A 72,089-nucleotide genomic window follows, 5' to 3' on the forward strand; every position below is an offset into this window, starting at 1 on the left:
TGGAAATGGTTTGATGGCCTGAGCTGAGGGATAAATCATTATGGTCAGATGACCAAGTTGGAGCATCTTCAAAATGGCAAGGTTTTTAGGTGTTCCCAGTCAGCAGTGTTGGTGAGTAACTACCGACCGTGGGCCAAGAGCACAAGAGCAATTGATTCTGTCCCGCTTGGTCCAAACTAACAGAAGGGCAACTGTGGTACAGAAATTTTTTATGATGGTTACGTGGTAATGTGTCACAACACAGTGTATCCCACCCTGTTGCATGGCCATGCTAACCCCCATTCACCTTTGAAAATGTCTGCATTGTTGGAACTGGACCTTGGAGCAATGGACAAAGGTCTCCTGGTCTGATGAATACTGTTTTCTTTTACATCATGTTGATAGCTGGGTATGTGTGCACCATTTACCTGGTGAAGTGATGGCACCAGGATGCCCTGTAGGATGAAGATAAGCCATTGGAGAGAATGTGATGTTCTGGGCAGTGTTCTGCTGGGAAACCCTGGGTCTGGGCATTCATGTTGAACTAGTACTTTCATGGCAGTGGTGTTCCCTGATAGCAGTAGCCTCTTTCAGCAGGATAGTGCACCCTACCACATTGCCCACATTGTTCAGGAGTAGTTTGAAGAACATGATGAAGAGTTCAAGGTGTTACCCTACCCTCCAAATTCCCCAGATCTCAATCTAGTTGAGCATCTGTGGGATGTGCTGAAACAACAAGTCTGCTCCACTGCTGCCTCACAACGTACAGGGCTTAAAGGATCTGCTGCTAACATCTCAATGCCAGATACCACAGGGCATTTTCAGCGGTCTTCAGTGGGTTGGAGCTGTTTTGGCAGCACACGGAGGACCAATATAATGTTTTGGCTGATCAGTGAATGTATAAATCCTGATGTAGATATGCTTTCTAGGGAAGTGAAATAATACATATGCAAATATAATATTGTAGAAAACCATAATAATATAAGCAACTCCTTCTGCACACAGCCTCAAGCACTGGGTGCCATCTATTACTCTTTATATATGGGCTACTGTTTCTACATACTGTTATTTCAGTATTCTTAAATGAAACTGATTTGAGTCAGTGAACATGCCTTTTTCTTAGTAGTACATAGGAGCATTTTATAAATGAGCAGGACATAAAACCACAGACCTGCATGATCACAATAAGCAGGAAGAAGAAGTTTGCTGCTCGCTGGAACTGCTCGTATAGTGTGAGGGGCAGGAAGGTCAGGGCAGTGTACTTATAGCTGCGAATCAAGTTGTCCTGGTGACACAATCAAAAAGTGGTGTGTTAGCAAGAGGAAAAAGTCTGGGGTGTGCTCTTAACCTCTTAAAGTGCAGGTATATTATTCTGTCATTAAATTATTAAGACTTATTGTTCAGTAGCTATGAATGAAAAAGACAAGTAACTGCTCCTATGTCAACATCTTATTCAGAAACTATGAATTATTCAGTTGGTACTATGAAAGTAATATGTCTCTCATTTGTTTGTCTATATACAGTTTAAGAGCTAAATTAGGCATGGGTCTTGGCGAAAGGGATTATACCATGCTAAAACTTTTAAAACTACTCCATATATTCCTGAGAGCTTTCTTTAAAGGCCCCCTACTACCCCCTTTTTCAAACCATGTCTTCTTACTGCGTAACGCCCCCAGCGGAAGCACAGGAAAGACTTGCGTCCCTGGGGTTTATGGAAGTATCTGCAGTTGGCACGCACCTCCCAAGTTATACCTGAGAGAAAAAAGGGCTGCATTTAAAATATAGCTCAGTCCAAGGCTAGATTTAACCCATTTTGCAAAAGCCAGTTTAATTTACAGTAAAAATGGTCATGAATTTATTTTTTACTTTTAAGTGAAAATTTAAGTTTTTGGTATTTCTTGTTGCCACACTTTGTGTTTATTACAGCTTCCATTCTTTCTGGGAGACTTACTTTCAGAAAAAAGTTTTAAAAATCTACAGGGATAGTTTTCCACACCTCCAAAGTTCACTCTTAGAAGTTGTTTGTTTTTTTTCTGGTTCTCACAATCCAAATAATCCTAAACACATTCGGTGATGTTGAGATCTGGACTCTGGGGTGGTCAGTCCATTGTTCTGAGAGCATCAGCAGCTTCTTTGTTTGATTTGAAAGTTTCTTGTGTTTTGTCTATTTGGTTTTAATGGTAACAGCTTATTGACAGCTACATGTCCTTTCAGACCTATAGTATTGAGTTGTATTCTTACAGTGGAAGGATGTACAGAAAAAAATAGTTTTTTAGATCTTAGGCAAGATCTTGAATTTTTTCTCTCAAAGATGAAAGCTTTTTAAGAAGTGCTGCTTATCTGATGGTGACAGTTTTGGTGCTCTACCTGCTGTTGCATGGTTGTTAGGACTCCCATTTTCTCTATACTTTTTAATATATTTTAAACTTTAGTTTTGGAAACTCGTGTTTTGTTTTTTATTTTACTTTCATTTTCTCCTTCCTTATGTAAGTGGATTATCTTACAGACAATCAACTGTGACATCATAAATGTTTCCTGAAAATGAATGACATGTACTTAATAGGCGTTTTAACTGGATGTTAAATAAATGAAAGATCATTTTGGACTTTGCACGCTCCATCGTACAGACCTGTTCCCTTTGAGGATGAGGTGCCCCTTTTGGCCATGATGAATGTACTGGCAAAGACGGAATGTTCTGGAAGGCAAGAAAGTCTTCCATGTCTATAAATGAGGCCAGTTTAATGGTGGAAAAACAAGTAACTACTCAAATGTCAACTTTGTCACTCATTACACATTGTTGCTATGCTTACCTCGTCACAGACAGAGACTCTTCACACTTCAAATAGCTGTGTACTGAACTGTCTGCTGCAGAGCATTGAACTAATCAAAGATTATGTTTAGAATTATATCACACCACAGAACTGTGTTGAATTTGACATGTTAAATAGAAGCTCACCTTGTCAACCTTTAAACTTATTTAAAGCATGTTGAGTGAAGTAGAAGAATATCTTTCAAGAGTTCTAGCATGCACTTGATCCACACAGTCAACGATACACACAAACTTAATGAACCCGAGTCACAAATCTCATTAGCAAAATGACTTGCTAGATGATAATCACTGGGGAGTCTCACTGATAAACACCTTACCTGGCAATTGTTCATAGCTGCGACATCTCGAGAGGGGGTTCTTTCCTCATGTTGGTCTCCAGTGTCTCACCTACACAAATTAGATATTTGATTTGATGGACCAAAAAGTATTGTTAACTTCAGCTAATTAACATACACAAAGCTATATATTTAAATCCTGATCTGCTTTTCCATTCATCCTTATAGGATTTTTCATAACACGGACGCCTCTATATGCTGCATTTCACTTTCCTCCTCTTTCTTCCCCGAACTCTCTTGAACTGATTTGGGAAATAGTGTACGTGCAGGTAGGAGAGGGAGGAGACTGAAACATGATAGGGGCAAGGTTAAAAAGAGGAGGAGAAAGAAGACACAAACACCTGCTCAATGTCCCAAGAGTGTGCAGAGAAGACAGAACACTGATTCATAAAGACCCCTAGGAATGGCACAGTACTTAAATGCACTGCTCAAAAAAATAAAGGGAACACTTAAACAACACAATATAACTCCAAATAAATCAAACTTCTGTGAAATCAAACTGTCCACTTAGGAAGCAACACTGATTGACAATCAATTTCACAGCTGTTGTGCAAATGGAATAGAAAAACAGGTGGAAATCATTGGCAATTAGCAAGACACACTCAGTAAAGGACTGGTTCTGCAGGTGGGGACCACAGACCACTTCTCAGTACCGATGCTTTCAGGCTGATGTTTTGGTCACTTTTGAATGTTGGTGGTGCTTTCACACTCGTGGTAGCATGAGACGGACTCTACAACCCACACAAGTGGCTCAGGTAGTGCAGCTCATCCAGGATGGCACATCAATGCAAGCTGTGGCAAGAAGGTTTGCTGTCAGCGTAGTGTCCAGAGGCTGGAGGCGCTACCAGGAGACAGGCCAGTACACCAGGAGATGTGGAGGAGGCCGTAGGAGGGCAACAACCCAGCAGCAGGACCGCTACCTCCGTCTTTCTGCAAGGAGGAAGAGGAGGAGCACTGCCAGAGCCCTGCAAAATGACCTCCAGCAGGCCACAAATGTGCATTTGTCTGCACAAACGGTTAGAAACCGACTCCATGAGGATGGTATGAGGGCCCAACGTCCACAGATGGGGGTTGTGCTCACAGCCCAACACCGTGCAGGACGCTTGGCATTTGCCAGAGAACACTTGGCAAATTTGCCACTGGCGCCCTGTGCTCTTCATAGATGAATGCAGCTTCACACTGCGCACATGTGACAGACATGACAGAGTCTGGAGACGCCGTGGAGAGTGATCTGCTGCCTGCAACATCCTTCAGCATGACCGGTTTGGCAGTGGGTCAGTAATGGTGTGGGGTGGCATTTCTTTGGAGGGCCACACAGCCCTCCATGTGCTCGCCAGAGGTAGCCTGACTGCCATTAGGTACCGAGATGAGATCCCCAGACCCCTTGTGAGACCATATGCTGGTGCGGTTGGCCCTGGGTTCCTCCTAATGCAGGACAATGCTAGACCTCATGTGGCTGGAGTGTGTCAGCAGTTCCTGCAAGATGAAGGCATTGAAGCAATGGACTGGCCCGCCCGTTCCCCAGACCTGAATCTGATTGAGCACATCTGGGACATCATGTCTCGCTCCATCCACCAACGCCACGTTGCACCACAGACTGTCCAGGAGCTGGCGAATGCTTTAGTCCAGGTCTGGGAGGAGATTCCTCAGGAGACCATCCGCCACCTCATCAGGAGCATGCCCAGGTGTTGTAGGGAGGTCATACAGGCATGTGGAGGCCACACACAATATTGAGCCTCATTTTGACTTGTTTTAAGGACATCACATCAAAGTTGGATCAGCCTGTAGTGTGTTTTTCCACTTTAATTTTGTGTGTGACTCCAAATCCAGGCCTCCATTGGTTAATAAATTTGATTTCCATTGATGATTTTTGTGTGATTTTGTTGTCAGCACATTCAACTTTGTACAGAACAAAGTATTCAGTGAGAATATTTCATTCATTCAGATCTAGGATGTGTTATTTCAGTGTTCCCTTTATTTTTTTGAGCAGTGTATAATGATGTATTTTTCTTCTAAATGGGTTTTTAATCTAAATTAAAAAAAAGAATCATGGGAGAGCTTATAATACAAAAGGATGAGTTTAGTATGAACTATTAGTTCAATCCAGTAGGCTTTAATATTACTTTCATAGTACTTATTATGTGCTCTATAAAATAAGACATTCATTTTATGGCAGCCAGGTTGACTTACCTTTAAATTGAAACATTAAATTGTTTTTACAGTGAGGTAGCATTGAGGTTTCAAAGCAGGGGTGCCCAGACTTTTTGTGAGGGGGAACTATCACTATGTTTTGTTATTGATCTGCTTCAAAAATACAAATTTTAAAAGAAAATAAGACTTTTAAAATTACATATTGAAAGGGTTAACTCTGCTCTAACTCTGCTCTAAGCAGACTTTGTAGCAAGTATAGCTGCTGTCCTTGGCAGTTTGCACAAACAACTTGCTCCTCTTATCGGGACAACATTCTGTCCAGAACCATTTGTTCACTTTCGTAGGTAAGATTATCGTACACAGAGCAGAAGCCCCCCTCCTTTGGGCAGTTCCGGTGGTCCATGAGTGTCAGCTTAGCATTTCATGACTGTTAGACAACTTATTTGGGTCCACCCTGTTTGCTTGTACGCAACAGGGCAGGACGTGTTTGTATAAAAGAAGGAGTGCCCTTCTTTCTTTGTGCAGAAGACTTAATAAACTCTTTGATTGATTACGAGAGTGGTTCTGTCTTTCTGCACCGAGCGCTCTTGCTGCAACTGAGACTTTCCACAGGACAGGTGATCCACTCTCTGGTTCCTCTTCATGAACGGACCAAAAACGGCCGGTCCTTTCACATATGGTATAAGAACATTGTCTCGATGGGTCAGATGGTGGGATTAGGGTAAGGGTCCTCAGGGTCCTCAGGGACCAATTTTGGCCTGCAGACCACACTTTGGGCAGGCCTGGTTTAAAGAATTAGTTCAGTTTATTTTACCTCAAGTAAAGGTTGCTCTCCACAACAAAAATGTAAAAGGTAATAGAGGTAAAAAAAAATATATATTTTGAAACATATTTGTAACTTCAAAGTATTAGTATCTGAATTAAAACTTGTTCTGCATCATTAATCGCATTCTGTATGACTGTTTGATGTGTAATACATGACTAAGCCTACTAGGGTGGGTGCAGTCATTAAGAGAACCTGACCAGCATGAAAAAATCAATCGGTAACTAAAGGTGAGTGACAGGATAAGTGCCTCTGCTCATACTTGAGTGTAAGTAAAAGCTATTAAAGAAAGTACATAAACAAATCAGTATTTAACCTGTTGATTTGTGTAATTGCAATTGTAATTACTGGAATCATGGACAGGCCAAAGGCACAACCTGAAGTGTGTTGCTGCATTTATGAAAAGAGGTGATTCAAATTTCTGGCATTGGTAAAATCTTTTACTACCAAGAAGTCAGAATACACTGTATAAATAAAACGTGTCCATATTCTTTGGAAATTTTCCTCTGAATTTGAATGATCAGCCATTTAAAGTAGGTCGGCTTCTTAAAAATAAAGCAAAAGTTTCAATTAAATGTTTAGCACTTCTCTCTTTATGTCAGTTTTATTTATCCAAAATATATGTTTGCTTGAATGTACATACTTTATAGCTGTACTCAGCAGGCTACAATATATTAACCATACAGCTTATTATAAGTAATTCGTCATGCAGTAAGAAATTACTTTATTAATTGACACTTCAAATGTTCAAATTCATACAGACATTTGTGGTGTAGAGCTAACAATCTGATCTTTACGCCTTCAGAAAAAGATCTATTTAATGTCTTAAACATTAACATTACATAGAAACACTCAGAAGGCACGTGTAGGTTCACTGGCTTTTGTTATATTTATGTTGTGACCCCTGGTTCCTGTCACAACCACTGTAAAGAAATCAGAAGTCTGTAAGTTTCTCTACAATTAATCACTTCATATCAAACCACTCTGAATGGCTCTGTTGATATCTCAAGGACTGAATTATTCAGAAATTATTCAGAAAAAATGGGGGAATTCCCCTTTAAACTCTGTAACTACTATTTGGGTGTTCAGACCAAATTTTTTTAGTATTTCTTGTGGTTTGTTTTGGCATCAAAATATAAATATCATTTCTACTTTTTAACAAAAAAGGCACCTAACAGATGAGGCTATAATGATGCAGGCTGGTCTGCTCTGTCCCATGAACTTTATCCACCCTTAGCTGAGGAGTCCTTTTCACTGTTCAGAAGACTTAATAATAACATTAAAAGCAAACATACAGTGCCTCAGCTGCACTAAATCTGGCATCTTTCTTCTGGCTAGCTTGGGCAAATGTGCCTTTTGAGTGCAACACAGTAAATATACTAATTACACAGGCTATGCAGTGTCATGAAAATGTTGTAATGTGATATTGGCCTACTGTATGAAGACTTGTTTCATTTTACTACTTCAGGTCATTCTACATGGCTTTGCAAATTTGGCTAACCTTGGCTTGGAATTACGAATGTGGCAATACAGCATCGATTTATCAATTAATGGATTTCACAAAGAATATAACATCAAATGACAGTACGCTGATTCCCAAATCCTATTCTGGTCAAGCTGGTATTTCCACACAGAATACTGGGAAACTACACTGATGCTGCCTGACTGTAAATAAAGAATGCCCTGAATAACTAGGAAATTCCTGTAAATATACCATTCTACTCAATACACTTCATGTGTCATGTTGCATCTACAAACAGGTTTGAATGTGTATGAACACTCTGCTGGGCATTTCACTGGTTAGCAAGATACCTTGAATTGTATACTCCAGTAAACACCAGCAGGTAGATGAGCGCAAAATATATCACACTAGAAAATCTCTATTAAAGTACAATACATCTTGTTTCCTGCAGTCAGTCTAGTAGTAGTCTAGTAGTTTTTCATATGACATTTCAAGACTGGAGTTAAGTAGTAGAGGGGAGGATAATTCTGGTATTAAACAATTCTCATAACAGTATTTTATAAGATACATTCTGCTAACTCTGGGTGAAATTTTCCTTTAATGACTGGTAAAGACTTATAAATAAAGGCCTGTATGCATTCCATAGCAAGTAGTAGTTTTGAGCAGTTGGGAATACTGCCTACATATCTATCAGATATCTGACCCCATTCCCAGTGCAGCCTTTGCATCTTTATTTTTTGTCCACCAGAGTGAACTCCCTGTTGCTGCATAAAGAGTTCTCTTATTTTAATGCCTGCAGACAAGAGGATAAGTGAACTTGCAGAAAGGGATTTGTCTGTTTCTCTGTAAATGTGTTTCTATGATATGATTAGCGTGTGATCAAACCACTAAGCAAACCACTAGATTTCCTTCTGACTCAAACAGCGAGAAAATGCATGGAAAAAATGTGGCCCACATCTAAAGCATGTCATGTCAAACATGCATTTTTACAATACAAGCTTACTGGAAACCAGCTAAAAATGCTTTTGAGTCTTATTATGTGGCAAAAAATCTAGGCTAAAGCAAGAGACTAGAGCAACAAAAGAAACCAAAAAAGCCACATTTGGTGTGGAGACAAATGACCATCTATATGCAAAGCCTACCATTCATATTAGACCCTTAAGAAAAACCCAGACTGGAAAATGGATAATTTGACTGAAATCATTTTCAAGTATTTCAAGGGCAAAATTCTTCAGCATCTTCAGCAAGCATCCTTTATGGAGTTATTCCAATCATTCCTCTCACTTAGCTTTGAGTCCCTCTAGTGGTTATCTGCTAAAACTGCAACTTAATCACAGAAAACACAGAGCATTTTGGGTGAATCCATGCAGAATTTTTTTTTAATGCAGACATGCTTCACTGTGCTTTATATCTCTGATACAAACCATGGCTGAGCTTGCTTCAAACAGTTTCCCTCCCAGATGGCCCCCGCACAATCCACTGTTAGCAGGCAAAAAGTGTGTGGGTAGGTGTGCATGCACGTGGCAAAGAAAGGGAGATAAATAGTGCATCTCAAAGCCTATCAGGCCCATCTATTTTTAAATGTGGGCTTTTCAGCAGTTGAGTGGTTTTCGAGATGAGAGGGAGCTGGTGACAGGCAGTCCCAGACCTTCAGAGCCAGTGTGACCATTCGGCCTGGCTGCCTTCCGCTCATGTTTCCACTACAGTTAAACTGCTCTTTGCTACCTGCTAAACCGCAACACACACATGTCTCGCTCAGCATCCAAACCGTCCCTGCAAACTGCCCCACAGGTGCTCAAAGCATTTGTGCATCTGAGGTTGATTGCATGTGGACCGTTATCTAATTCAAATGTTCATGTATCACATTTTGTGGAAGGGTGAAGGCCAAAGGTTGCCAGGAATAATTCAGATTCAAGTGCCCTTTATCTACCATATTCATCAGCTGGTGCCATATGAAACACAGAAAACCGGCATCACAGCATGATAAGCAATGTGAATCAGTATGCGTATTGGTTATTACTGTGACTATTACTATTAATATTACTATTACTATTACTGTGAATCAGCAAACCTATCTGAAACAGCGCTATTAAAATATGTATTGAAAAAAAGTTTCAAAATGACAGATGCCTCCATGAAGAGGCTTAGATGTATGATGTGTTTTGTATACACACAGAGTGATTCTGAACCTGGCATGCAGATGTTTTTTAACCTATAGGCCACAAAATATGTCCACACTGAAACCGTATTTGAAGCAATTTGGGACATGAAATTGTACATGACCCAGGAACATGGGGTCAGGAACAAGCACTTCAGTAAGTCATTTGAGGAATTCCAGTACTATACAGTTGTATGCAAAATACAAAAAACCTGCTCAAAATGTTTTGTTTTTTGATATCCTAAGTGAAGATACGCACATGTCCTCTACAGAGATCACATCTCTGCACATTTTAATGCACAATTTAATTCAAATTTAACATGCTTATACAAAAGTGATGGCACATTTTCCATGTTAAAAAATGCAGAAAAAATGCTTTATTCAAGTTTCTTCACTGTAGAGGATGTGTTAACGTATTGTATTTTAGAAAATTAACCAAACATATAGGTTGACTTTTGGTAACTTTTTCACATTATATAAAAAAACATATAACAGTCAATGTAACTACATGTCATAGTCAATAATATTTGCTGTCATAATACAGCAATCACAGAGCTGTGTATTTCCCAGTCTCTGTACACTGGTTATGTAACAGAGTAGCTCTTTGGTTGCTCATCTTGGACAAGTCATTTTCAGGTATATTAATCACACAGAATTAAAGGGTACATCATGAAGAGTTGACATGAGTGTAAGGATCATATGTTCATTAGTTTAAATATCATTCAAATTCACTACATATCAACCAAAAACACAAATTTGATGAGGACTCAGGGACAAGTAAGATCACTTTCTGTTATACCTTGCGCTGCCACTAACAGTTTTTTAAAAGTTAAAACTGAATGGATGGAGATTTTAAGCATTATTTGATCATTTGAAGTCAGAAAAAACACTAAACAGTTTTTGCCTTAAATTAAATATCCATTTGAAATATGCAAAATGGGTGATTTATATACCTTTTCATACATATATATCGCTGTGGTCAGAACAAAACCTTGTATCTCCAAAATGGTAACTTTACAGGAGATGGGAAAAACCAACTGTACTTCTAATGTAAGTCAAAAGAACCAGAGTTTTCTTCAAGTAATTTTGGGCTGTTTCTTTTGGTCCATTTGTCATTAAATTTATATAAAACATAAAGAGTGTTTTTATATATATATATATATATATATATATATATATATATATATATATATATATATATATATATATATATATATATATACACACACAATTGTTTGCATAGTTTGTAATTAAAGCTCTCATATATTGCCCTTTAGTCAGATAATTTGCTGTGTTGCCAAGACACCTGAAAGGAACTGCCCTAGAGCACTGCATAACAAGTGATGTAACACTGCATAACAACAAATGTATTTTGTTCATATGATAAATCATGATGTTTGGTCATGATTTTATAAGTTTTACTGTGCAAAAAGGCTTAGGCTGCCAAGAAAATTCTAGGACTATTTGTCTTGACAGTAAGGGCGTTTATAAAATATTATATAACATTAGAATAAATATGAATACACATAAATACAATTCAACAATATTTTTGTTTTTTAGAACGTTATTATTAGCCTAGAAGAATACTGGTAGAAGCAAAAAGGTTTGGTGACTTGACTTGACATTTTTGCACACACCAGCCATTGCATGGATTTGTTAAATTCCATCAGACAAAATGTATTTAATCAAGGACTCATTAATAACCAGGTAGTACATGGTAACTGTAAATACTGGGCTTCCTTAGTGAGTGGTTTGAAAATAGTTAAGCTAACAGACTAACACTAATGTTAGTGGATTTTTTTTAACAGATAAATGCTCATTGCTTGGATTTTCACACAGTACTGCACTTTGATAGCTTTGGGGGCAGCATACCCATATTGTAAATCCAGGAGAAATTTGTTGACTATATAAAAATGTAAATGGTAATGATACCCTGAGCTGATCTTGTCATCACGTCCTTAAATATGCTTGCAAATTTGGCTTGATGTGGTAACATCAGACTAATGTAGACTTTCAGTGAAAAGTTTAACCAAGTTTAACCAGCATCTTTTTTTTTTTATAAAGGATGTAATGTTGTGACATTTAGATATATTTCACATGAAAATGAGATGTATATGCAGTTGCTGTAACATAATATTCATAACAGACTAGGCCAGGAAAATATGACATTGGACATAAAAGAAAAAAGTGGAATTGCAAACTACACTTTCCATTGTTTTAGGTCTTACAGAATGTAGCTATAGGATTTGTTTCATAGTAATGCAGTACCATATCAACATCAAATTTGTAAATGCATCTGTATTGCACAAACCTCAATCTTACAAAGGGGGAAATTTAAAATGCAAATATAATCAGAGAGCTGAGGTTTCTAAATCCACTCTAGCCTGTATTGAAGGACAAGATATTTAAAGTTATAACTTAAACTTCATTGTTCTTTGTAAATATGTGCTCATTCTGAAATTCATGCCTGTGACATGTTCCAGAAAACTAGGGACAGGAGTAATTTAAACAGCCTCTTAAATAGGTGATGCAATCATGCAGTAAAGGTGTAGTTTAGGGGTGCACAACTCTGGAGAGCTGGTGACCAGCACTGTTTGGTGATTTCCCTGCTTAAACTCACCTGATTGAACTCCTCTGTTTTTTTGACAGGTTTAGAGGGTGTGTTTGGTTAGGGAAACTAACTATGCTAGTCCTGTATGTGAGGTAAGTGTGCACTAGTGGAAGCCATTTGTCAATAGCATCCAAAAACACTGCTGATGTGTGCCGGAGCTCACTTGCAACAGACAGTGGAAATGTGTATTGTGGTCTGATGAGTCAAACTTTCAGATTGCTTATGGAAATAATGAACACGGTGTTCAATGAACAAAAGGATCATCCAGACTGTTACTAGAATAAAGATCAAAAGTCAATGTCTGGTATGGAATGGGTTGGTTACTGACCTTTATATGGGCATCTTTAACTCTGAAAAAGATTTGGAGCAACATATGCTTCCTTCTGGTGCTTTTCAGAGACATCCATGCTTATTTCAACATGGCAGTGCCAAGGCACATTCAGGATGTTAGAACAAAATGGCTGAGTAAGTTGTTTAAAACATCAAATTTTGTGTTTATGTGCTGTTTCCAATTTATTGAGGTCAAAACGAATTTGCTAATCACTGCTTTCTCTTTTATTAGTATTTTACATGCTCTCCCAACCTTTTCTGGAATTGAGGCTTATATAACAGAATGTACATAATTCACTGCGGAAGACTGCAATAGCAAGGAAAATTCCCCAATACTATCAAGGGTTTGCAGCATAAGCACTTGCAGTTTGTCAAGTATTATTTTGAAGAAATAATCTGGAAAGTACGGGTTTTCTTAGCTTCACCCCTCTTACAATTGACTGCTTTGCTTTCCGTTGTAAACTCAAAGAACGGGATATGGGCAAGATGAAATTAGGTCGTCAAGAAAGGGGAGTTGTGAGAGACAGGAAGTGGTTTCCATTTACTTGAGAATGAAGCAAAGTGTGATTGGTGTTACTGTACACCGTGGTGTGCATCACTATATACAGAGGTGAAAGGCCTTATACAGAGGACTGTCCTGGTGTCTGCATTCACTCTCTCACGGTCCTGCTCACCTACGCACGCATGCACAAAAGTGAAAACAGTGCCATGCGAAAATGTCACATGCACAAGTAAGAATGTTATTGATTAAATGTGAACAGTGCGACCTGTGTGCCAGTTTGTGTGTATGTGTGTGTGTGTGTGTGTGTGTCTGGAAGGTGGGGTGGGGGAGTGTTTGCGGTTAGGATGAATCTACATCTGAAGTTCAGGTTAAGCTCCACGGTAAAAACATTTGAGTTCGAAGGAGCTTCATGGGGACGTTATGAGTCACTTGCAGCACAGCAAAAAAAATAAAAAATCAAATACACTGGGCTATTTGATGAGTCACGGGCAAACACTAAGTGATACCCCCCTGCACGCACACATACACACGCACACACACAAAACAGCAGATCACCACCTTTGAGAAGATGCGACACCCCACACACCCCACACTGCCTGGACACCCCCATAATTACCGCAAGAAGCCCCTGTACTTTCATCCCACAGTATACTGTATGCCCCATTTTCTTCACCTGTATAACATGACTGTCAACAGCAAAGCTGCAAAATGTCATTTATCAGATAACACTTTGCTGTTGATAACAATTTATCATAAGAAAAGGATTTTGACCGCTGACCCACACATTTGCAGGCTGCAAAATATTGTTTATTTTAAATGTTGCAATATTGGGTTTCACTTACATCACAGAAGGCTGCAATATGCAGATTAGCCCTCTAAAAAATCACTTTTTCTGTGCTGGGGAGCATTCTGACCAGCATCAGATGTTCCGAATGAAGTTTTAGTGGGCGTTTTGATGATTCAGTGCATTCACATAACCTAAGGTGAACGATTTCAGTTAAAATATTGCCCAGTAATATGTACATTGAATGTGACATTGAACATTGTGACATTGAATGTTCACCAGCTGGATTTTAATATGTTACTAATGTAATATCATTAACACCACATGTGTCTATGTACTCACAATCTGGCATTTGATTGGTCTCATGCAGGTGTTGTGAAGAGTGAAACATTGGCTGCTATGAGCTTGGTCCCTGTCTTGGTCTACAGCTTCTGATCTCTTCACAGCTGCACAACAGCAGGTTTTCCAACAATATGTCTGTTTTTCTTTGTGCAGCCATACTTTACCTGGGTGTGAAGAATGTTTTAGTCAGCGTCCCTTGTTCAAATCAAGTGAACAACCTACGTTTTGTGGATTTTATTTTTTCCACTTTGTGTGATTTTATGTACCAAAAACAGTATTAATCCATTTTAAATTACTCTCTTTAGCCTTTAAACAGGCTGCTTTTGTTACTGTGCCCTTAAGGCTGCCATATGTCAATGATCTTTGTTCTGACTGGCCGGCCCTGGGGTCGACAACATTTACTGCCCTGTTGCAGCTCAACAGCAGAATTAGATTTTTCTAAGGTAAAATAATCCCACGCTGCAGTAAAATAAAGCTCTGACGATTGTTCTAACACAGTTTTAACAATAAATGGTCTTAAATGGTGAAATTAATGTAGAACTGAGAGTTCACCCTTTAACCCTGAAGGTTGGAACACAGAGTGCTGGTCACCATAGCAACGACAACAATCTCGCCTAGCTAGCAGCTAACAAAAAAGCAAAGAAAAAGATTTAAGATGGACTTTGATAACTTGGAGGTGAACAGATTTATTTGTATTGATAAGCACTCCAGCAGGTTTCCTGATATGTGTAATCTGCAACGAGAAACTGTCAAACACTAAAAAGTCACAAAGCTGTAGTTGCAAGCTTCTCCTTTGAATTTTCCCATTCCATCTTAAATGGAGCAGTTCTGGCACCATTTAAGGTGAAATGGGACAATTCAAACAAGAAGTTGGCGAGTGAAAAGCTGACTTCAGCCTCGTAAAAAAATAAAATGTTGAGAGACATTTTACAAAACACTGCTCTACTTTGCATAAAAGTGTCCTGCCAGAGATGCGAGAAAAGTGCTGAGCTAAAGCTTAAAGCAGAGCAAAGTAAGTCTGTGTTTTCATTTATACTTTTGGTCTGTACTAGAACATTAGCACATACTGAGACAGATTTCCAGTCAAGACGGTCAAATGGACATACACTGTTGAGGCTCCCAAGTTGGTTTCATTTTTTTTTTTGAAAGGACAAAATGGCTCTTTTTAACATTTGGGTTGCCGACCCTGGGCTGGCTTCTATTGCAGCTCATTCAAAAAGCACTCAAGCTGAAGCACTCCTTACATGAACGGACGGGGCTGATCTGATTTAAGATGTCTGAACGTGTTGTTTTTAAAACAGTTGATTTTAAACTTTTTTTTTTGCAACTTTTTTTTTTTTTAGTTTTGGACTTTATGAAGTGATTGATACTCTTGGAAAGTAACAATACTACACCATTCATTTCAGAAAGAAAGGAAAAAGGCATGTTTCAATGAGGTGTAACTAACTAAACACAACAAGGAGGTTACATTTACTCCGTTTTTCAGATTTTTAAAAATTTTTTATTTAAAGTTACAGTATTAAGGTCATTTCTAACAGAACACGTGGTGTACGAGTTATAGCTTGCTCTGACTCCTAATTCATACAAAAACCCTAACCCTAACGCTGAATGAACGTTTTCATTCCATTTCTTCATAGCTTGAACGCTTACTTCACGTCTCAGTCACCAATTCGAATCTCAGGTTTGACCTAAAATGCATCTGGTATTTAGACCTAACACCGTTCCTGAGGACGTGATGAAGTATCATACTGAAAATGGTTTTGAAGCCCAAAAACCAATCTGACCCAGAGTGTCGAGCAAGAGTGCTGAAGAAATCACGGTGCGCTCAAAGGTAAACACCACCTGTTACCCAGTAGTGAAGGTGATTCGGCCACAGCTTCCAGTCAGAACGCTTTTCTTTTCGCCCCGTTTTGTTTCTTTTCTTTTCTTTTAAATAGGGTGAGAAAGACACACGGTGAGTCATAACGATATAAAAAAAAGTATTCGGCATAAACTTTCCGCCTCCATACGCCGCTGAGGGAGGGAGAGTAGCCCCTCACCCCAAACCTCCAGCCTCTCACTTCTCTCAGCGAGCCTAGCGCACGGGCACGCGCACAACTCTCAATTTTCATTGGCTGCGACGTCCAGCTCTCGCGAGTCTCCTCAACAGATTTAACCTCCGGTTAACCTGCCGGTCTGTTCAAAAGTTCTGAGCGCGGACGGTGGAGACGGTCAGCTTAAAGGTAAAGTCCAGCAGTCTTTATGCGCACTTTCACACAGGCGTGAGGAAGAGGAGTGTTTGAGCGTTTAACCCCTTTACCGAGCCAGTTTTATTACACGCTTCTATAACCCGAGAAAAGCTCCGCGGTTTGCGTTGAAGTCCCTGTAGTTAATGAATAACGCGGCTAAGTGTGAAATAAGCCTGGCCTGTTGAGGGGTTAATAGACAGAAGCAGGCGGCTCGTTCTTGCACACGTCAAACACAAACGGAGAGCAGATCGCGAGAACTGACATTTTCCAAAACACGCTTGTCTGACTTTTACAATAAGACCTTGGAGACAAAACCAATGATTTTTTTACCACAGGGGATTATATAAAACAAAACAGAAAAAAATCGGAACTGCTGGAGTATTTGTTCAAAATGGCCAGTTTAAGTGTGTTATAAACAGCAGGTGGAACTACAGTCTTGACTTTAACCAGCTTCAAAAGTCTTAGTGAGTGTTACATGCTGTTTGGCGAATCGCTGTTCTTGATTGTTTAACATCTAATCTTTATACAACAGCACACAGTTAAACTGACACTTGAACTAAAACAATGCTGTATATTAAGCATGGGGTTTTTGCAGGAACCATACCAATATTGTCATGTGACATCCTTTCACAATTGCTCTGCCAACAGCCCTCAAAAACCAAACTGTTTTTGGGGGGCGCTTGGCAGAACAAGTGCTAAGATGTGTCTTAGACGTGTTAAAATCCCAGGCTTAGCACATTTTAAGGCCTATTATTCAGTAACTACATGGACTTTAATGCAAACTGGCTGTGCTCTTCTTAGGTTATAGAAGTGTGTAATAAATCATTGGGCCGGCGGGTGGGTCCTGTGCATCTAAGGGGTTAAACTGACCACTACTATCCATCATAATACCTGATACCATTGTTGTTTACAATCTTGCCTGTAATACCAGTAAGGCCTCTTACATGCAAAAGAATGCTGCTTTTAGCCGTGAAGCCTGACAGTCACCAACCTCTCTGTCCTTTCCAGAACCATGTCCACTTTCAGAAATCCTGGACATCCTGCAGAGATGTGTTTGCCTACTTCCTTGGCTGATATGACAGGTGAAGAAGATGAATCTATTAGTGCGAGGAGGCTCGTGCCACTGCCGGGCCCATCCCTGCTGGCCAGAAGGCTGTTGAACCTCCACTCCTATCGAGGCTCTCTCATTCCCAGCAGGCGCCGCAAGCGGGAGATGACCCCAGCCGAGAAGAAGGATGCCTTGTACTGGGACAAGCGACGCAAGAACAACGAGGCAGCCAAACGCTCGAGGGAGAAGCGGCGATTCAACGATCTCATGTTGGAGGGCCAGCTGCTGGCTCTGAGTGAGGAGAATGCTCAGTTAAGGGCTGAACTCCTGAGCCTACAGTACCATATGGGGCTGGGAAGAGGTGCAGACATTGCCCATGCACTCCACTCCAACGCACCCTTTCAGTGCCCCACACAGCCCCATCTCCAGTCTTCTCTCTGGGGGTTAAGTGCCGCCATACCACCCACAGATTTGTACCAGTGTTGGCCCCAAAGCAGTTCCTGTTCTGCAAGTCCCCCTACCAACTCCTCCCAGATTCTTTCACAGAAGAACCCACAAAGGAACGGCACCGTCCCCCCACATGCACCAAGCATGGACCAACCGGCAGAGCAGTCCACTCAAGGGAGCCGATCATCTGAGGCAGATTCAGCAACTCACCAGCAGGTATCATCCACTAATGATCCAACTAATGAGCAAGAGTCATCTTCATCCAACTCACCTTCATCTCCATCATCCCTAACCACCCAGCCTACTCAAAACTGGCTTCTGACAGGGTTAAAACACCCCACCAACCAGCACAACAATCTGCTCCTGCAGTGGGGCTCATCTTGCCTGCGCCCATCTCCTCTTCACGCCTGCTGGCCTCAATCATTCTCTTTGCCTTTTAGAGACTCTGATGAATCTCATAATGGTATCAACTCCTTCTGGAACATCAACGGCAAGTTCAGCATGCTTTCTGCTGAAATCTCACAGCTCAGAAGGTATTTAAGGCCTGAGAATCCTTAACATACAGTGATGGACTAGTTCCGATTGCTTTTGATGTAAATGATGTGAAAACTGACTATGAGATAAATGTAATGAACCACAGCAGTGTGTATGCTTCTTGGCAGTCACCATAAACTGTTAACTTTACAGAGATTTCATTACCGGTTTGTCATTCTCATTCAATAAGTTGCAGCATAGTGCAGAACCCTATATTAAATACTTCCTGCCTGTTACCTTGCATTCAGACCATTCTTTGTTATAAAGTCTTACATGTAAATATGTGCTGTGTTTGTACCTCTATTTTATTTTGTTTTGTTTGTATTTTTGTTCTTTTTTTATTTGAAGGGCATCTTTACAAAAGCAAAATGTTTAGAAAGAAAGATGGTGAACATTTAACATTTTACGTTTAACTCGTCATTTTACCATCCTTTATAATCTTTTAAGATCTGCAACTTAAACTTTTTTTTTTTTTTTACAAGCTTTAATCCAGTTTTAGTCAGAACTATATGTAAGAAGCTATTTCTTCTATGAAATAAAATTACGAAGCCGGTTTTCCAAAATAAGATTTAGAAGTCAAATTTTGTAACTGTGTTTACAAAACACAGAAACGCAGTTTCGGCCAAGCGTTATTATGATTGGAAAAAAATGGGAAATTTAAGAAATCATCTAATATGTTTTTGACAGAACAAAGGGTTTTCAAAAGATTGAGTAGCACACTGTGAAAAATGATCTGACGTTTTAAGTGTAAAACAGCCAGTAACTTTAACTTCATTGACTCAAATGATAACAGGAAAAGTTTATTTATACAGAACAGCCGTTTATTTATAGAACACTGGTGCATCTAAACTGACTTGAGAAAAAAAAATTAATACAGTGAAAATCAAATGATTTTTTTTTTAGTTTTACAGTTGATGAACTCTCTTAGGCCAAATGACATAATAAAATGCCTGTAAATGATGTGATAACTGACCACAAGTACAAGTTCTTTTAGGCCGATATTAGTAATATTTGGTACTGACACTTGGATGAATTTTGTCCATTTCTTTGTAGTTTTGTTAGTTTATGCAGTTTTTGTTATGTTTTCTGTTTTAATAAAACACAGCCTGTTAAACTGCTAACGCTATTTCAGTTGCTTTTATTGTTTTGCTGTTTGCACCACTTTCTGCATGCCAGTAAAAACGGCTCTGAGATGTCAAAGCAAGGAAGGAAGAGTGCGTTCTGCAGAGCCCAGTTTTACACTACGGTGCAGCCTCTACTCCACTCATTACGGCTGTGGAACATGCGGCATGGACCTGATCACACGTGCCAACTGCAGGTCTGCTGTCCTCTGAGCTCGTGTGTAGCGTCTGTTAAGGATTCGGCGTGTAAAACAGCAATAAAAGCTTCTGATCAGGCTCATCAAAGACAAAACACAGAAATGTGAAAGAGGTACCGATGAGGATGCGTTCTCAAGCTTTTTTTATTATTTCTCACATCTGAACCCGTCACGCAGGGTCTCGCTAAACCACATGTTCACACATTTAATATAGCCCATACACAAAGTTAGCGGCAGATTTAGAGATAAAGCTGAATGCAGGCTGAGCGCATCGCAGCTCCGCCTGACCCCTCAGTGCAGCAGCCGCAGCGTCTCTCAGCTAAAGAGCAGCCCCGCAGGTATGAAGGTCGGAGACCATGTCGAGATCCATGCGATGACAAGCGAAAGCAACGAAAAAGAGCCGTTTTTCACCGAGAGGCGTATCAAAGAAAGAGAAAGTGCCCGTTCAAAGCACACGCTGCACTCTCCGCGGTGTCCCCGGCACAGATTCACTTCACCTGCTCCCAGCAGAAAACGCGCGGCTGCTCAGTTCGGTTTCAGTTTTCTGCTCGGATTTGCAGCGATTTTCTTAGTTCGTGGTGCAAATACGAGAGTCCGGCTGTTTACTGTTGGTTTGGGGTGTCTGGTCACTGCAGAGCATTCTCACTGATAACTGCACGAGCCTCGCGTTGGCGTTTAAAGGCAGTTTTTAGAAAGACACTGAAATATAAACGAGACCCCCACTCACAGCCCCAGAAAGGTGAGAAAGTATAACTTCTAAAACGACCACAACCTTTAATGACTATACTCAGCTGCAAACTGTATTGCAGTCAGAAAAGAAAACCATTTTAATCACTGTCTCAGTTCTGACAGCAAAAAATATCTTTTTTTTATTTTTTATTTTATCTACATATAAAAATATATATTTCAGCCGTTGCTGTTATTTTTTATTAATTCATTACTAGTATTCCCCTGCCACAGGGTTTCAAGGGGCATAACACGTCCTTATATGTGAACGAGTAAAACAGTTCAATAGCTTGACATTCTCAGATTACTGATTTTTATTATTATTATTATTATTATTATTACTTTTTAATTGCCATTGGCCAATTAGCCGGCCAGTCTTCTGGCTGTACTGGCTTCAGTCACTTCCAGATACAGTTCTTCTGAGAGAAAGTTTGTGATATATATGTTGCATCATATACCTCTTTCTAAATGCAAGTGTTCTGTCTTTTTCTGTGCTCAGTGGATGATTGAGACATAAAAACATGATGTTTACATAAAACTGCGGCGCCTACATTATTCATTAGTGTACATCATATGACTTTCTAGAGAAGTACAAAGATTTGCATATTCACAATTAAAAATAAGCAATTACCACTGTATATACATGGATTTTGCACAAGAAACACATGATGAATTTACTGAAACATGAAATAAAGCATACACCTAACTTCAAGGTTTTCTATGAAGTCGCTCACATATTGCAATCATTTTGTGATAGGAATGGTTATGCCTTAAATGAGTGGACTCATGGTTGTTTGCTATACTGCCAACCATTGAATTCACAGTCATTTGCTTCCCAAAAGCAATAATAACCAACATAATTAGCTATGAAGTAAAACCAGAGAGCTCCTTTTCTGTGTTTAATTAAACCACCAATAGAAGATGCCAGTAGAGCTTCAGTGTCAACGCATATCAGGTGGTGGAAGCGCTGTGTACTGACCGGTGTAGATAGCTATCCAGGACAAGACACTTATGATATAGACCTATATGCCACCTGTAGACTGCTATGAGAACTGTGTGCAACTATATCTCAAAATTACTTTCATTTGATCAGAATGAGAACTGCAGTTTAACCTTTAGTTTGTATTATTTGTCAATGTGTGGTATTTTTTGCCGTGTTGTATGTTTTTTGCATTGTTTATAGACAAAAAAAAGCAAATTGTCTTTATGTGATATTTCAAGAGCGCAAAATACTGATTACATACAGACTACATGCAGTCATGCTAAGCTAAGTTTGTGAAACGTGTTTGTATTTGTTGTCATTTTTTCAGATTTTGTGGTTTAAGGTGCAGTGAGACATTCTGCACACTTGTCTTGGCCCCTTGGCCACAGCATTCATTTCTGTCGTCCACAATAAGTCACATTGTGACCATATTGACAAATCTGCACAAACTTAACAAAGAGAGTTGATGTGGTTTGAGCAGGTTGAGAGAAGTCTTGGGCTTGTATTTACAAAAACTATTTGGGTGACTATTGACTGGTAGTATTTGTTAGCAATGTTGGCTTTGTAGCTCCAGTACTAAAGTAAAGAAGCAGAAGAAGTTTGGAGACCAAACATATCTTGGCTGATCAGCTATATCTGGACTAAATGAAAATGTATACGTTTGATTTTTTTCAATGGACAGTTCTTTGAAAACAATACAGTTGTCAGTTGAGCTATTGAGGTTAAAAAGGTTACCTTTTACCTAGTAACAACCATCAGCAATGAACACTGTGCTTAAGAGTGGAGACCAGCAGCGTAGGGTCACTGAAAGGAGGTCTTTACCAAATGTTTGTGTGAAAGGGTTTGACCACTACGTTATCAGGGTTTTATACACCGCTGTAGGCCTACAGCAAGTTATGCTTGAGGACCATTTACTCATATATTAGCACACTGTCAATGGTGAATGGAGTGACCACCAGGGGGCGCACTGCCCATGCAAATGTGTAAGGTCCTTCTTTAGGGCCCAAGCAAAAAGCTGTCTTTTCCATTTGAAAATGTTTTGGTCATTTAAGTTTAGTTTACAGTCTACACGGTCAAGTAACTTGTGCTGAGAACATCGCGCATGTTATATTGAAAATATATTAACCCCTTAAATTCCTAGGGCCCATACATGGATTCACACTTCACTATAAAAAATAACTACATAACTTATTAGGTTTGTGGTTGATTCAAAATATAATTAATAGAAGTTACTAAAAAATAACTCAAGCTTCAGGAGTTACTGAGATGGAAACATATAACACTGCTATTATTATTCTTACATTATTCTGCAAAATACAGAACTACAGATACAAATTGGGACCCCCCCAATAATAAGTAAATAAACAGTTACTGTTTATTTTGCTGAATTTAATACATAAAAAACAAAACATATTTAAACATACACCCATCAGCCTTAACATTAAAATCACCTCCTTGTTTCTACACTCATTGTCCATTTTATCAGCTCCTCTTCCTATAGATGCACTTTATAGTTCTACAATTGCTGGCTGTAATCCTTCTGCTGCTCTGCATACTTCATTAGTGCCCTATTACCCTCTTCTTCAATGGTGACGACCCCCACAGAACCACCACAGAGCAAGTCATGTCTGGGTGGTGGTTCATTCTCAGCACTGCAGTAACACTGACGTGATGGTAGTGTGTTAGCATGTGCTGTGCTAGTATGAGTGGATCAGACACAGCAGTGGAGTTTTTAAACACTGTGTCCAGTCACTGTCTGCTCTATTAGACACACCCACCTTCTTGGTCCACTTTATTGATGTAAATTCAGAGACAGCAGCTCATCTGTTGCTGCACAGTTTGTGTTGGTCATCCTTTAGTCCTTCATCAGATCAGCTCTAGGCCCCACAGGAAGCATTCGCCTGGATATTTTTGGTTGGTGGGCTATTCTCAGTCAGCAGTGACACTGAGGTGTTTAAAAACTCCTGCAGCACTGCTGTGTCTGATGCACTTGCGTCAACGTAACACACACTAACACCACCACCACCACATCAGTGTCGCTGCAGTGCTGAGAATGATCCACCACCCAAATAATACCTGCTCTGTGGTGGTCCTGTGGGAGTCCTGAACAATGAAGAACAGGGTAAAGGTAACAGGTAACAAAGCGTGCAGAGAAATGGACGGACTACAGTCTGTAACTGTAGAACTATGAAAGTGCAACTATATAGTAAGTGAAGCTGATAAAATGAACAGTGAGTGTACTGATAATAATAATGTCCTTTAACAGTGCATATAAAATATGTGGCATGTATAAATACTATAGTTTGTTTATTATGTAATTTTTAACTTTTTTTTCCAACATGTTAAACTCAGCAAATAAAAGGAAGCTACACAGTAAAAGCTGTAGAAAAATTCTAGTATTAGAAGAAAAAATTCTTAGTAGAAAAATTCTTAGAAAGCCATCAAAACATGAAATTTGACCAGGGACATTCAAACCTTGGCATTTGACTGTATACACAATTTTTGAAGAGTATTCCATGTGCCCTTCCACTTTGCTGATAAAATGTTTTAACTTAAACAAGGGTTAAAAAGTATGTAAAGCTCCCATTTTGAGGACACTTTACTGAAGCGTGGTTTTCATAAGGCTACACAACACCTACTTAATGACAACTGACATGAACCTACACAGATATTTACATGCGTCCCTTCTCATAACCCTTCCTGAAGTGAAATCACATCAAAATTGACAAAAGCAGCCTTTTTAACTGACCATTGTTAAAATAGGCCTTAATAGATGTTTATACATGTAGTTTTATATTAGTTGCATAGGTGCCGTATGGCCTTACGAATGCTACCTTTTATTAGTGTTGCTCACTTTTTCATTAATGCGCTCAAATTTACCCCCCCCCCACTCCACCCCACCCAACATGGCAAGACTCAGTGTTATGTAAGTAAGCCAGTTTAATGATTTGCAAAGACAGTATAACAATGAGTGCAATGGTGGAAAGAGGCGAGAGTAGCTTCACCGTGTTGTGTAGAGGCCTTCAAATTTACACAACTGTAAATGTGATGAGTATTAAACCACAGCTCCACTACTGCACTCTTTGTGTGGGCTCGCTCTCACAATCTCACAAACAGACACATGCGTACACGCATACACATGGACCACAGTGCAGACCTTTGAGCTGGGTGTTTAAGAGAAGTAGGGTGATGGAAGGGCTTGTGGGCAGAATTAATCGTGTTAGAGGCAGACAGGCAGATTCAAACTCACAGCGACAATAACACCAAAGAAGCCACGTGCTTGAAAGCAGACCACCCCACTAACACTCCACGTCAGGTGAGACATTCAGTTCCCACACACTATCAGGAGTGGGTGTAGGGTCTACGGTGGCTAGCGTCATTCGATTGAAGTCATACTGAACGCCCATGCTTACGCCAATATCCAGCAACAGATAGACCCAGCAACACTCTGTGCACAAAAGGTAAGCTTCCAAGTTATTTTCTGATGACATAGGGGGGTATTATGGAATACGATGTAGATGCAGATACATTGGCCAGTTATGTGATGGTTATGGTCGCAAATAATAAATGTGCACATTTATTACTATTACTTTGCTCTTATTATGCGATGTTTATTAGTTAAGACATGTTTTGAGGTGTATTCCATATAGCTTGGTTCTATCGCTTCGGCCGGGGAATGATTACATTTTTAGTAGGAAGTAAAAAAAAAAACATAACGTTCAGATAATCAACTGTAAAACTGCTGCATGCCGAGCACATTTACTCATATCGTAGTTTAAAGATTATTGTTTTGTTCAGGATGGATTACACTATAAGGCATTAGCTTGGACATAAAGTTATTCATAAATTGGTACACATTGTACAACAATAGGTTGCGTTATACTTAAGATGCTATGCTGTCCTGAATTGATGTGAAAGTGTTGTATTTTGACCTTAGATTATCTATCAGGCTTATATCTTAGGACTCTGTTTTAGAGAGACAGATATAGATCTTTGGCCACTGGTTTAGGTGACTGTTAGAACGGATGTGAGACAAGATATTAATCATAGAATCTTAAATATCTATTTATAATCAGTCCTCTTAGTATACTAAGGAGCTGCTTAGGGGGAACAACGTTGCAAGATCTATTGCTAAAACATACAGATCACATTCAGATATTCAATGCCAAAAGCAACCACAAACTGTAGTACATGAATGAATGATCAACACATCATACATCCACTCCTGCCACTCTTTCAAGGAAAAAAAATACCAGCTGCAGTCTCTAGCTACGAGGCCTTGTTTTCTGTTCACAACTGTCCAGAAAATAACATAGAAATACACTTCAACGAAGGAACAGGTGCCATTTAGGCAAAGAAACATTAGGTGGCAAAAAAGAAGAAGTTTAAGAGGAGTTAGTTACTGAAAAGCGGCATCTAAAATTAGACGGTTAATAAGCAGCAGGTGCGGCTTTGGCTAAGGCCTCAGGAGATTGCAAGCCAGGAAGTCTTCATCCTGCTTTCAGCTCCAAAGCATTGACTGCACACCATGAAACCAAAAACTGAAAATCAATTCTTTCAGTGTTGGTGTTGCAGTTTTTCCAGTTACAGCTTCAGCAATGTATAACGTCTGGCATGCCGATTTGAACAACAGAATATGGGCTCCTCTTTATGCATGTATGTACGAAGGTATAAGAGACAGGCAAAGAAAGAGTTTCTGTGAGGCTGGCCCTGTGAGGTGTTGGCAGAGACACAGCAGTTGAGCAAACGTAGATGTATTTTTAGCTGTTAAACACGTCAGATCTGCTACTCCACTCTTCATTGTTTTCAGTTCTTTCAAGTACCAGCAGGTCTGTCAAGTGGTATCAACCAGAGAATCCAAACTAACTTGGAAAAATACAAAGTAACGTAGCATAGGCTGCATTTCAAAGTTGTCTTTATCATGGAACAGCCATTTGAGCTACATGGAAAGAAATAGTTGAATTCACATGATTCACATACGTATGTCAGTTACACACAAATAAAAAGTTATATCAATTTGAAGTAAGTTACATTAAGAACTTACAAATAGGAATTATGTTAATGTAACATATTTCATAATTGTTAAGCCAAAGTAAACAACGTTTAAGCAAGATTTTTATCAGCATATGCCAGAAAGCATTCTTAGCGCAATGTCACAGCGTATGCCATTTTGGTTCCATAACAACCTTTCAGCGGATGTGTTTTAAAGAAAATGTTCTAAATGTGTGAGTGTGAAGCCCCTTTATAAAAATTTAAAAAATCTCAACATAATATATAAACAGTCCTGAGATGAACCCTTAAATTGGATGGAATCTTTTATATTACGCCTATGAAAGGATCGCCAGACTCACAAATTTCTTTATAATACACAGGTCTTTAGGGAACCGAAAGTAGTTCTTTTACGGCATTGCACAAAGAACACTCTGTGGAAACTTTTTTGAATGTGTAGAAGAACCACTTTTGGTTCCCTGAAGAAGCTTTCAATTTTTTGTCCTTTAAAGAATTACTTTTGTACATGAGATGAGTGTGAACAACCTTTTTAATTGAAAGTTTCAAGAACCTCTGAATAATGCAATGAAAAGTTCTTCCTAGAACTGTATGTCCAGGCTAGAGGCCCTTTGTTCTCTTACGAGAAACATGTTAATTCACAGTTCACAGCTGTGAAATTATATTGAACCGCATATGGCGCGTGGCAGAGGATATTTATGGTTCTCAGGCCATTATGCTTATTTAAATGTATTCACTTAGCAGGCATTCTTATATACAGGAGCTTACAAGACGTTCAAAATAAGGTACCCAAAGAGTCTGCGAGGATCTATGACCTCCATGACCTTTATTCAAACGTGTAAGATCAATGACCTCTACAAAAGCTTGCTGTAATTACATAAGTAGGTCTTGAGGACAAAGAATGTTAAGTCCAATTAAACCAAAACAAAAACAAGTAAAGACAAATATTACATGCCATTAAAAATGATATCACTTTAACATTCACATGCTGACCACAAGGCACATGTATTTAGAAATCTGGACTTCAGAGGTTCATGAAGATTAGCCGCTTAAAATTACCTACTAAGTCTTATTATTCGGTAACTACAGGAACTTCAACGCAAACTGGCTAAACTACTCTTAGAAGTGTTTAAAATAACTTTGGCCATTTAAGTGAGTTAAAGGGGTTGAAATGAAAGCTACTACATATATGACATGTGCCATTGGTGCTGACCATGGCCTGATGTGTCTGGGGACAGCATAGATGGCACATGGCACAACTGAGACCCAAACGATAGCTGCAGATGCATTACACACTATAGCATAGAAAAAGAACTGGCTAATTTAGTCTAATATAACCACTACTGGGATAATGTTTGCAACATTAGACTAGTGCAACATGAAGTTAAGTGCGTAATACTTTCGGATTCTATAAACTGCTAATGAGCTACGATAACAGTTGATATCTCTAAGAGAATACAGCAATAACTAACAGTTGCCAACCAAAGCAGAGCATCACAGAAATGTGTGAAAAGTGTGAAAGATTATCTCAACTAGATACAAACTCTTAGCTCTTAGAAGCAGTATGTGGGGACAAACCCTGTCGCAAAAAAAAAACTCTATTTTTTATCTAATTCATATAGGGTAACAAGTCGTTATCTTTATTATTTCTGTCTGACATGAGACATGAGACTAATGAGATTAATACAATATCCTAAATAAGACATTACATATAGTTCAAATATATGTTGTTACTTGAGGCGTAAAATGACCTTAAGTGCTGCTATAAGCTCGTCATAGAAACATTCTTTAAAAAAGGAACAGCTGTGGCGTCTCCCACCATGGCCGAAATATTAGACCAAAAGCTTCTGATTGGGGGGAAAAAATGCAAGCATACAACAATAGTGCCAAAATGCCAACGTGCCATAGATGAACCTTTGCTTCTTTAAAAAACATTGACGTGAATGCATTTTTAAAGAGTTATTTTGTTGTAAAACAAAAAAAGATGTTTTAGAGTTTAAACAAAATTATATAATGTAAAGGTTTTATACCAGTATCCAAATAAAGTTTTTTTCCCTAGAATTGTATCTGCACAACAATTACTACTTAGGAACTTTGTTTTCAAGCGGTTAGGGTGTGTTTGGTGTGTTTGATGTAAACCTGTGGTAAAGCTCATACAGATTGTGTAGGCTACTATATAATTATGTCACCATCTTAGTAATGAGATAAATTTCCCATTTGAGTCATACAGAACAGAACTGCAAACTGAACAAACAAACGTCAATAAATGAATAAAATAAATAAGCAACAGGAAGGAGGAAAGTTGACCTGTGGGCACATAATGAGCACAAACTCATCTTTTTGGACACCTCTGGGGGACTTAAAGGGGAATTCCACAGATTTCTCAAACTTTCTACAGTTGATATCTAAACAAAGTCATTCTGACTGGATTTGATATGAAATGGTGCATTGTAGAGAAACTTACTGACTCAGAAACTTACTGATTTCCTTACAATGATGCTGATAGGAACGAGGGGTCGTGTTTATGATGTCTACAGTGCAAACACAGCCATTTTATTCACTATCCAAAACAATCGGTGAACCTACATGTGTCCTCTGAGTGTTTATATGCAGTTTTAATGATGGTAAACTAGAAAAAATATGCTGTCTTTTGAGAGAAAGAAAAGAAGAAATGATGTCTGGTCTTGATGTCTGGTCCCTATCACCACCATTGTGAGCAATTCTGACTCAGTAAGTTTCTATAAAACACTGCTTTTTCACCAAGTCACTCTGAATGACATCACCTTGTCAAAAAGTACCAGCTCACACTTAGGTGGTATATAAAGACTTCATTAAAAAAGGTTTCCTAACGTGTTATAGTTCACTCACTTGTGAGAGGAAATTAAACTTATCTCTAAAAGTGACTGAATGCTAATGACTTAACTACTAGCGGTTTGGAGCACAAGGTGTTCTGTTATTGTGCTTTAATCTTATTTCTTCAATTACAGTCCCAAGAACTCTTTTTAAAAGTACCCGTCAGGAAGTATTTTAACAGCTTTTTTAACAGCAAAAGTAACACTAATTCAGTGCACGGTAAGTTGCATGGTAAATGTACATATAGTGGATTTTATTGGTGACTTTATTTGTATGTTTATTGGTACGTATTTGTTGTTGCACAAAGACTGTACCTCAGTGTTCTTCTCTAGCAGACCTGAGAACCCACAAAGCTATACAGTTCTGCAGGTTTGCGGACGTCAATAACTGACATCAATAGATTAAATAAATATATACCAGGTGAGTGCTCTGGATCACAAAAGCTGGGAGTGAAGAACAAAACAAAGACTGTAAACAGTATCGGAGCTTGATTATACAAAATAAACCTTAATGATCCTAAAACACATACTTGGGGTACTCCTTTTGAGTTAAAAACTGTCTTCAAAGACCTATACCAGGCTGTACACCTTAGGTGAACTGTGACTATTGGTGCTCTGCCTTCAGTTGAAGCCATGAAAATAAATGCAAATATGAAAGAAAAAAAAAAACACCTCTACGATGATGCTAATTGCTATTAGCACTAAGCTAACACTGGTGCACTGGCCATTCTAGATTAAAACAGACAACAGACATTATCAAATATTTTATGTTGCAGCAGTTTAACACTGACTTTTTCAGTAAACAGGCCTGGCACAGCACTGCCACATCTGTTTTCTATTTCTAATGAGTCATCAGGAATGTTCTATGAATGAGAGAAATTTGCAGTCAATCACTTATCTATTTTCCAGAAGGGCAATTTCCACCACAATTTGTCCCACTTGCTGTAAACAGTAACATGATTGGTTAATTCCACTGTCACTTCTTAAATATGTTGGTTTTTAGTTATCCAATCTAAATTTTGATTATTCTTTGAACTAGCAGAAACGCTAACCTGCAGACATGGAAACATTACAGACAAATCCACACAACTAGTCTAAATCTGTCATTTATCTAGGCTGTAAGGGGCATAATGTAATTTTTTCCAAAACTTGGGATGCAGGCTTCAGCAGACATTACCCTAAAATTCACAGCAAAACAAATGTGACAACATGTACCACACAGAAAGAAGTCCAAAAAAGGAACAATAGTAATTCACAAGTTATATGCAAATGTGTAGATTTTGATTAGCCAAAACTAACATGAAAGTCATTAGCTCCTGAGTGCCTTACCAAAGGTAGAGCTCACATGACTATCAACCTATATACCAACTGGGCAGTTTTCCTTTGGGTGTTTCAGGATTTTAAACCATTTGTTCCCAACTCTCAATATAAGAGTATTACTTCAATACTTGCAGAGTTTAAATCTAATAATTAATATGTTTCATAAAAAATGAACTGAAATTATAATAATGTATTTTTTAATTCCCAGAAATCAGCAGTCTCTGAGGGTTCTCCCCTGCTAAATACTCTAAGGTCAATCATCTGTTATTTACTGTAGATATCTGTGTTTAATTTAATTCTCTGACCACTAACATTTAAAACATTCAGGGTTGCTATATTGTTGCTAGATCGTTGCTCTTCATCATAACGGGTAAATCATTTGACACTTCTAGCTTGCTTTCTGATGGTGTTAACTGATATGCACGCCTATAGTGCATGTAGCTTGTCTCATTGCTGTGGTTTTGCACATGTGTGTACTCACAAACGAGGCCTTATTTTCTCATTCAATTGAGCATACAATCAACGTGGTCTAAGCAGCTTTCTGCTTGGCCTGAGCATCTGTTTCATTTGCCCTGTTTTTCATTTCAGTCTTTATCACTATCAGCCCTGATCTCTTACCTGTGAAGAGGGCTTAATAGATGAAACGGGTGAGGTGTGTGTTTGTGTGCGTAGGGGGTCGGGGGAGGGGATGGGGTGGAGGATGTGGTTAGCCAGTAGCAACAGACACACTCAACAAGTGAAGAGAGTGGACAGGGTCATAAGTCAGAAACCCAAACAAGATGGTAGAGATGTGGAGGCTGGTGTTGAGTGGGATGAGGGATGAATTAAAGAAGTCGCAAACAGGCCTGTATGGTTCCATTACTGCATGTTTTCCACAAGTCTTGTTCTATAGTTGATGTTACCTCTTTGCCGTCCACTGAATCATGTCCACTCAATTTTTGCCTATAATGGCACCCGTTTGACTAAACTGATCAAAACGAGTCCTCCTGACCAAAAAAGAACTGCAGTGTGCCAGTGATTTCACAAGGGAACCAAATCAACATGGAAAATACAGCTGATTTGACTATCTCACAATCAATTTCTTTCTTCTCGCTCTCTGTCTCTCTCTCTCTCTCTAGTCTTCCCAGTCTTAGCCTACAAAGTAGTGTGGGGGCTACCACTATCTAAGCGCTCCCACAATGTCAATGTCTGAAACGTCAAGTCAAGTAGAGGAGAGTGGGCACAGTCTAACACATTTTGGTTTTGCTTAACAATTTTATGAGCATTTGAGGAAAATTAATCATTTTAATACAAGCAACCTAAAAATCTCAGTTATGAATGAAAACATAAACTTATACCCAATATCTACAGACAATGCCATATAAACTCTCCATGCTAAATATGTTAAAAATATATTCAGTAGAATAAATGATTGTAAATTATGTTTAAAAATGGCATATTATTTTTGACCATAAGGTAGAAAATAAATATCAGTACAATAAAATTGAAATGGTGCATGGTGTCCATAGTATGTAAGAAAAAAACACATTTGAATTCATATAGGGCGATATGGAGTCCTCTCATTGTTTACTCAGGCTTCATTGTAACACTACATAACTAACCCTGTTATGTGGAGGCTGTACTTTTGCCTGGCTAGCACTTGCAGCAACAACAATGTGAATAAAATAAGTGTGAATTCTGTGACTTACACTTTTTCAGGGTAAATCTCTGCTACCTGTCCCACTACTGTAAATAGTTGTAGATAAAACATGACTAAAAACACTTTGAACTTAAAATACATAGAATATCTATGTTGGATTTTATTCTGTTTTAGTTTATGCTCCACTCTCTGCTAGTGAGTATTTATAAATCTAGCTTATGCCCAAGCCAATTTAAAATACTGGGGCAATGTTTAAATCATCAGCATCATAAGCAACAGTATCTTATATTGCCTTATTAGGCATACTGCAATGACTGCAGTTATTTTTATTACTGATTCCTTTACACCACAAACTAACAGTAAGCTGAATTTTCTGTCGTAACCTGAACACATGACATACAGAAGCTTTGAGGCATTCAGATGAGTTCTCATACACTTTGTCACAACCACAAGGGGAATTTTCCTTCTTCATTACACCTCTGTTGCTCATACAGCCCATTACAGGAATGTAACTATACATTTGGTTCATGAAACCAAGGTTTTGTGAAGCTCATGTAACTGTGGTCAAAAGTAGGCACTGAAGAGATTCTCAACAGAGATATCCTACTGTCTCCGTGGGTGATATCTCTTTAAATCAGTTGTTTTTTAATCTGTGTAGTGTCATAGGGTCTTACATAAGATACACCTCACGGTCATACCAAAAAAATGACATCTTTTTATGTTCACTTTCATTATAGGTACAAGAAGCACTGTGAAGGTAATTGAGGAGTGCTCTTAAGAAAAAAACAACCAAGCACCACAGCGAACACTCAGAGACTGAAGGCAGGGACATCACCCTGCTGATGCTGGGTACAATGCAGTCTGCCTTCTTGCGGCTGAGGGGGGAAGCCGACCAAGAGCCTGAGGACCCCTCTCTTAGAGGCCTAGGTCTGCGTCGCAAGCGAGAATTCACCCCGGAGGAAAAAAAGGACGCTTCCTACTGGGAAAAACGACGCAAAAACAATGAGGCGGCCAAGCGTTCACGAGAGAAGCGGCGGGCGAACGACTACATGCTAGAGACACGGCTTGTGGCACTAAGTGAGGAAAATGCAGCTCTACGGGCCGAACTACTGGCTTTGAAGCTTCGCTATGGTCTCCTCACTTCTAGCCCCTCATACACCGTCCCCCAGAGAAGCTTCCTTCAGATGCATCCATACACCCAGCAAACTCCAAACACCTTTCCAGACAGAGAGCTCTACTGGGACAGAAGGAGTCAAGAACCTTCCCAATTGCCTGGATACCAACGACCTTCCACTCTAGCCGCACACCCTGGCTCAAACTTTCTCCCCACACATTCCATGAACATCAGCAGGCCCTATCCTTACCTTCTAGATGTCCCTGGCCTCCTTCCCTCTACAAACAGCTCCATGCTCTTGGCCCCTGTGTTTCCTCCGCTGGCTGCATCTTATGCAGATCTTCCACTGCTGAGGCCCAGAGGGCAGAGGGCAACGTCAGACGAGGAGGGTGAGCAGCAGGTACCAGCTGATGCCAGTGCCGCTCTGCCTCATAAACTGAGGCTGAAGAACACCAAAACAGCAGAGCACAAAGACAATTCAGCCACCACTACATCCCCAGGCCCTATATATGTGTCCGACTGAAAACAAACCAAACTGGAAGGAGGACATCTGTTAAACTTTGCTAGCAGGCTAGTTTATTATGGACTAGGAGGTCGCCTAGGTTGGCTAGTATGTGGACATGTGGTAAACTTTTCAAGACATTCAGATAAAAATTTTTATGAAAAAATTACTGAGAGAGACCATTTGTTCCACTTTTGCTTCATTTTCTTCTAGTGTTATTTTTACCAAAGTCCACAGTTGTCATGTCAGCCATGCAAAAGCATCACCAGTGCTACCAAAGATAGCTAACACATGACTTATTAAAATGCATAGGGATGAGCATTTCAATCAAAGTTAATATCAGAATTGTTAAGGCATAATTCCAGGGGAAAAAACTGAGAAATCTTAAGGATTCTGGCTACCACACATGGGATGTGTCTGGAGACAGCGACCAGAGACAGTGCTGCCTCTCAGCATCTTGATATTACTGTACTATATTAAACTCAGAACACCAGTCCATAGTACTTGACATGTGGCTAATCTAAAGTATTTAAGACAAACAGGCATTCCTTTTTCACCTCAGCTAATTATTAATATTTGCCAGGACTTTTTATATTTCACCTGGAAAACAGACTTTGTGAAGATTTAGTTAGCTAAAACCAAACCTGATAAATTCACTAAATGATGTTGAAAGTTTTTTTCCGTTAAATTTTTACCATTCCAGTTCAAAATGAGCTTGAGCTTCATGTTTATCTGCGCTTTTCTGTGACACTTCCTATGTGCTATAGCTTTGTACTATCTGCCACCTGGCAGTAGAGATCCTCTGGTGACACAATGGAGAGTTTCTTGTCTGGTACACAATAGCATTTAGCTGGTTTTAGTAGCATTTCTATGCTTCATTCTTTAGAGTCAACAAATAAGAAACTGTCCAAAACTCAAGACACAGTTTCTTTATTTCCCTCTGGTGGAGTATAGAGTTCAGACATCTTATGGTTCTTATAAGAATGTTTAATGTTATAGACAGATTTATCCACATACTGAAAAAGCCAATTCATTTTTGAAAACGTTCATGACTATTTGAATATTGAAACATCCTGACTCATCCCTAGCAACAGAGGGGCAGGGTTTGACTGGTCAAGTGTTGCCAGCAAGGCCTAAGAGATGGCAAAATGCTGTAAATCCTGTGTGTGCCAAAAAGTGTTTCCTACTTTCTGAATTACATTCAGTATGCAAGTGTATGGAGAAAATTTTAATTCAAAACGGAAGTCTATGGAGGAGTAATAAATTTTTTACTAAGATTGAAGACGTTTGGGATTTTTGTTTTTGTTTTATAGTGTAAAACATTAATTATTCCCCAAGTGAGTTCCCCATTCCAAACATAAAAAACAGCTTTTATGTCATTGCTCATTCACAGGCATGAGGCAATTAAGCGTGGCTGTTGCCATGATCACTGAGTGTAAGATGGTCCTTTTAGCCAATCTCCATTGTTAACACATGAATTCACACATCTCTATCATTGTTAGTCACATGAAATTTATAAAGCATCATTACTATAAGTTCCCATGAAACAAACATAGCAGAGTTGAGGACACATACATTCAGGGTGTGCTTGTGCTGCTGAGCAAATTTCATTGAAATGAATGTGTGTTAATGCTAATGGCTTTCCTCAAGTGCAATAATATCTCCATAGTTGTAAAGGAGAGATGGTCTTCCATCTTTGCCAGGCTGTCGATGCTGTACTCTTAACAATCACTTTGCAGGGAAATTTTAACTGGTCTTATTTTCACTTTTATTTTTCCTTTTTACAACAATTTTTGCAACATCTCACCTACTTTCAGACATAAGTGATAACACGAAATGATGAAGTCATCAACAGAGTCCTGGAGTGTCAGATTGTTTCAAGGTATTGGTAGTTGTTCCAAGTACTTTGTAGCGTGTAATGATTACATGATGATGAATAACTACTCCAAAAGACAGAGATTATTATGAAATTGAAAAAAAAAAAAAATTGTCATAGAAAAAAGAGTGAGTGACTCACCACGTCAACACAGTTGAAGCGGTTCAAGATGAAATGGGGGTGTAGTGGTTAGCACATTCGCCTCTTATCATCAGGGTTGTGGGTTCAGTCTCCGTCTGGGTAGAGTTTCCATGTTCTCTCCGTGGCCGTGTGGGTTCCCATGTTCGAAAGACATGGATGATTAGGTGGCTAGCCATGTTAAATTGTCCTAGTATGCGTGCCCAGCAGTGGTATGACACCTTAGCCTCTAGAAAATCACAGAGATGGGTCTTTGATCATGATCAGCAGCTAGTGAAAGTGAGTCAAACAGTCCAAGAATCGAATATGAAAAGGCCTATGAAAAATATTAGTCTTTGAGACAAAATACCGGTAAGTTAAAGGGGAATTCCAATCATTTTTACCATTTTCCACGAATAAGCCTTACGATGTAAACAAAGTCATACAGAGTCTTTTAATGTAATATTCTCTGTTCTAAAGAAACCTACCCAAGTCACTATTATTCACAGTACTGCTGAGAGGAACCAGACACCTGATGCCTCCCTTGCAGAAAGCTATTACAGGAAAGTCATGAGATGAGCTTTTGGCCTAAATTGCATTTTTTAAGTACATTCATGTTGGCGAGTTCCATGTGAGAAGTCAAAATAATCCCCAAAGACTATTTTACCATTATTAACATTACACATAAAAACTCAGAAGACGTGAAGGTTGGATAGTGAATATCATTGCTATTCTTGCTTAGACATTTTGACCCCTGGTTATCACTACCACTGCATGGAAATTCAGGGAAAATACTTTGAATAACTTTATTTTACATCATAGAAACTTCTCAGAATTCCTCTACGATCAATTAACTTCCTTGTACATCTGGTACTTGGTAAATTTGATTCATTTGATCAGACCTTTTCATGTTGGTCATCATGTGTACAATTGGCAGATTCAGAAAATGTATTTCTTTTACAGTCCATTTCATTTGTGAAAGATTAAGAAAATGACTAAACTAAACATGTAAATTTATAGGAAGGAGTGCTCAGAGATGTAGCTGCATGCATCACAGTGCATTTCTGTAGAAACATTTTGTTGCTGGGAGGGATAGTTTGTTTCTCAAAAAAGCCACAAAAGTTAAAAAAATAAGCAGTTATGACCTCAAAGTCTAACTTTCAAGGTTGGTCACATCAAAGCTGCAGATGGGTTTAAACTCTGATGTGTGTTCTGTGTGTTCAAGCACAAGCTTTCATTAAAAAACGAGCATTTAAACCCCTGTTTGAAAAAAAGGCCTTAATATACAGTCAAGTGGCACTGAATATGGGTGTAGTCCTCAGCTTTTAACACTCAGAATTTACACCAAAGTGACGCTTGAGGTGCCTTTTCCTGGCCAGAACAGTGGATGTTAACAAAGCCGCAGAAAAATAATTCAACTCGACTTCTGGTAGTGGTTGCGTAATCCTTACTGTACTGATTAAACCATTGTTAGACAACCCCAAACACAAAAATATTATATAATAAGTATGAATTTATTTCTTCACAGTTTTGCTGTGAAAAAGGAATCTTTCTTCACAGTTTTGCTGTGAAAAAGGCCTAGAAGGAAGTAGTAAAGCTATCAGCAGGGTCTGTTGTGGTTTACTAGTGTTAAGAGAGGGGGCTGCATGTGAAGTTTCAGTGGCATGAGGGGCTGGAAAGGTAGGGGGGGGGGGTTTCTCAGCAGTTATGAGTCACTCTGGTTTGCAATTAATTGCAGTGTCTCCAGCAGCCACCACAAACACACACTGCATACTAGCAACACTTCACAAAAGCTCAGACAGTCTGCACTAACCAGGTGCACTCAACAGCTCCACGTTCAATGTAACAGTGACTAATTCATTGCCACAGTAATTATCCCTTCCACATGAACAGTTTCCAAACGTATGTTTATCACTTACAGAAGACAAAGCTAATGATAAGAATCTGATGGTCAGGTACTGAGATGATGGCTCAGGGTTGTTATCAGTAACAGTGTCAGGTACATATGAAACAGTTGTAAAATCAAAACAGATTTCTAGAGTCTAATGACACCTCAACTGCTCTCATATATATAACTAACAATGGTACAAAACGATGGAGTCATTGACTGAGTCACTGAGTGTCAGGTTGTCTTTAAGGTAGAATTTTTAAGGAAGTGTTTCTTAGTGTTTAAAGATTACGTGTTGATGAATGCCTGCTTCAAAGGACAGAGAAGACTCACTTGTATTGTCATCGCAGTAAAAACTATCTATGAACACCACATAGTGAGGGGAATCAAGTACTTGGGCAAAGTAACACTACATTCATCAACTTCTGTAAAGTGATCAAACTATGCGTCACTCTTGATAAGAGCATCTTATGTACTTTATATATTGACATACTATGTTAACAAAAAAGATGTTTAAAAAAATGGCATTGATTGATAAAGAAGTATTAAGACACCACAAATGAATAGCAGTAGCACTTTGTGGCAAAGCTGCAAATGAAGATTACAACTTTGAGAGGTCTATAGCCAAAAGTAATTAGCAAGGGTCCCTCTGATGGACTCAATTTCAAAATTATCCATAAAATGAGATTCAAGTCAGGAGATTGACTAGGCCATATAAGCACCTTCACCTTCTTTTTTACAAACCAGTTATTTTGGCTGAATATTTGGGGGCATTGTCTTGTTGAAATATTTATCTTCTCTTGACATTAAGGTTTTTGGTTGAGGAGGTTAAACTCTATTCTGATATTTTTTGGCAAATCACTACATTCATCTTTCCTTCGATGATGCATAATGCCCCTGTACTATTTGAAAAAGAAGCCCAATATCATGATGCTCCCGCCACCGTACTTCACTGTGGGTAAGGTGTTTTGGGATAAATCCCTTCCTTCTCTAAATATGGCAAGCTGAACTATTGTCAAAGAGTTCTATTTTTATTTTAGACCAGAGTACAATATTTCAAAAGAGTTTTGATTTGTCTAAAGACACATTACAGATGTTGATCTCTTATTGTTTATTATTACCACATTTTAAAATCTTGCATGGCATACTTGTCAGAGGGGGATCAGTTGTGGTGTCCATTATCTTCTTGTATGTCACTGCTGTCTGAGCAAAACCTCCTATCTCCAAAATGCTAACTTTACAAGAGAAGGAGAAAATATACTTTACTTTTAATGTAAATCAACATAACTAGAATTTTTTCCCCAAGTAATTTTGGGGCATTTCTTTTGGTCCATTCATCATGAAATTTAAACACATTGTAAACTGAAAAACTGAAATGTAATACTATTTAATAATATATATTTATTTATAACATTTAATTATGTATTTATTAACCTATATTTTTTATAAACAACACTTTTACTTCACTTTACAAAACTGAATACCTTTTCCCTTTTGAGTTCTATTTATTTTTTAAAAATATCTTTCTTTATGCTTATAAATATATATATATATATATATATATATATATATATATATATATATATATATACCATTTACACTATATTGCCAAAAGTATTCACTCGTCTGTCTTCACACGCGTATGAACTTGAGTGACACCCCATTCTTAATCCATAGGGTTTAATATGATGTTGGCCCACCTTTGCAGCTATAACAGCTTCAACTCTTCTGGGAAGGCTTTCCACAAGGTTTAGGAGTGTGTTTATGGGAATTTTTGACGATTCTTCCAGAAGCACATTTGTGAGGTCAGACATCGACATTGAACAAGAAGGCCTGGCTCCAAGTCTCCACTCCAAAGGTGTTCTATTGGGTTGGGGTCAGGACTTCAACACCAAATCCGCTCATTCATGTGTTTATGGACCTTGCTTTGTGCACTGGTGACATGCTTTACACCACTGCATGGTGCACGTTTTGCAGTGCACTTGGTAATGTAAGGCTTGGATGCAGCTGTTCGGCCTTGGAAACTCATTCCACAAAGCTCTCTATGCTGTTCTTGAGCTAATCTAAAGGTCTGTAGCAACTGACTCTGCAGAACGTTGATGACCTCTGCGCACTGTGCATCTCAGCACTCATGCTAACATTTTACATGGCCTACCACTTTGTGGCTGAGTTGCTGTCGTTCCCAATCACTTTCACTTTGTTATAAAACCACTGATAGTTGACTGTGGAATATTTAGTAGCAAGGAAATTTCACAACTGGACTTGTTGCACAGTTGTCCTATCACATAGCACACTGGAATTCACTGAGCTTCTGAGAGCGACCCATTCTTTCACAAATGTTTGTAGAAGCAGTCTGCATGCCTAGGTGCATGGTTTTACACACCTGTGGCCATGGAAGTGATTGGAACATCTGAATTCAATTATTTGGATGGTTGAGTGAATACATTTGAAAATATAGTGTATATTTACCAGTCAAAACACTTGTTTGTACATTTGCAGTGGATATATGTAGCGGAAGGATGTTAATTCACAAATTGCAAAAGCTTGTGGTCACCCGCTCATCCGTTTCTTCTAAAATCAAGGGTATTAATAGGGAGCTTGCTCCCCATTTGCTTTTGGTGCAGTAACAGTCTCTGCTTTTCTGACATAGCTTAAGATATTTGAACATTGCAATGAGGATTTAACTGCATTCAACCATGAAAGCATTAGTGAGGTCAGGTATTGATAGTTCTTGATGATAACTTCACCCCAACTCATCAGAAACATATTCAGTGGACTAGATTGAATAGTGGTTAGATAATTGTCTGTTATTCCATTAGTTACAGCCGTTAATGTTTAGCTTTGAGCATGTGGTGTTGTACACCAGAACAAAACACTCAACATGCTTCGCTCTCGAACAACAACCATACTGTCTTCATCTCTTTAACAGTCTGCTTTCTACTGTTTCCTACCACAGAAGCAGGAAAGTAAAGAAAAGAGGAACATGAAAGATAGCCTTTGTGTTTTATATCAGCACACCACATCCTCAAAACAAATTAGATGTGCATTACAGAAGTGCATAATCTTGCTGCTCGGTTTAAGTATCTCTTTAACAGTAACTCATGCATCATGCAACTTAAAATTTTGAAATCGGAATTTGTTGTGCTCTTGTCCTCATGGAAGCAAGATTCATCACTATAAACATTTCAGACTGGCCAATTGGCATGCATTAATTAAGATTTGTTGGTTTGTTTGTTTGTTTGTCAGCTATTTCTATTCTATTATAAACCGGCTATTCAGTCTCTTTGCTTGTGCCTACCTTTGCTTCTCTGCAACAGCTGTACTGGAGACAAAATATGACTTAAACTAATTCCAAAATAACAAATACATACACCCCATAGACATGAATAGGTCAAATAGTGAAAGTGTTGGCCTTTTATGCACTTCATCTGATTCTGATCTTTTATTTTGTTTTTCAGACCAAATAAATAATAAATACATAGCTTACAGTAAAACAATAAGATGCCTAAATCCAAAAAAACAGCAAAGAATTCCGAATTAGATCAGATTATTATAGTTAATTTACAGTCTAACTGATTGAAGAGTCTAAGTGTTCCATAGAAATCATCTTCAAACCACTGATTGTATAAATGTTGAGATGCCTCATTATGTATGTAAGTAAAGAACATAACAGAATCTTAAATGAACTGTTCATTAGCAAAGAAAATACAAAAGAAATAAAAAACATTAAAACCATTAACTCATGAGGTTCATTGTACTGTGTTTGAATTTCAGGATTGAAACATCTTTCAAATGCCTTTCTCTAGACGGTTCAGTGCCTGTGCATTACTTTTTATGGTAACAGAACCTTTCCAAAGGTTCTCGTTGAGGTGCTATGAGTTAAACCATAGGCTAATAAGTGCAATATTAATTCATTAGGCACCTTTTCAACCCTTTGAGTAATAATGATATCATAGGTCATTCTTAAAGCAGGAATGTACGCAAGACTAACAGTGATTATATCACACATCAAACAAACCTGATACACACTGACATTTAAAGGCCATTTTAAACCTGAGTGGCATTCATTGGAATTGGATTACAGGGCTGTGCATTGTTTCATGATTAAATTGAACACATGGCCCCTTTTCTTTTGACAGGCTCCAGCATCTAATTTTAATATAAACATTTTCAGTATTTAGTGTGTCCACTCTTTGCCTTTATTACAGCTTCCAATTTTTTCAAGGGTCTTAGAAGTTTGTTGCATTTTCTGCTTCTGACAATCCATACAGACCCACTTACAAATTTAGACTCAACAGTCCATAAAACCTCACTTCACATCTCAGATATCCAGTTTCAGTGCATTTGTACTGCTAAATTTCAACTTCTTTCTTTTCTCAGTAACAACTTTTTGGCGGCTCCACGTCCTTTTAAACCCATGCTGTTGAGTTGCCTTCTCACAGTGGAAGGATGGACAGAACCTTCAGATCTGAAGCAAGAGTAAAGCTAGATTTTCCTTCATGAAGTTTTTGTGGTCTACCAGGTCTTGAATGGGTGCTAGGAGACTAATTTTCTCTGTTATTAGTAACTGAATAATTTTTTAACACCAGTTAAAAATGTGAAAACTCCTGTTTTTGCACTTATTTTCCTTTCTTTATGAAAGTGATTTATCATACATCTAATCTCCATAGAAATGAATAGTCTCTGACTTTTGCACACACACGCACACACGCGCACACACACACACACACACACAGTATACATACAAATAAATAGAAATTGTACATTCAAATATGTAATTAAAATGTATTACTCTTTGTATTTCTCTTTGCAGACAATAATTAGACATCTATTATAACTGTACACTGTGCCTCAGTTTTTGGTATGAAAGTGAAACTCCCAGAGAACTTCTCTTTTTCATGAGTATTCATAGACCACAAATGACATTAGTAGTACCCTGATCTTTTCCCTGAACAACAATGACACTCACGCATTAAGAACCCTAGCAGTTTGTCGCAAACTGAGCCTTTACCATGAGCAAAGTGCATACCATAACATTAAACTCGAAATTTTCTTCATTTGAATTCTCTGCTTTTAAAAGTGAAAAACTTTTCATGGCTCATGGCAAAAAATATTCTGCGGCAAACAGCTCAGCTGGGTCTGCTGCAGTCCTCCTGTTTTCTCTTAATTTTCATGCTTTTTCTTTTTAGCAAGGATGATTTAAAGTGCAGGCTTTAGTAAGGGTCTCAATGTGTCAATGTGTGTGTGTATGTTACAAACATATATATATATATAGATAGATATATATAGACATAGATATAAACTGATATGTGTGTGTGTGTGTATATATATATATATATATATATATATATATATAGAGAGAGAGAGAGAGAGAGAGAGAGAGAGAGAGAGAGGGAGAGAGAAAGAGAGAGAGAGAGAGAGAGAGAGTGATGTGTGTGTGTGTTCTTATTCTTAGCACTGCAGTGTCACTGCTGGACTGAGAATAGTCCACCAACCAAAAATATCCAGCCAAAAGCATCCTGTAGGCAGCGGCCTGTTACCACTGATAAAGGACTAGACCAACACAAACTGTGCAGAAACAGATGAGCTACAGGTGAACCAACAAGGTAAGGGTGTCTAATAGAGTGGACAGTTAGTGGACTCAGTGTTTAAAATATCACTGCAGTGCTGAGAATGATCCACCACCCAAAAATACCTGCTCTGTGGTGGTCCTGTGGGGATCCTGACCATTAACGAACTCTCCCAATTTTGTTTGACACCCCTGTGTAGACCTCCTGCTGTCTTCCTCAGCAACTGATGTAGGTTGAGAGTGACTTTATGTCTTTCATCCAAGGAAAAGAGAAGAAAGATGAAATGGTAAGTTACTTATATATATATCGTTCCACTGGAGTGTGTTTTAATCTGAAAAAAGGATCATTTTCTCCAATGAACTATAGCTTATTGGGTAGTTTTGGTGATGGTAACTGTCTTAAAGAATAAACTCTACCACACACTTGTGGGGAAAAGTCATTATAGAGCTGATTTGACAAACTGCAGATATTGAAGCGACACAAGCTCAAGTTCAGGATAAGTTTGCATTTTATATTCTATCTTACTCAACTAACTTGCTTGCAAGTTTTAACAGCCCTTAGAAGTCATGTGTCATTCTGGCACTCTTTTTAAGCTGCTTTTTACCAATGGAAAAAATGTATATCATTTCCCAGTTGCTGCTGTCATGCCCTCCAGTTGCTGCTGCTATGCACTGTGGTAAACAAAAATTTTCCAATCACGCAATCACGGTATGTTTCATCCTACATATATTATCTGTACTGAGTCCCACTATTACTACAAAGAGAGGGATCTAATAGCTGGGTTGTGGTGCATTGCTCATTACAAAGGCCAATGCGTATTTGAGAGCTGTGAGAGTGGTTCAAAAATCATACGCATAAGTCTACAGACATGTGGAAAAAGTGTTATTGTCAGATGAGTCATCCTTTATCAAATTCTCCATAAGTGGGCGAGTGTTTGTGTGCACTATTGGTAATGGCATGAATGCTGACCCTACTGTGATTGGTTCTTGTGGCTGTTATGTTGTGGGGGCATTTTGTTGCTATGGTTTGGATCTACCTTTCGCCTTAGAGCGAAGGGTACGAAGTTATTCCGACTGATTAACTTTATCGTGTAAAGATGGGGGTCTCTCCCACGATAACAATTCCCCCTATCCACAGGGCACTAGGGTTCACTAAATGGTATGATGAGTAAGAATATGATGTAAATCATCTGCTATGTTCACCAGATCTCAACCCAACTGAACAAGTATGGAGAGGTTTGGACCAATGTGTTAGACAATGATCTCCACCATCATCATCAAAACACCAATCTCAGGGAAAGTCTTTTTAGAAGAATGGTGTTCATCCTTCCAATACAAACACATTACTAGACGATTATCTTGTTTTTTTGTCACTTGTCTAAATATATATATATATATATATATATATATATATATATATATATATATATATATATATATATGTGTGTGTGTGTGTGTGTGTGTGTGTGTGTGTGTGTGTGTGTGTGTGTGTGTTCATATTTTAGTGATATGAATATTGAGTGCAGTTTGTTTTCTTTATAATATCACTTACATTTCTTACAGCCTTTTATATGCTCTTGCCCATGATTCTACATTTGCTATGCATTGACTCAGTTGACACTTTATTAGTTACACCTACCTTGCACTGGTCATTTCACAGGTGCACCCAATGCACAGCTGCACTTTGAAGGTTGAAGTTGAACAGCCCCTATGTGTACAATTTGTCAGCCACCCTCCACCTCCACCTGTAACATATAACCAGATGTCATTTGGGTGCACAACACACCTCCAAACCAGGTGTGCCAAAAGTTGCCTCTTGGGGAAGAAAGCTAGTGTTAAGTTAGTTGAACTGCACCTGAGTGACACACAAATGACAATTAGGCCAGGCAGGCAGCTATTTCCTCTCATACCAGACCAGGCTCATAACTTTCTGAATGGGGGAGACCTATACAACTAAAAGCTACATTAACAATTCGAAATGGATTTGACAAATATAACAAAAACAGCATAAATTGTTCATAGTGTTTGACTCAAATAACACACAAAAACGGCTTGTTCTGGTTGCGCATGCGCATATCCATAACATGGTGGCGCTTTTCCCGCTTGAAGCTTAAACTGCAAGTTGATTGGTGTGTTTTATTGATGGGCGGGACTTTCCTTGTAAACAGACGCCATGTTGCATGTTATGAGCTTTCACATTCATATTTCAATTAATGACTTGCCTTCTCTCTCACGCCGCCTCTGACTGGGGTCAAATACCAAACTTTCCTAGCTAACACCTCTGAAAAACATTAAACCATAAGCTATATCAGAAACTGTGCTCTATTTACGATATAGGGTTCTGTTACTGTGTCGTGGTGTACAAAATCACAGTACAGAAAATCCACTACACTCAAATAATCCCACAATAAGCACTGCGCTGATGGAGTTGGGGATTCTCATAAGGCACTGCATTGTTTTGGTTTTAAGATTTTTCTGTGGAGGACTAGCAAACCGAACTATAATGGCAGCTTCTCCACAGACCTCTCTCCAGACTTGTTAACTTACTCATGTAAGCCCTTCTCATGCGTGCAGTCAAATTCAGGGGTCATTGTGGGCTGGTGGCAGGATGTTTTTAGTGTTTATGATATCTCATATATATCTGAGGTCACTTAGTAATGAGCAAATCTGTATGATGTAGCTAAGGCCTCCAATTTTTTACAGCCATCATCAGCTACGTTTCTTATATTTTTATAGTTATGTGGTTTTCTATATTGTACCCAGATTTTCAAATGTATGATATAGTGACTAGGGGACCATTTCAGACACGGCATAAGTTGAGCACAATAGCTAAATAAATATTGAAAAATTTAGCAAAACTCCAGCTGACTGGGCTACATCACTGTGAGGAATGTGCTAGCAAAACCATGTTTAGTGAGTGTGATGTATTTAGGTAAATTTCTACCTGTGCCAGATGTGGTTGTTCAGCCAAGACATGTTTGCTTCTTTAGAGCTGGAGCTATGAGGTCAACACTGCTGACAAACACTAGAAGTCAATAGTCACAGAAATCTTTTCCATAAGCACATCCTCAACTTCTCTCAAACCACATTCAGGTCTTCATTAACGTTTCACAGACTTGTCAAGGTGGTTTAGAGCACAGTATGACTTGCTGTGAAGGCTAAAAGTGAAACAAACGTCACTGTGTAATTTACGACTGGGGACAGCCTCAACACGTCATGGCCACAAAAATATGCTGGATTGGTTGAAATGGACTGTTGGAAATTTGATCAACTGTTAATTTCTATGCCAACAGAAATCACAAACATAATCTATCGTCCATATATATCTGCATGAAGTCTGTGCATGTTGGGGGTGATGGTGGCAGGGGGGGGGGCTCAGCGTTTGGCACAACAGCTGTTGACAATGCATATTTTGATGAGGCATTTTGATGGGAAACCTTTTTAGACAAATTCAGTGAAGAATCAATTGGGCAGGATAAGGTTCAGACCAGTATGGGTCATGGTGACTTGGTGAAAACTTAATTCCACTTAGACCACAGACTGCTTGGAGACTGTCAGATACATTGCTCCAAATCATTTTTTTCACAGTTGAAAATCACAAATTGCAACATGCAACAAATCAAATCTGTAAGCGTTGGCTTTAAAACTGTGTGGTTAATCCCTCATTGATCACTGGGATTGAAGATTCTTCACATTTTTATAGATAATAAACACAGAGACAGAGGCATTTTAGGATACATGCTTTTATAAACAGTCATTATTTGTACAAGATAAGAATAACACTTCTAACAGTGAAAGAATAAAACCATCTACAATGTTCATTCCCTTTCATTCAGTCTATGACATGAAAGTGATTACTCTTCAAAAATATGTAGAAAACATGTTTTTGTATTTATTTTTATCTAGATATGGCAGTTTTCAAATATTGTGTATACTGTCTGTAAATATATTCATAGTTGTTTTGAAGGTCTGAATAGATTGTGGGGTTTGAAGGCCACCATCTGAACAGGAAAAAAACATCTAGCTCCCTAAATGGTTTCTAGGGGCTCTTTGCAAAGCCTTGTCTAGAGTTCTAGTTATGACAATAACATGTCAGGAATTGCAGTGCTCTGATGTACAAATAAAGTGCCTCATATTTATACCTATAAAATGACAGGTTCAGAGCTCATGATCCACTGAAAATGGTTTCAATACAAGAACCAGCTAAATATCCCTATGGACTGTATGGACTGGGGCCTATAAACATATCTGAAACCAAGCATTTAATGACCAACAGCAACAGAATGCACTCACTCTCACTCACTGTGAAATAAAATGGGAGTCAAAGTTTGTGTCAAAGGTGATGGACGTTCTACTAAATTTGGATGAAACAAATTATTAGAAGGGCTCATTTAAGTTTATGTTGTGCTAGTAAATACTTTGCACCAGCTGAGGGCAGCAGAGTAGCTTAGTTTAATCATCTCGGAGAGCAGAGGTGGACATATGTGCTACATTTTGAGACCATTCTGTCTGCCATATGACAAAATGAACAAACCAGTCATAAACACAATATTGTGTGTTTTACTGAATGTCAAAGGCAAAAAAAGTGTTTATAAATGTTGGTTACATCGGGCATGATCTGTTTAGTACGCTTCATGTAGAATAAATGTTTTGTACTAAAAGCAGGCATTTAAAAGTTATCAAAACATGACAACAAAACTGGGCACAGAAAATACTACACACAAAACAGCCATATATACAGTAAAGATACAAATATCTGAACATCTTTACACAATAAAAATACCACACTGCTGTATATGACGCATATCTGACAAAGGCTTTCTCTGAAATATGAAAAAAGGTTTGTGTGTGCTTTGTGCGGATCGTGAGTCTCACCGCTTGTGTTCAGGATGCCAAATTGACCACAATTAGAACAAAGTGAGATGAGAAGGCGGTCGTAGCTCCACATTAAAAGGCAAAAATAGTCCTTTCTGCCATTGGGTGAGAATCAGGTGTGATGTTTTATCCCCCCTGCCCCCCAACAGCTGTCTGTATCACCATTTTATCAAGGGTTGGCAGTGCAAACTGTACATACTGCTGCTATTTACTTAAAAGTCTGCAAAGGAGTTTTGCAATCAGGGCAAAATACAAAATCCACATCCTTTTATATTATCCAAATCTCTGAGTATCACTGTATAAAGTTTTGGCATTTCCTTGGCAATCAGAAAGCACCCTTTCAAAAAGCATCCAGAGCATTATGAGAATATGCACAAACATGGGCTCCCACTTGGTTTAAACAACAAGGGGTAGGGAAAAAATATATTTTTAGAACTAGGCCAACGAAATGAATTTCACTGTACAAGTGATGTGGACATATGAGAAGGAATTGCGGGAGAATATTAATACTAATTTATTTAGTTTATGTTACTGTACACTTCATATAATAATACTGCATTATATTGACAATTCTGTCCAATTAGTTCAAACTGCAGTAAAAACAATTACTTTTATGTATAAGGGTTATACAGGGTCTATTTGAACCCAATACATTAATTGAGATTAATTGAGGTATAAACTAAATACATATACTAAAATCATCATTTATAGTGTATATTCTACTTGTGAAAATATCAGATTTTTCAAAGATCTTTATGTTTTCTTTTAAAGTTGAAAGATTTAGATTTAGTCATCATTTAGCCACACCCCAGCATTTTAGAGCAGGAAGTGAGACTGTATCCCTGTCCCTCATGGCCACATGGTGAGCAGATAGATCTCATTGTTTAAAAGTAAATGTGTCTCAGAATCTGAAAATCAGTGTGTAACACTAAAAATTGTTGCTACTTAAAACATATTTTTTGCAATTAAGCACTTTTTTTGTTTTAACAAAAAATATGATTTTGTGCGTACAACTTTTCAAAGCTGTGTTTGTTAGTCATGAACTGGCTAGCCTTTTTGAGTTATGCTGTAATTGTCACTAGGGAAACAGTCACTACAGAAACATTTGGTAAGGTTGTGATTGTTTTGTTAGTGATAAAGTAGAATATTCAATCATTTGCATTAATGAAATAAACATAATTAAGGTATAACTTTTATTAAGGTATAAAAGAAGTCAGTTAAAACTCTGAAATGGGTTTTAAACTCTTCGAACCAGTTTGGTGGAATGATCCATATAGTTGCGGCGCCTCTCGGCCCCCCACCAGATAGGAAGACACACATTAAACTTGCCACATGTCAGTTCGAGTTCAGCTTTGGCAGGTAGCCTGATTTCTCTGATCTGTTTGCTGTGCACCTTTACTTTAATAAATAGTTTCGTTCTGTTATTATTCTCCACCATGGCTACCAAGGTGACTTTAATTTTCAACAGCTCTTAGTGAAGGCTACAGCGACCAGAAAAAACAGTAACTCTACAATAGGGCGATCAGTGCTGGGACTACCTAATAAGCGACATAAGCATATATCTTATGGCCCAGGTTGCTGCCAGGGGCCTCCTAACAACTTCTGGGTTTTTATTGTACCATTACATATAAGCATAGTTCTGCTGTAGGAACAACACCTTGTATCTCCATTTTTGCTGTTTTTCAGTTTTTGACATAATTTGAAAGTACCTGTTGTCCTTTACATTGTATGTAAATTTCATGACAAATGAACCAAAAGAAACATTCAAAATTACTTTGAAAAAAGTCTGGTTCCATTGACTTTTCCATTGTAAAAATACAGTAGGTTTTTTCCTTCTCCTGTAAAGTTACCATTTTGGAGATACAAGGTTTTGTTCTGACAATGATAGATGCTCAAGTGATACTGAGGCTGTAATTAATTCTCTTGTGTGTGCACATGAAAGTGCCACATTTATTATGAACAGGCAGCATGAGGAGGAGTTGTGAATGCAGGAAAATGAAGTCATACTAGCTAAACATGTAGAAAGTAAAACATTTATAGTGGTAGCCACTGTTGCCAATATTATAATAAAGAAGTGTCCAATCAATTAGTAACACTATTAATCATAATGTGGAAATGCATGTCATGTGAACAGCTTGGGGTGGTCATTGTTATTATTTAGGCTCTAATTTGCCAGTACATCAGCAAGCAGGATGGGGCCCCCCAAAAATCATGTATGGCCCCCAAAAGGCTAGAGCTGGCCCTGAGGGCAGTATTCATACAACTCTTCAAGACAAATTGTACAGATATATATTAATATTTATAAAGGCTTATTCCAATAGGCACCATGTGTCATAAAGGTTGCATTTGCCAAATTTTATGTCAAAGTTGATATAGCACCTATGTCAGGTAGGATCCATTTTTATTACGTTAAGTTGTGTCATTACACAATGGGTGAAATTACATAGCACTTTAAAACAACTGACTGTGGCTTAGTGTTTACTGGAGTGATGTAATACTGATTGTGTGAAATAGCTCACATGTAATAAACAGTAAAATGAAAATGACCTTTTCCACAAAAAAAAAAGCCATGAGAAAATGCTTGGCTAACCTGATGTGGCAACCTGTCATTTTTATAGCATTATGTCATAGAGACATACACTGATCCATGTCATTTCACCTGTGACACAACCCAATGGCTGAAAAAAATGTCAGCTGATATACATGTAATGTCATCTTGACATAAAAGTTGGCAAATACAGCCTTCAGGACAAACGATGACTATTGGAATAAGTGTTTATAATAGCAATTGTAGAGGGCATGTCATATAACCTCATCAACACCACCCCACAAAATTCCGTATCGCAGCAGGAATCAAAACTAAACCAGCAGACAGAGTGATTCAAAGTAAATTTCAGTCAACTTTGATTACTTTATGTAATTTACTAACAGAGTGCTTATAAATAACCAGAAAAAAGGCAACAAAATTAATAGTGTGACCGTTTTGTACTACTGTAATATGAGCAGATCATAAAGGGGTACAGGGAAGGCCGGAATAATTAGGCATGTGTCTTTGACAAATATGCTCTGATAATTCATTTAAATGTAAAATGCCAAAAAACATGGCTGAACTATGGCTGAACAAAGGAAGGAACCACTGTATGTGGAAAACAGCAGTTTTTCTGGTTGCTGTAGCAGCCCTTTATGCTTAAAATCAGTACTGTTTTTCCCCCAAATGTTAAATGCAATTTCATAATCACTTTTCACACTGTTCTTTGCTGTTTCACATCCATGCCTCAAGCTTTGTGTTAGGACCTGGGGGGGCATTTCCTGTCCAACTTTAGTTTTGGGGGGCACAATGCCCCTTCGCAGTTGGTGCCTGGGAGCGCGAATGATCTCCAGACTACAGAACAGACATTTTACTCCCTTTGTATAATACTTGCAATTATTACATAATAACACCCTAGGTTGTTATACAATTACTAATTAAGCTTAATTATGTTTTTGTGTCACACTGTAATTCCAGTGTGCAAGTTGCTGAAGCAAAGTAACATTAAACCGTTGCAGTACTGATCATTTATTCATGGCTTATTTCTTTATTTCTTGAAAAGAAATATGATATTGTGACACACGATGATGATGATGTAAAAATCTGTCCATTAAAAGGAAGGGGACATACATACACCAGGATCTTTTGTGCAGTACTTATTTACCCTGTCATCACATTTAAGGTACACAGGTCCTCTATTTATGCCCCTTATATCATCTTCATATTAAATTTTCTGGCCCCTCCTTGGCCCCCGCTGGTTGTGGGGCCATCCACCTTTCGGAAGGAGTACTCTACTGAGAAGTTGTTTTTGTGTTGCCCACGCCCACGACTCCACACAAATAAAAGCAAGAAGCAGAATAGAACTACACCCAAAAATGTGATACAGCCCATGGCTGTGGAGACCAGAATGGTCTTAAGGTCTAATGTGAACTTCAGGAAGACACGCGTGTCATTCAGGTTAGTGTCATTGAGGTCACCCACATAGTAGGTGCGATTTGCTGCAACAGCTGCATCTAGTGGCAGCCCACTAACTGTTAGTGTAGCAAAATAAGTGTCATTGCCACCAGCATTGCTGGCAATGCAGATGTAGGTCCCACTGTCTGTTATCTGGGCATAGCGGATTTCTAGCGTGCCTTCTGGTAGCACAATGATACGGCCGGTGCTCTTAGTGGTGATACGACGGCGTTGAGGTGAAATCCAAAATATGACCGGAGTCGGCTCTCCTTCTGCATGACAGAAAAATGACACCACCTGACCCTCACGTGCGGTCAGCTGTTGCAGTTTTCTGTTGCGGATCTTTGGTCGTTGGCAGGTGAAGTGGTCGAAAAGTGCAGAGTCGGAGAAGGAGTTGAGAGCCTTGTCCTGCACCTCGACAGGCGCAGCACAAACTGGTGACTTGCCATCAAAGTTGAGGGTCTTGCGTCGCTGCAGGATCCAAAGCAGACGGCAGTCGCAAGAAAGTGGGTTACCATCAACGCGTAGAGTTTCCAATGTGTTTACTGAGTGGAAAGAGCCCTCCTCTAGTGTCACCAGCCTGTTGTTGGACACATTGAGTAAACGGAGCTGTTGCAGGCCCCCAAAACCATAAGTTTGCACTGATACCAAGTTGGTGCCAACAAGGTGCAGCTCCTTCAAACGGACCAGGTCCCGCAAAGCCCAAGATTCCAACACAGAGATGGGGTTGTAGGAAAGGTTCAGGCTGGCTAAATGGATCAGGCTCCGAAGGGCACCGGTGGGAACCGTGGTAATGTTGGTGTTGGTTATTGAGAGCCAGGACAAATTGAGTCCCTGAAAACTGTGTGGGGAAATGTACTGTAGGAATGGCCAGTGATCAATCTCTAGACCCCGCAATCCACCCAGCTTACGGAAGTTCTGCTCCTCTAATGAAACAATGCTGAGGTAGCGTAGTCGCAGCATGACTAAACCACGGAGGTAGGAAAGAGACTGGCCTGAGATAGATGTCAAGTTGCACCTCTCGATTGTGAGCTCACGTAGGCCAACCAAGCCCAGGAATGCCTTGTTCGAGATATACACCAAGTCGTTATCTCCCACCTCCAAGTTTCGTAGGCTACGCAGATCCTGGAAAGTGAAGTCTAACAAGATAACCAGTTTATTCCCACTCAAGTCCAAAGTAGTGAGATTGGCAAGATGCGAGAAGGCACCCATTGGCACCAGCTTCAACTGGTTGGCGCGCAGGCGTAACACACGTAGATTCAATAAGCTGGAAAACGCATTAGGCTCTAGCACACTGATGAGATTCTCACTAAGATCTAATTCTTCCAAATTTACATAGGCTGCCAGATCGCCATGTTCCACCCAACGCAAAGTGTTACCACTGAGGTCTAGTAGCCTTGTATCAAGTGGAATTCCATTTGGAACAGAACTTAGACGTTTGTTCTGGCAATTCACAGCCTTACTCTGGGGCACACAGTCACAGCGCTGTGGACAGGCTTGGCCTTGGGATGTGGGTGCTGTGATCAGTAGCAGAAGAAGGCCCAGCAAGCTCAGGACTGGACAGACCGCCATGCCCCTTCTCTGTCTTACTGGGGCTGAATCAGTGGATCAGACACCTAGACACAGAGAAGACAAAACAGTTTTAATTAATTTCATCTTAATTTTCTATAATAAATTTATCTAGTAATCACAGTACTGTGTAAATGTCAGACTACCCTTTCATTTGCTATTTCCAGCCAAGAGTACCACACACACACTGATCAGGCATAACATTATGCTGATTGACCATTTTATCAGCTCCACTTACTATATAGTTGCACTTTGTAGTTCTGCAGTTAAAGACTGTAGCTCATCTGTTTCTCTGATAATTTGTTAGCCCCCTTTTACCCTGTTCTTCAGTGGTCAGGACCCCATGGACTCTCACAGAGCAGGTACTATTTGGGTGGAGGATCATTCTCAGCACTGCAGTAACACTGACATGGTAGTGGTGTGTTAGTGTGTTGTGCTGATGCGAGTGGATCAGGCACAGATTTAATATGAATTCACTTGCCAAGATAGAATTGCTTGCAGTGTATTTTGTACATTTTTTGTTTACCAGTATTAATACTACATTTGGTAAAGTGTTAAATAATACAGCCATCAAACTAACTAATTTGTTGGTTGCAGATGTCATTTAATCTTGAAATTATTTTTAATGACCTTTCAGTTGATACATTAGTTGAAACATAAAAAGTATTTCATTAATTAAGCCTTGTTAAACCAAAGTGACCCCCTTTTCAGTAAATTATTGCTTATTTCATATTATTCATGGATACTTTTAAGACTAAAGTCTAACCTAATGACTATATAATAATAAAAAAATGTAAGCATTTAATCTAATTTGGCAACCTAGTGAATCATAACTAATTTCAATGCTTAAGTTATGGTATAATATACTGTGTGAGTTCTGAATACTGTCCATAATAGTTTGTTAGAATAATCAGTAACATTAAGGTACCGTCTTAGAGTTTTCTAGTATATAAAGAAAGATTATGCTATTATTGACTAATTCTTATGCATATTTCACAAAGATGACTGTTGATGCTATAACCTAAGCTCAGAGACACAATGAAGCTTTATGTCTCACTTCTGGTTCATAGGTTCAACAGTATATTTCTGTGTTTCTACAAGCTGTTATTGAAAAGTGGCCTTTAAACACTAGTAAAGACCTAAAGAGACCCCCTATTTAAACCCTCCCCCATCGTCTCTGGTAACCCTAACACATGACCAGCATCTCGTTTATCCCTGTATCAGATGGCACTCAGAAGTCCTCCAGTCAGCATTGACCTCCATAACAAATGACAGGTGGAGTACAGGAATTTGTTACAGGACATTAGTTACGCAAATGGGCAAGACTCAAAAGAGAAGCTCGACACATCATTCTTAGGCACTGCTGAGAACATTACTGCCAGAAGCAGTCATTTATACTCTGCCATCTTTCTTCAACCTCCACATTAACAGAATATACAGTTGTATGCCAAGGTTTGGGCATCCCTGGCCAAATTAGATATTTAGCTGAAGAGAAAAGAAGTAAACACAACCTGTCACAACTGTCAATGATTTTCAAGATTTTGAGGTGTGTTTTGGATGATTGTCCTGTCCTGTAAATGCCAGCCTCTTTTCAGCTTCAGTTCCTTTACTGTTTGACATTTGCTTTCAGAATTTTCTGATATTTAAAGGCCATCCTTTTATGTACCTATGCAACGTACCTACCTGGTGCCACTGGCTGCGGTACAAACCCAAAGTACAATAAATCCACCTTCATGCTTAATAGTTACAAAGGTGTTCTTTTGATCAAATGCTGCTCCTTTTTTTCTTTCCAAACATTCCATTTTTACTTAATCAGTACAATCACTTGATGTCAAAATGGCTTATTTAGATGCAAAATGTTCCTCCACATGTTGCATTACACATTTCCACCACAGAGGTCTCCAGATCTCATTTAGTGTAGCTTTAAACAGGGATGTTTTTAACAATATCATACAATTTCCAAACATATTTGACACAGAACTCTAGTTTAGCTCATCGCACCAGCCAAAAATAAACATGTTTCAAAATAGGATAGAAAAATTTCTAATTTTATTGAATTTCTGATTATGTCAAAAAAATATCAGATTTTCTCAAAATAATTGCTTACTCATTACATACTTTCACTTTTTTTTTTCAAAACTTTATTTTTGACTTTATTTTCTCTAAAGTCAAAGAAGAGAAAATAAGTCAGTTTTGTCTATATGCACTCAGGCAATAATCGTATTTCTGCTTTGTAACCCTCCAATAAACTCAATAAGACATGACACAAACATAATGTAACCTCAAACATTATGTTGCAGCTTTTTTTCAAAATATCATCACTTTTGCAGAAGATATGAACATGAATATACTTCCTTTTGTCAAGAACGTAGTCAGCATCGCTACAAAGAGTATTGTTGCAATCTGACAGGTGCTGTGTTAAATGCTGCTTGCTGTTTCCACACATGCGCAAGCTGAGAAAAATGAAAGAAATCAGACAAAGGGTGTACATGCACTGAAAATCCCAATTACTGAGCTAAAATCCAGCTGTGTTTATCAGACTTCTTACTTGGATTTCTAGGCCTTAATCCAATTTAAGAACTCTGAGCTGTATATATGAATAATCCATTTGAATATTCAGATAACTCTCGAAATCTGATTATGATCCGATTATTGAGTGCATGTAAATTCACTCAATGACTCACATATTTAACTGAAATAGAAACTACATTGCCTAAATGGACTTATAAAATAAAAGCACAGGAGCCAAAGATGAGGTTATAATTTGTTGGTCATATATTAGTTAGGAAGTGTGCTCATTTACATGGAAGTGCTAAACTGGCCAACCCTACATGTAGGTAAACTGTCAATGTTTGGCACGTCTGTTAGTCAATCTGCGCCTGAATAGTTTCCTCAAGAAGAATTAACGGAACACATAATGTGGAAACAGTAATTAATAACAGCCCTTCCACACTGCCCCCAAACCTACATTTGCCCCTAAGGCTTCACTTTTTTATTTTAGCTTTCATCCTATAACCAACACCTGATATGAATTTCAGTATCTGTTGGAGACTGTAAAGACTGGCCTCTGAGATGAGGTTAATATGGGGAAAATTAATAATGTATGAAATCATTGTATTCACAGGGGGCACAGGGCCAGAAGCCATCCCATCTTCCAGTCTCTAACAGGAGCTGAAACACGCTATCCAAGGGCACGAACACACAACTAGAGGACTTGATCCATGCCGCAGTAGTCTCATCAGCCCAGGCATAGGTGAGTATCAAATTTCATGGCAAACCACTGTAAGAAGAGAAAGATTAGATACGAAGTACAGCAGAGGCCGTGCTAGGCCAGTGCGGGTGGGGGTGAGGGTGGGGTGAGACATGGCAACTCAAAGTACTGCATTCTTCCTTGGCCAGGTGGTCCATGCCCACGTGAGGTCTGTATAACAGCTGTTAGTGAAAGCAAAGCACAAATTAAGCAAATGTGTGGATTTGAGTTTAGAGATTAGAGGAAGTGTTTATGCCATGGTGCCGTACAAACAGCTGCCGAGGACTGTCAAGTGTGAAACATCCGCATGTTAGACTATCAGAGATATTAAAAGCGGATCAGGGAAAGGGCACCACTGAAGTGTTTCCTAATCGAGCCAGCTACTTGCAATGTTTCAGCTGGTTTGCCTGGAGATGAATGAATTTCATGTAATCATGGAGACAGGGGCCACTGTGAGGCCTGCAAAATTATAAGAGGCCAGGCTTCATAAAAGCAGCTATTACTTCTGAAAAGGTCCGGCAATCAAGACCTTTGGGCTCCCTGTGGGCTCTGCATGCTGTGTGATAAGTGCTTCTGCAACAGCTTACAAGGAGTATGAAAAATAAGCAAAGGAGCAATGCATGCCTTAAAAATTAAAAGTAGTTGATCAGCCAAGACATATTTGGTGGCAGAAATGTGTCTTTAGTTTTTTACTAGTGCTATGAGGTTAATGCAGTTAACAAGAAGTGGCCAGATCAACCAGCACTGTGAAAGCCACACACTTGAGTCATTGTATACTTGCCTTTTATATTAATATTGTACTTACATTGTTTTTACATTTACATTTACTCTTACCGAGAATGGCTTACAATTTAATCATGTAGCGTTAAGAGTCTTGCTCAAGCACCCTTGTTGGTATGGTGCAGTGTGCTTGCCCACATGGGGAATCAAACCCCAGCCTACCAAGTAGAGGGCTTAATATTTTAATGAGCATGTATGGTTGGCAGCCCTAAGTCCACCACTCCTAGTGTGCTATGCCACTGAAGCAGAACTTAACAACAGCATAAGAGAAGGAGAAATGAGTAAACAGGCAAGTACAATGACAAGTACAGGTCATGTTGTGAACAAGATTAAGACCACCCAGTTTACATGAAAAAGAATTTGGATGATATACATTGGCCATTTAGCAGACATTGGAAAGGTGTATATATAGGACATCCATTGCATATTGTTGCTGTCCAAAAAAAAACCCAGGTATCTCCAAAATTAACGTAAAGAATTTTTGTGATTTCAGTGTTTCTATTGGTTCATTTATCACAAAATTATCATACAATGTAAAGGACAGCTGGTGAGTTGAAATGATGTAGAAAAATAAAAGTGACAAAAATAGAGATACATGGTTTTCATTGGACAGTGATGATATGTATATTGTGTTCCTACAAGGGCGAGATTAACCTACTTAGAAAAAAATCTGATTTGCTCAAGTGCAAAACTAAAGAAACTTCCAAGATCAAGCATGTCTTTGGGATTTAACTGCATAAATTAGAATTTAGGCTGAGCCATGGCTTTAAGTTGAACCGCAACAACGTATGTATTCCATGTTCTGGTAAACACACACATGCTGTACATTATTGGGAAAAGTTGACTGACAGAAGAAATAGATGGAAATTGGAGGGCACAGTGAGAATGTAAATTTAGTAAGAATAGCACGCAAATGGCTCGCTCCAGGGCAGGATCAGGCATTGCTGAAGTACACAGGGGGGCCGTGAGCATGGCTGCAGGGTAGTGTGAGGTGTGTGGGGGTGTCAATGCTGTACTCCAAACCACCCATCACCACTCAAGCTGCACCGTTTTAGAGCAGCTGATGGCCCTCTTCAACTCGCATCGATTCCAGTTCGTCGCTGCCCACACAACACTTCACATATCCATACATAAGCTTTCTGCTCCGACGCACATCATCTCAGGTGGCCCATCCATCAGATGCAACAGGAGGGAAGCGCAGAGGCCCTGCTGGGCAGTGAGAAGACAAGCTAAGAGGACGATAGATACTGTGCGTGAGAGCCCGTTCCCTGGAGGTCCAATCTCAAAGTCTTGTGGTACATGACGACAGCCAGGCCTGCCCTGGCCAAACAAAGCGGACAAGGACGGCAGCCGCTGCTGAAGCACAGCAGGCCACTAGAGTCTGTTATCAGACTCAGCGGACTATGAGGTCAGGGGAATGACAAACGAAGAGCAGATTCTCTAAATAGCTCATATTATGTGCCTCAATAACATTGCAGTTACTGTGTATGAGGGATGATGTTCTCGTGTACTGCTTACAAACAGACACAGTTCTGGGCTGCTAAGCTTTAACTATCTTGACCTGTCAATGAAGTCACCACAGTCACAGAGGCACAGAGGGCCAAAAGCCCATTTCTGCCAGGTAGAGGAGAAAAATTCCTATATTTTTTTCTCCTTTTTTGGATCTTAAAGTAATAAAATATGTTTAAAATATTGACTTTCTATGTCAAAATAATGACTTATTATCTTATAATAATAACATTGATGCTAAATAGATCTTTTTTCTATATGTAGTAACTCATAATATGATACAGTATCACAGAATCTCTAGAAAATAAGGAATTTTAAGATACTAAAACTATCAACATCCTAAAATTAGTTATTTTGAGATATTAAGTCAAAATTTTGAGAAAGTAGTTATTCTGAGATATTCAATTAACATTTTGAGAAAGCAAGATATTATTTCAAGATATTAAGTCAAATGTTAAAAAAGTAAGTCATTCAAAATACACACACACACACACACACACACACAAACACACACAAACACACACATTTTCTAAGCCGCTTCTCCCTCAGGGTTGCAGGGGGGTGGGGGGAGACTGGTCTAGGGGGTGCTGGAGCCTATCCCAGCAGTCGTTGGGCGGAAGGCAGGATTCACCCTGGACAGGTCGCCAGTCCATCGCAGAGTCATTCAAAATATTATGTAGAAATTTTGAGATATTAAATCAAAACTTCAAGAAAATAAGTAACTGTCTTAAGATATTACATCAAGTTTATGAAACAATAAGTTAATTGTTGATATTAAGTGCATATTTGAAGACAAAAATGTAATTATTTCTAAATATTAAGTCAATATTTTTACAAAATTCTCCCAGATAAAAGCACAGGCGATTTTATCTTCTGTACTTTGCCAGAATGAGCTTGCATGAAAAGACTATCCAAAAGATTATTCTTGTTTTTTTCCCAAAGATAAGCTTGTGCGTTCCTGGAAGCTGAAACTAACGTGCTGTTGTGGTGGCAGAACAACTCTGAATAACTGAAGAACAATTTACACATCACATGACTCTTCAAAGGATTAAATGTCAAGTCCATTTCGGGGAAGACAAAGGCGCTGCACAAAGCAGGGAACATGACTTGTCCAACATGTATATTTGATAGGTGAAAGACAAGAAACTGCACTCCACGCTACGCACCAAAGGGTTTGCACAGCTAGCTGATGAGCATGAATTATTGAGATCTGCATGGTCTATGGACATGACCCACTGACAGAGAAACTGACCTCCATCTCTCATCTAGAGGGATATCTTCATGGAGGCCTGTATAGGACAGGATAGGCATGAATAGTCCAACTTCTGTAGCAATTACTGACAAATCTTGATGACTGCTGCACAGAATGTATCTCTAGACAGAATGTCATTGCTCATGAGTACTTGTTTCTTTCCTGCAGTAGTTGCAGGGATGGGTGCTCATTGCTTTGATCTCTAATCTTATGGCTTTTGTCTTTTATCTCTATCCTTGAGAGCCCAGCGGTAGAAGCGATGTGTACAGAAAGAGATTCAGGTGATTGCAATCGGTGATGTCCTTGTGAGCAAGAAATGATGTATTATATTCATTATTATATTAATTACATGCCCCTCACTGATCTCACCTTTACAGCTTAGATTTGGATGCTAGAGAAATTCTAGTTAATCCAGCTAAGATGTATCCCAGCATACCAGAGCTGATAGTGAGTGAGTTATGGCTAGCAAGATATTGCAGTTTTGACATTGATTGCTTTAATAAAATCCTGGTTACGCATCTAACTATAAAATTAGTGACCACACAGACCAATGGACAGATCTTTATAGCATCAACCTATCAGTCTCCCAGTATCCATTTTAGTAGTGGAAAGAAGCAGTTTCCTCTGCTTCTCAGTCATCTTATCCTATGTGGAAACCAGATGTAAATGGTAAGTTACGGAAGTTACATAAAAAAATCTTAGGTTAAAAAAAAAAAACACAATATGACTCATGTTCTCAAATTTTAACGGAACTAAACAAAAGTGACAAAGGAGGTTCAGAATATGCCATACAGTGCTAGTAACATGTAGGGCTGCCCAAGACTGGAGTTTAAGAGACACAGAGAAAATAGGCTGCAAACAACCGTGCAAAACCTACTAGACCACCAAAATTGTCACCATCAGATAAACAGTACATAAATCTTTCATGATTGAGAGGAAACCATGTGCCAATCTTGCTTCAGATCTGGAAAAATCTACAGGTGTTCTGGTCCATCCTTCCACTGTGAGAAGACAAATCAGTGCTCTGGGTCTGAAAGGATGTGTAGCTGTCAAGAAGTCATTACTGAGAAAGGAAACAGAATCAAAGAAAGAATGCTTTGGTGTTTCTAGACCAATCAACAGCACTAGAACTCAACAAGACATCAGAGACGTGGTGCGATGCTATGAACTGATGTCTAAAACTGAACTTGCGTGGAAAAAAACCTTTGCAGAGTCCTTTGAAACACTGAAAGCGCATCTCTTTAAAGGAGTGGAAGCAGTAATAAAAGGCAAAGAGTGGATAAAAATTCATACTCAGTTGTTCAGGCTTCTGTATTAATGTTCTATTAAATACACCAATCAGGCATAGCATTATGACCACCTCCTCCCCCTCACAGAGCAGGTACTATTTGGACGTTAGATCATTCTTACAAATGATGTGTGTTGTGTTGGTACGAGTGGATCAGACACAGCAGTGCTGCAGGACTTTTTAAACACTGTGTCCACTCACTGTCCACTCTATTAGACACTCCTACCTTGTCAGTCCACCTTGTAGGTGTAAAGTCAGAGACGACAGCTCATCTGCTGCTGCACAGTTTGTGTTGGTCATCCTCTAGTCCTTCATCAGTGGTCACAGGATGCTGGCTGGATATTTTTGGTCAGTGGATTATTCTCAGTCCAGCAGTGAAACTGAGATGTTTAAAAACTCCAGCAGCACTGCTGTGTCTGATCCACTCAGACCAGTGCAACACACACTAACACACCACCACCACATCAGTGTTACTGCAGTGCTGAGAATAATCCACCACCCAAATAGTACCTGTTCTGTGAGGGTCCATAGAGGTCCTGACCCCTGAACAAGAGAGTAAAAGGGGGCAAACAAAGTATGCAGAGAAACAGATGGACTACAGTCTGTAACTGTAGAACTACAAAGTGCACCTATGTAGTAAGCGGAGCTGATCAAATGGACAATGAGTGTAGAAACAAGGAGGTGGTCATGATGTTATGCCTGATCAGTGTATATAAAATGTTATTTATCTGATGTTGAAAAATAATTTGTACTTGATGGTTGGAAATTAAATGAATAAGTCTGGTCTTTGACTTCTATAATGTGCTGTACAGTATACTTAGAGTGCCCTGGAGGACTGGGGGCCCTGAGTGACTGCTTATACCGCTTATAGCAAGAAAGAGCTCTGGAAACATGCCAGATCTTTATAGGTGAAAATCAATGGTTTCTGTTTTCTTTATTTTTCCATTAAAATGCTCAAAGGCATTGTGGTCAGATAACAAGATAATATCAGAAAATGCACACCCTGCACAGACAGCACACCCTCGGTCAGGACAGCACTTCTCACCTCCCAAAACACTATTAGCTCAAGGTTTTTTTTTTTTTTTGGTGCTCCTTTTCTCCTAAGAGTATCCTGAATATGTAACTGTTAAATTGAAAGGGTGCTCCAAGGTCATCACTGCGTTAACAGCCTGTCATTGCCATTGTTCATTATTCTCACAACAGTGAATATCTAGTACACTATCATGCGATTCTTGATATAAACTCAATACACTGTTATACAAGGTCGGTCAAGTACGTTACGTCTGGTTGAGAAATTGCACGAAGCACAGTGTCACTGTCTGTTAAAACATGATCTACAAGATTAACACGTTGTGAACTGTTCTGCTGATTGCAAGGCCTTTTGATACTCAAGCATTTAATTTCCTTGTCACTGTGAAATTATTCCATTTCCTTCAAACCCTGCCTAATTTATATGATACCTGAATAACCACATTCTCATTAGCAACATTCCAAGCTGCTACTACAGTCCATTTACTAGACTGAATGGCATTTAAAAGTAGTTCACTATTCAATCGGCTTGTCTAAGATCAGTGTCAAATGGTGCTTACACAAGATTGCACAAGGCAGCTAGGGCTTTGGCATCACTGTTGTCAGTATACATAAGGACGGGGTCCAAAAGTAGGCCAGCCATGTGCAGCACCCCTGGCATTTGGGCGCAGGCGGTAGCACACTGAAATGAGCATCCTTTCTAAAGACCTACAAGAATGCAAGTTGGGGAGAGAGGAAAGCCTTCATCACAGTTCTGAGACACTGTGCAACAAACAGATGGGATGGCAGCGTGGTGTTTAGCGCACTCGTCATTTCTGCAATTACTTTCAAGCAATTACTGGATATTAACTGTAATCATACAGTTACACTTGTATAAGCCTGGTCTTGCCAGATGAACCAAGAACATCTATGGACAAGCATGAGAAATCTGGGGCTAAATGTGGATAGGAATGTAGACTCATTAATGTGGGAACAAATTGAGTGTGTAATTTCTAAACCAACCCAATGCTTCAAAATAGGGGACGGTGGAGTGCTTGTCAACATTGTCTGATGGACAATAAGCCTGACGTTATTCCATGGATGTAACATAAATTAGCCTAACTGAAAAGCCCCCCCCCCCCCCCCCCAAAAAAAAAAAAAGTAGAATTAAGCATGTAGATACACTGATCAGGCATAACATTATGACCACCTCCTTGTTTCTACACTCATTTTCCATTTTATTAGCTCCACTTACTATATAGATGCACTTTGTAGTTCTACAAAGTGGACCCTCACAGACCAGCACAAGCCACACTAACACACCACCAGTGTCAGTGTTACTGCAGTGCTGAGAATGACCCACCATCCAAATAGTACCTGCTCTGTGAGGGTACTTAGAGGTCCTGACCACTAAAGAACAGGCTAAAAGTGGGCTAACAAAGCATGCAGAGAAACAGATGGACTACAGTCTGCAGAACTGTAGAACTACAAAGTGCACCTATATAGTAAGTGGAGCTGATCAAATGGAAACAAGGAGGTGATCATAATGTTATACCTGATCAGTGTATGTGTCACATGTAGATTTCATTGTAGCAAGTTGCCAGCTACCCTGTTTTGCTTTTAGAATCAGTTGCAATCTGGACATTAAATTGGAGGAGCATATTTTAGAGGGGGCATAACTTTGTGCACTCTGATGGACAACATATTGATAATAGAACAACGTGTAGGATTTTTAGTTTAAAGCCTTCCAGAATTAATTAAAAATATCAACAGGTTGTAAAGAAATAACAGTTTTGACATTATGTCAAAGATATCTATGAATCATGTTAGCGAGATACCTACTTAAGTTAGTATGCTAACCAGCTAGCCCCTGGCCATCCTGTCTCGTAATACCACTTTGTACTTCGAGAGGCAATAGCGAGTCTCTCTATGTTGAGAGGATGGAACATAACATAAATAGAACCAAAATACAAGTTAGCATTAGTGTTGCTTTCCACCACTGGAGCTCTTCGCAGAAAAAGGGATAAAGTTTGATGTTGAACTCGATTCTTCTAGACTACATGTAAACGGGGAAGAATAAAGAGGGGCTGTGTAGAGTATGAATTGAACAGGTTGTGACATCGTTTTGCTCCTTTAACCTATGGACCTATTGCAAAACCATCGACCTGTATTCTGGACCCGATCCCTACAGGTCTACTCAAGGAAATCTTACCAGAAATAACTAAGCCTATTCTGTCAATAATAAACTCCTCTCTTAGCCTCGGATATATCCCAAAAACTTTTAAACTTGCAGTAATTAGACCGCTGATTAAGAAAGCTAACCTCGATCCCTGTGAACTATCAAATTATAGACCCATCTCAAATCTCCCCTTCATATCTAAGATCCTGGAAAAAGTGGTAGCAAAACAATTAAGCCCTTATTTGCATAGGAATAATCTACACGAAAAATTTCAGTCTGGTTTTAGGCCACATCATAGTACAGAAACAGCATTAGTAAAAATTATAAATGATCTTCTATTATTCACGGACCAAGGAAATGTGTCGTTGTTAGTCCTCCTTGACCTTAGTGCAGCATTCGACACAATAGACCACGCTATCCTACTAGATAGACTAGAAAACCTTGTAGGGGTAACAGGAACAGCTCTTTCCTGGTTCAGGTCCTACCTCACCGATCGATATCAGTTTGTTAATGTAAAGGGTGAATCATCTGTTCGTGCAAAAGTAATTTATGGTGTTCCACAAGGTTCCGTTTTAGGACCTATATTATTTACAATATATATGCTCCCACTAGGCACCATTATCAGTAAACACGGCATAAATTTCCACTGTTATGCAGATGACACCCAGTTATACATATCAAGTAAACCGGATGATAAAATTAAACTTGCCAAGATTGAGGACTGTGTAAAAGACATAAAAGATTGGATGTCAAATAATTTTCTGTTACTTACCTCAGATAAAACAGAGGTCCTGCTTCTTGGTCCAAAATTAGCCAGACACAGACTGTCTAACTCAACACTAAAACTTAACAATCTCTCAGTTTCATCAAGCCTATCTGTTAAAAATCTTGGTGTCATGATAGACGCTGATCTCTCTTTCGACACACATATATCTAATATCACTAGAACAGCTTTCCTGCATCTCCGCAATATCGCTAAATTAAGAAATTCATTATCTCTACAGGATGCAGAAAAGCTAGTTCATGCATTTATCACTTCAAGGCTAGATTATTGTAATGCCCTGCTGTCTGGATGTCACAGCAAAAGCCTTAACAAGCTTCAGCTAGTCCAGAACGCTGCAGCCAGAGTCCTCACAAGAACTAGGAAGTTTGACCATATTAGTCCAGTTTTATCAGCCCTGCACTGGTTACCAGTTAAATTTCGCATTGATTATAAAATTCTATTACTGACTTATAAAGCTCTAAACGGGCTCGCCCCTCAGTACCTGAGTGAGCTCCTCTCCTACTATGAACCATCACGCCTACTTAGATCACAAGGTGCTGGCCTACTACTGGTACCTAGAATAAATAAAGCTACATCAGGGGGGAGAGCTTTCTCATACAAAGCCCCCCAGCTCTGGAATAATCTTCCTGCCAATGTTCGGGAATCAGACACAGCCCCAATCTTTAAGTCTAGGCTAAAAACTTATTTGTACAGTCAAGCATTTGGTGATTAGTCTTCCCTGTCAGGTCTAGACCTGCTGGAGTCTACACTCTACGCTCTGTTTTACTGTAATCTGTGGTCAGCCACTCTTTACAGTATTAACTCTGTTTTTTTTTGTTTTTTTTTTTCTTCTCCTTTCTCTGCCGAGCTGATCAGCTGCCCATCCTGTGCGCCTGATGCTGTTGCCTCTACTGCCTTGATTGGTGCCGCTGCTCACCAGCCTTCTGGACCGGTTTGACCACCACTGAGCTTCTTGCTGTACAGCGCTGTGCAGTCCTCACCCTCAGATCTCTCTCTTTCTTTTCCCACTTTACTATAATACATCTTACTAATAATGTTCGCTGTCCGGTGTCGACCATAGGAGGATGGGTTCCCCTTCTGAGTCTTGGTTCCTCTCAAGGTTTCTTCCTCCTTTAGGGAGTTTTTCCTTGCCACCGTCGCCGCTGGCTTGCTCATGGGGGCTCGGACCCGGAGTTTCTCTCTTCTTTTCTCTTCTCTCTGTAATGCTGATTGTTCTGTAAAGCTGCTTTGTGACAACACCTGTTGTAAAAAGCGCTATATAAATAAATTTTGCTTGCTTGCTTGCTATGGATGTACCACAAGTTAGCATGGGTGAAACACCCCCCCAAACAAATTGCAATTAAGCATGTAGATGTGTTTTATTTGTGCTAAAATAACACTGCATGTGGTAAAAATGAACATTATCTGTCGCAAAAAGAAAACGTTTCTGTTAGGTACTAGCACTTTGCTTGCTAGCTTGTTTTGCTTCTGTCATCTACTGTACTCAGTCATGGACTATAGGAATTTGGGATGGGATTTAGAGGGGGCGTGCCCTTGTTTGTGGCGGTTTACAAACAACGGTTTAACGAATTGCCCCCAATACGTGTTCTTGTTACAAGATCATGTCTGGCCCTACAAGACTAGTATAAGCCCTGAACACAAGCTATTTCCTTCCTCATTAAACTGGAGCTCACCCTGGGAATAAGTTAAAAGGGCAATTTATTTTAATGTCACAGTTACAGTACTGCATTTCAATGAGTGTTTAGATGATTACACCATTGTTTTTAATGGAAAAACAGTAGACAACTGAATTGGTTCTACATACAAGCCAATTCAGGCCCTTGACAGACTGACCCATCGAAATCTACACAGCTCATTTCTAACACCAAAAGCAGTTCAATTACAGCACCCCTTTCAGACATTGCAGAAGACGTGCAATGCTTAATTGTGACAAGTCCTATCAAGGTTTTCTCAAAATGCCTCTTATCCTCCTTCCTAATTCATTATGGAGTTTGACTCTTGGGGCCAATTACATGTAAACACAGAATGACTGAGTTACATAACCGATTCAGTCAGAATTAGCGGGATAGCTGGTAATTACTGGGATAAGGAGGAAAACAGTGGGAGACAAACTAGAGGACAAACATGGAAGGAAAAACACCTTCAAGCAAAGAGCACAGCTCAGCTTGGACAGGCAGTGTAGACAGGATCGCTTTCTTGGTCTGGAATCCGAGGCTTGGCATGCACCCTTCATTGGCTGGCGTTCTAAGTCTGTCAAGAAGCATCACTTCACCTGGGCACTGTCAAGTAGGGAGGACGGTGTTCCGTTAGACTGGGCATGTGTGCTGGGTGTGAGGTCATGTTCAGTCACTCACAAGTAATCTGACTTCCCATCCCATGCATAGGGAATGCATATAGATTGAGACATGTTCACGTAGACTCGATACTACATTTAAACTGTAATTCTGTTAATTATTTATTTTGATGTGTTTTCATGCAAATTGCTACATTCAGCCAATGCGAATGAAGCACCTACTTAATGGCAGCAGCTACAAATGAGTTTTTATATAGCACATTAAACTCAGATTACCTGCGGGGTAAGCCAGTTGTTCTTCTCCTGAGGGGGCTGGCTGAAAAATGTAGGGAAAATGTGTGTATTTTTTTCCTAACTACATAACATATACACATACACTCATGAGGCATAACATTCTGACAGAGGGTGTGCTGTCTGTGCAGGGTGTGCATTTTCTGATATTATCTTGTTATCTGACCACAATGCCTTTGAGCATTTTAATGGAAAAATAAAGAAAACAGAAACCATTGATTTTCACCTATAAAGATCTGGCATGTTTCCAGAGCTCTTTCTTGCTATAAGCGGTATAAGCAGTCACTCAGGGCCCCCAGTCCTCCAGGGCACTCTGAGTATACTGTACAGCACATTATAGAAGTCAAAGACCAGACTTTTATTCATTTAATTTCAGTACAAATTATTTTTCAACATCAGATAAATAACATTTTATATACACTGATCAGGCATAACATCATGACCACCTCCTTGTTTCTACACTCATTGTCCATTTGATCAGCTCCGCTTGCTATATAGGTGCACTTTGTAGTTCTACAATTACAGACTGTAGTCCATCTGTTTCCCCGTATACTTTGTTAGCCCCCTTTTACCCTGTTCTTCAGTGGTCAGGACTCCAATGGACCCTCACAGAGCAGGTACTATTTGGATCATTTTCAGCACTGCCGTAACACTGATGTGATGGTGTGATAGCATGTGTTGTCCTGGTACGAGTGGATCAGACACAGCAGTGCTACTGGAGTTTTTGAACACTGTGCACTCACAGGCCACTCAATTAGATACTCCTACCTTGTCAGCCCACCATGTAAATGTAAAGTCAGAGACAGTAGCTCATCTGCTGCTGCACAGTTTGTGTTGGTTATCCTCTAGTCCTTCATCAGTGGTCACAGGATTCTCAGTTCAGCAGTGACACTGAGGTGTTTAAAAACTCCAGCAGCATTGCTGTGTCTGATCCACTCTTACCAGCGCAAAAAATGTTGTTTTTTTTAACTCTGGGACTGCAGTTTGTTAATTTGGTGGAATGGTCCATATTGCTTATGTCCACTAATCAGCCAAAGTGTCTTGTGGGTAAAACAAATCTACTAAAAACTTAGTTTCAGAAAAATCAAATAAAAAATGTAAGGATAAATTGCCCTATGAAGCTGGTGGGTAGTTTGAGACCCCTGTTCTATAGCTGATTGCCTTTTGATACACATTAGTCCTGCCCAACTTGGCGCACTTTATTCACATATGCCCACGAGGACCACAAAGCCGTAAGGTGCACCATTTTTCATTTTGATACTTTAAGAGATATTTTAAGGGGGGAAGCCCCCTCTGGGAGCCCTTTTTTTGGCCTTTATTGAGAACTGCATCGCTGCAGAGAAAAAAATATTCTGAAATTATTTATAATGCGTTTGTTTATTAATTGAACTTTTAATTGAGCTGCTTTATTAACTTACTTGAAAAAATAAATCTGTTCCAAACACAACCTTTAAAACAGAAGAGGCAGGCAGTTGAAGACTTCTGCCCTCTACATCCACACGCTAATGACGTCACCTACATGCAGTCTTAAAGGAGAATCGCAGGGCTTAGAGCACCATTTGAGAAAGACCTAATCACAGAAGTGGACATATAATCAGCGTACAATCTTGATCTAATGAGATTTTGTGATGTATTGAATTATAATGCATATTGTGATTGAGTATGGTATTGTGAGCTAATCTGCACCACTCAGCCCTATAATCAACTAAATCAGAGTCTTCCTTTCTCTGGATTAACGATCCACATGGCGCTTGCTTTACAACATTTGAGCAACAAAAGCTCAATGCACTCCCCAGTGAAAGCACTTTGAGATCTGCTCCGTCTCTGAATGCAGCACCAGCTATACTTAAGGCTCCAGCTCTTGGTATCTCACTCGGTGCCTTCGTTGAGCATCTCTCAGTCCTTTTAAATCAGGGCTCACGCTGCTTACAGATCAGCAAGAGCAATTAAACACTATTAACTAGAGTCATCAAGCAGCCGTGAGAGCCTGAGCCGAGTTGTTCCCTGCTGACTGGATTCTAATATACCTATCTTCTTCCTTATTTTCCCCTTTCTCTCAATTGCCAATTATCCACTCACAGAAATTTAATTCTCATTGAATGGCACATCATAGTTAAGCCCGCATTGCTAGTGAAAACCTGACACCTCTGACAGCAGCTGGAGGTAACAAATCTACCGTGATTGTGTTCATTTCGGTGAATGTGTGTCACTCAGGGATGAGCACAAATGTAGATCTAAGATCCGTAAGAACATCTATGTGAACTGCGGTCACACTGTGAAGACCTCATTGGCTAACTTTTATTCACTGATGTGTTGGAAACATGAATTGATAGAACTTGAGTGCATGCTATGCATTGAGGAAGCATCACTGTTAGTTCAGAGCCACTAACAACATTTGATCCTCAGTCCGCTAAATCCAAGATAAGACTGTCAGTAGTAAGACAAACTGTGAGTAACCCAAGAGATTGAAGTAGAGCTTCTTAAGTGACCAGGAGCCTCTGTTATTTAATACATCTATTAGGGTTGCTAATGAAGACTTGTGTCCTTGAAGATTGAAAGTTATCCTCAGTCTCCTCAGTTTTGGGTTTGTACACTAAAAACAGCAATGATGTGACAACTGGTATTTAAAGATGTGGTTACTACAGGCAATTTGTGGATGGGTGGGTTGGTCACTGTGGTCATGGAATACACCAAGAATATTTTAGAGAATTTATCAAGGGAAAAGTTTTTCAAAAGTATATAATAAATCATGTGCATTCTGATGATTTTGACTAACAATATTTGTATGAGAGTGGCATGGAGGCACAGTGGATCTGGGTTCAATTCCCTGGCCAGGTGACTCTCCTCTCTGTGTGGAGTTTGCATGTTTTCCCTATGTCTGTGTAGGTTTCCTCTCACAGTCCAAAGACATGCATTCCGGTGGATTGGAGATGCTAAATTCGTCCTGTGTATGTCTGTGTGTCTGCCCTGTGATGGACTGGCCACCTGTCCAGGGTGTATCCTGCCTTCTGCCCAATGAACGGCAGGATAGGCTCCAGCCCCTGCAACCAAGGATAAACTGCTTAGAAAGCATGCATGTATTAGTTAATGATTGGATTTTCTTCCAAAGGGAAGAAAAATGTCTCTTTTTCGCTTGACATTAATGCTTCATAATACACAAACGCTGCAAACTGGTGTTATCGTTTTCAAAATCAGCCAAATGAAATCTTTAGGCCACTGTATTTAACAGCTTTGATGAGCTAGTGAGCTAACACTAGAGATAACCAGTGCAGTACGCGGTGATATACTAGGTCACTGCCTCTGGAAATGCAGGTCTGAGCTGCCCCAGAGTCCCCACACACTCTCCAAGCTGCTGCCACACATCCTGCTTCAGCACCATTGTTGTGGACAAAGCCAGCATGTGCCAATGAAGGACAGAGAGATCCAGCCATGCACAACTGGCAGTCACTGATAGGGCACAGCTGAACACCAGCAGACGGAGGCATAAAATGGCACACTAATGCTCTCTTGGGTGAGTAGCTCAGAGACTAACCATAATGGTGCATCTTCTCTCGC

The 72,089-nt window shown here is 39.3% G+C and overlaps 4 protein-coding genes across 5 annotated transcripts in view; 2 read left to right on the forward strand and 2 right to left on the reverse strand.

Annotated features, from left to right (window-relative positions):
* The window catches only part of atp8b3 (ATPase phospholipid transporting 8B3), a 16,744-nt gene extending 13,440 nt beyond the window's left edge, over positions 1 to 3,304 (reverse strand). Inside the window, exons 1-5 of one of the 2 annotated variants that reach the window (XM_017716782.2) lie at positions 3,127 to 3,304; positions 2,790 to 2,859; positions 2,609 to 2,674; positions 1,640 to 1,731; positions 1,151 to 1,264 (exon numbers count right to left, since the gene is read on the reverse strand). In XM_017716782.2, coding sequence (XP_017572271.1) covers positions 1,151 to 1,264; positions 1,640 to 1,731; positions 2,609 to 2,645 — 243 coding nt within the window. In that variant the 5' untranslated portion in view covers positions 2,646 to 2,674; positions 2,790 to 2,859; positions 3,127 to 3,304. Of the gene's footprint in view, positions 1 to 1,150; positions 1,265 to 1,639; positions 1,732 to 2,608; positions 2,675 to 2,789 lie in introns of both variants that reach the window. The other variant, XM_037545183.1, reaches the window with a different exon arrangement.
* Positions 3,305 to 16,452: 13,148 nt separating this feature from the next.
* On the forward strand, positions 16,453 to 18,800 carry si:dkey-172o19.2 (nuclear factor interleukin-3-regulated protein). Its single transcript, XM_017716794.1, has 2 exons — positions 16,453 to 16,529; positions 17,544 to 18,800. The coding sequence occupies exon 2, from the start codon at positions 17,548 to 17,550 to the stop codon at positions 18,586 to 18,588; it is 1,041 nt and encodes a 346-aa protein (XP_017572283.1). The 5' UTR covers positions 16,453 to 16,529; positions 17,544 to 17,547; the 3' UTR covers positions 18,589 to 18,800.
* Positions 18,801 to 24,856: 6,056 nt separating this feature from the next.
* nfil3-4 (nuclear factor, interleukin 3 regulated, member 4) lies at positions 24,857 to 35,301 on the forward strand. The gene is made up of 2 exons (XM_017716795.2): positions 24,857 to 25,051; positions 33,146 to 35,301. Exon 2 carries the CDS (start codon positions 33,251 to 33,253, stop codon positions 34,043 to 34,045), a length of 795 nt encoding a protein of 264 aa, XP_017572284.1. The 5' UTR covers positions 24,857 to 25,051; positions 33,146 to 33,250; the 3' UTR covers positions 34,046 to 35,301.
* Positions 35,302 to 50,114: 14,813 nt separating this feature from the next.
* lingo3a (leucine rich repeat and Ig domain containing 3a) overlaps positions 50,115 to 72,089 on the reverse strand; it is a 34,342-nt gene continuing 12,367 nt past the window's right edge. The window contains exon 2 of the mRNA XM_017716792.2: positions 50,115 to 53,947. Coding sequence (XP_017572281.1) covers positions 52,086 to 53,903 — 1,818 coding nt within the window. The 5' untranslated portion in view covers positions 53,904 to 53,947 and the 3' untranslated portion in view covers positions 50,115 to 52,085. The remainder of the gene's footprint in view (positions 53,948 to 72,089) is intronic.

This window comes from Pygocentrus nattereri, chromosome 15, assembly GCF_015220715.1.
Source record: "Pygocentrus nattereri isolate fPygNat1 chromosome 15, fPygNat1.pri, whole genome shotgun sequence".
NCBI classification, from domain to species: domain Eukaryota; kingdom Metazoa; phylum Chordata; class Actinopteri; order Characiformes; family Serrasalmidae; genus Pygocentrus; species Pygocentrus nattereri.

Excerpts from the sequence above, each read along its gene's own strand:
- si:dkey-172o19.2 (XM_017716794.1), top strand. The coding sequence starts at position 17,548 with ATGTCCACTTTCAGAAATCCTGGACATCCTGCAGAGATGTGTTTGCCT.
- nfil3-4 (XM_017716795.2), top strand. The coding sequence starts at position 33,251 with ATGCTGGGTACAATGCAGTCTGCCTTCTTGCGGCTGAGGGGGGAAGCC.